Source organism: Choloepus didactylus, chromosome 27 (genome assembly GCF_015220235.1).
Source record: "Choloepus didactylus isolate mChoDid1 chromosome 27, mChoDid1.pri, whole genome shotgun sequence".
In the NCBI taxonomy this organism is placed as follows: domain Eukaryota; kingdom Metazoa; phylum Chordata; class Mammalia; order Pilosa; family Megalonychidae; genus Choloepus; species Choloepus didactylus.
In genome coordinates this window covers 17153921-17226009 of record NC_051333.1, presented here as the reverse complement: position 1 = coordinate 17226009, position 72089 = coordinate 17153921, and the positions used below count along the sequence as shown (strand labels likewise).

Below are 72089 nucleotides of genomic sequence, written 5' to 3'. Positions count from 1 at the left end.
AATCAAAACCACAATGGGATATCATCTCACCCATTAGAATGGCCATTATATAAAAAAAAAAAAAACAAAAAACAGAAAATTACAAGTGCTGGAGAGGATGTGGAGAAGGAGGCAAACTTATTCATTTTGGGGGGGGGGGAGTGTAGAATGGTGTAGCCACTCTGGAAAGAAGTGTGGCAGTTCTTCAGAAAGCTAAGTATAGAATTACCACATGAGCTAGCAATTCCATTAATAGGTATACTCTTATAGGGACTGAAAAATGAGACACAAATGGGCATTTGTAAACTGATGTTTATAGCAGCATTATTTATGATTGCCAAGAGATGGGAACAGCTTAAGTGTCCATGGTTGGACAAGTGGATAAAAAAACTGTGTTATATACACACAGTGGAATATTATGCAGCTGTGAGACAGAACAAAGACACAGAACATGTAATAATATGGATGAACCTTGAAGACATTTTGTTGAGCAAAGTTAGCCAGAAACATGAGAAATATTTTATGTTCTCACTAATATGAACTAAAAGTAATGAGCAAACTTTGAGAGTTAAAGCTGAGAACACAAGTTATTAGAAGATAGAAAGAGGGTAGAGATTGGGCATTTGATGCTGAAGGAGTATAGAGTGTTCAACAGGATTGATTGCATAGATCCAGAAATGGATAGCACAGTAGTGTGTGATGCTAGCACAATATTGTAGGAGCACTAAATGATGTCTGTGAGTAAAGTTGAAAGAGGAGGGCTAGGGTCATGCAATAGCACCAGAAGGAAAGGTAAAAAATTAAGACTGTGACTGTATAACTTAGTGAAACCTAGAGGATCAATGATGGTGACTGTTCCAGTTTGCTAATGCTGCCACTATGCAAAACACCAGAAATGGACTGGCTTTTATAACGGGTTTATTTGGTTACAAAATTACAGTCTTAAGGCCATAAAGTGACCAAGGTAAGGCATCAGCAGTAGGGTACCTTCACTGAAGGATGGCTGATGGCATCCAGAAAACCTCTGTTAGCCAGGAAGGCATGTGACTGGCATCTGCTTGCTCCCAGGCTGCATTTCAAAATGTCATGTCAGCTTTCAGTGGTAATCTTCAAAATGTCTGAGTTCCAGCAGGGAGCTCCTTCTGTCTGAGCTCTTATATAGAATTCAATGATTAAATCAAGACTCATGTTCAATGGGCAGGGCCACACCTCCATGGAAATAATCTAATCGAAGGTGTTACCCACAGTTGGGTGGGTCACATCTCCATGGAAACAATCTAATCCAAAGATTCCAACCTAATCAATGCTAATATGTCTGCCCCCATAAGATTACATCAAATAACATGGTGTTTTGGGGGACATAATACATCCAAATGGCACAGTGACTAAATGCAGAGAAAAATGTTTTTACATGGGGGTGAACAAATGAATGTCAACCTTGCAAGGTATTGAAAAAGGGATGGTATTGGAGAAAATATAATCAATGCAAAATGGAGTCTCTTGTTAACAGTAACATTGTAATATGCCTCCATTAAATGTAACAAAGGCAATATACCAAAGCTAAATGTCTATGAGAGGGGGACGTAAGAGATGGGTATAGGAGTTTTCACAGTGCTGTTGTTATCTGACTTAATTTTTTTTTCTTTTATATTTTTTATCATTCTTTTATAAAAAATTTTAGGTGTAATGAATATGTTCAAGTGCTTATTTTGGTGATGAATACACAACTATATGATGATACTGTGAACACTTGATTGTACACTGGATGATTTTATTGTATGTGAATATACTTCTATAAAATTGCAGGGAAAATATAAACAGAGGGATACAAATGCTGGAGAAAATGTGGGAGAGAGGACTGTCCCTACTCACTGTTGGTGGGGAAGTAGAATGGTGTAGCCTATCTGCAGGACAGTGCAGTGGTTCCACAAGAAGCTAAGTATGTGGGTGCCATAAGGTCCTGCAGTCTCACTATGGGATATATACTTGGAAGATCTGAGAGCAGGGACATGAATGGACATTTGCACACTGGTGCTTATGGTGGCAGTATCATGATTTGCCATGGATAGGGGTGACCTAAGGGTACACTGGCTAATTAATGGAATGGTGAACCGTGGTGTGTGCATGTAATAGAATATGGAGAAGCTGCAAGAAGGAATGAAGTTGTGAGACACACAGCTAAGTGAATAGATCTTGAGGACAGCATTTTTTTTGTGTGTGAGAAAATACCATATATTTTGTAGAGCTCTCAGACACGTGTCACAAGACACATGTCCAAGATGTCATGTAGTAAAGAACACTATTTAGTTTAACCCAGAGGCAGTGTAGCTTATCTAACCTTTTCCAGAGGAACATCTGTCAATATCCTGTGGAATCTGTGGAGCATATTTGGAAAATGTACTTTACTTGAAAATATATTGAACTAGGAGTATGGAGATCTGAGTTCTCATTTCAGCTAAAATCTCATGATTTGAGATGTCACATCTCCTCTCTGGGCCCTAGTTTCCTCATAAATGATATCAAGGAATTGGAATTGATGATTTATCTTTTAAAATGCATTCAAGCTTTTCTTGAGGGCAGCATTTTGAATCAAGTGTGTCAGAAATGAAAAGACAGACATTATAATGCCTCACTAATATGGACTACCTATAATGTGTCAAGTCTGAGAATGGTCCCTAAATTGTAAGTTTTACAGCGGTTACATGCATTCCTGAGTTGTAATGGTTTTCTCCAAATTTTGAAATGCTAAGTCCTTTGTGTATAATCGCTGGAACTTTGGGTATCTGTGAAACACCTGAAATTCAGAGCTAGAGCTCAACAGCTATGTATGGCAGTATTACCTCATAAAGCAACTTTTAAAAATGCTAAAAAGGAGTTCAGAGTTCAATTAGAGATATGAATGAAGTGGATCTGGTTAGTAAGAAGGCAAATCAGGCCAAAGGGTAAAGGATGATATTGACCATGTTTCAAAATGTCAGATTCTGTGTGAGACCAAGGAAAGAGATGCTTATTTGGTGCAGGGTCTATATTTTCTGTAGTACACTAAATAATTTAACTTGTATGGAACTTTGAATAGGAAGTGAGATCTGGTAGGTTTCTAAAGGTTAGTGTGAAATCCTGATACATCCCAAAGTAATTTTGGCAAAGAATAAAAATGTATTTGCAGGCTCTCCCGGAGTAACTGGGGGGGAAATGAAGAAATGTTGGACTTCCCCGCCTGGATTTTTACTGACATTCTCACAAACATTGAGGACTAACAATTTAGTGGGCTGAGCTCTCAAACTTGGGGCTTGCCCTCATGAAGCTTGTTACTGCAAAGGAGAGGCTGAGCCTACTTACAATTGTGCCTAAATGTCTTCTCCAGAGAACCTCTTTGTTGTTCATATGTGACCCTCTCTCTCTCTCTCTCTAAGCCCACTCAGCAAGTTAATGCACTGTCCACCTCCCTATGTGGCACATGTCTCCCAGGGGTGTAAATCTCCCTGGCAATGCAGGACATGACTCCTGGGGATGAGCCTGGACCCAGCATCATGGGATTGAGAAAATCTTCTTGATCAAAAGGGGGAAGTGAAATGAAACACAATAAAAGTTCAGTGGCTGAGAGATTTCAAATGGAGAGGTCCCACTTGAGGGCATTATTATGCACTATATAGATATTCCTTTTTAGTTTTTAGTGTATTGGAATAGCCAGAAGGAAATACCTGAACCTGTTGAACTGTAACCCAGTAGACTTGATTCTTGAAAGCTATATATATATAACTTGATTCTTAAAGTTGTATGACTCTATATCTATGTAGCCTACATGGTATGACTGTGTGATTGTGAAAACCTTGTGGCTCGCCCTCCCTTTATCCAGTGTATGGACAGATGAGTAGAAAAATAGGGAAAAAAATTAAATGAAAAATAGTGTGGAATGGGGTGGTGGTAGAATACTTTTTTTGTTTGTTTTACTTTCATTTTTATTCTTTTTATTTTGGGGGGTAAGGAAAATTGTCAAAAATTGATATGGTGAATGCGTCACTATATGAGGGTACTATGAACAGTTGATTGTACACTGTGAAAGATTGTCTGGCATGTGAGTACACCTCAGCAAAACTGAATTTTACAAAAAGAGACTTATACACTATGATCTAGTGGGATTTATCCCTACTATGCAAGGGTGGTTCAACATAAGAAAATCAGTTAATGGAATATGCCACCTTAACACAACAAAGAATAAAAACCACATGATCATCTCAATTGATGCAGAAAAGGCATTTGACAAAATACAGCACCACTTCTTGATTAAAACACCTAGAATACTAGGAATAGAAGAAAACCTCCTCAATGTGATAAAGGGCTTATATGAAAAACCCACAGCTAACATTCCAATTAATGGTAAAAGACTGAAAGCTTTCCCTCTAAAATCAGGAATAAGACAAGGATGCCCACTGCCACTACTGTTATTCAGCATTGAACTGGAAGTTCTTATCAGAGCAATCAGGCAAGGAAAAGAAAAAAGGCATCCAAATTGGAAAGGAAGCAGTAAAACTTTTGCTATGTGTATATGATATGATTCTACATACAGAAAATCCTGAAAAATTTACAGCAAATCTCCTAGAGCTAATAAATGAATTCAGCAAAGTGGGAAGTACAAGATCTTCCCCTAAAAATCAGCAGTATTTTTATACACAGCAGTTGACAGTTGGAGGAAGATATCAATAAAAAAAATTCCCTTCACAATAGCAACTAAAATAATCAAATATCTAGGCATAAATCTTTCCATGGTGTAAAGCACTCAAACACATAAAACTACAAAACCTCACTAAAAGAAATCAATGACCTAAATAATTGTTCCATGTTCATGGTTTGGAAGACAAAATTTTAAGATGTCAATCCTACCCAAAGCAATTTATAGATTCAATGTAATTCCAATCAAAATTTAAGCAACCTTCTTTGCAAAAATGGAAAATCCAATCATCAAATTTATATGGAAGGGTAAGGGACCCCAAATAGTTAAAGACATCTTGAAAAAGGAAAAATTGGAGAATTCATACTTCCTAATCTGAAAACTTATTTAGAAGCCACAGTTATCAAAACAGCATGATACTGGCACAAGGGTAGACATATAGATAGGTAGAATCAAACTGAGAGCTCAGAAACCAACCCTCACATTTATGGCCAACTGATTTTTGACAAGGCAGCAAAGACCACTCAATTGGGAGAGAATAGCCTCTTCAACAAATGGTGCTAGGAAAACTGGATCTCCATTAGCAAAAAAGAGAAACAGGACCCCTAAGCCTCACCATTTACAAAAATCAACTCAAAATTGATAAAAGACCTAAATATGAGAGCCAGAGCTATAAAACTTCTAGAAGAAAATGTAGCATAGCATCTTCAGGACCTTGTGTTAGGCAATGGTTTCCTAGACTTCATACCCAAAGCACAAGCAACAAAAGAAAAAAGGCAAATAGGACCTCATCGAATTAAAAAAAATTTGCACCTCAAGAGACTTTATCATGAAAGCAAAATGGTAACTTACACAATGGGAAATAATATTCGGAAACCACAAATCCAATAAAGGTTTAATATGCAACAATATATCAAGAAATCCTTAAATTTAACAACAAAAAAAGACAAATTTCAATTTTTAAAGTGGGAAAAATATGGTCCTGCAACCCTGTTATTGGGTATATACTTGGAAGAACTGAGAGCAGGGACATGAATGGACATTGCATTCTGGAGTTTATGGTGGCAGTATTCAAGGTTCACAATGGATGGAGGTGACCTAAGGGTACATCAACTGATAAATGGAATGGTGAACTGTGGTGTATACATTCAACGAAATACTGAACAGTGGTAAGAAGAAATGAAGTTGTGAGATATGCACTTACGTGAGTGGACCTTGAGGACAGTATGTTGGGCGAAATAAGCCAGAATCAAAAAGACAAACATTATAATGCCTCACTAATAGGGACTGACTATAATGTGCAAACTCCGAGAGTTGAATCTGAGAGCATAGATATCAGGGGAAGGCTTACAGTAAAGGTTCCTAGATTCTAAGTTCTTATAGCTGTCACATCTATTCATGAGTTGTAATGGCTATTCTTAAGTTCTGAGATGATGAGCTGTTTGTGTATAACCTGGTCAGCCCCTGGATCTTCAGGTATCTGTGTGATACCTGAGACTCAGAGCCAGAGTTCAGCAGCTAGGAATGTCAGTATTGCCCCATACAGGAAATGTTAAAGAGGCTGAAAAAGAGATGAGACTTTAATTAGAGATATGAACAAAAGGACTTGGTTAGGACTTAGGTAAACCAGACTAAAGGGAATAGGATGATATTGACTGTTGTAAAACTTTAAGTCCTATGTGAGACCAAAGGAATTGATGTTTATTTGGTAGAAAATCTATATTTTCTGTAGCACGCTATATAATTTAACTTGTATGGTCTGTTTATTCAAATACCATGATTACATGGAAACTTTAATAGTTGGTGAGATCTGGTTGGTTTGTACAGGTTAACATGAAGCCACAACACATCCCAGAGTAATCTGAGCAGAGAATAAAAATGTATTTGCAAAGCCCCCTTGAAGGACTGGGAAAAAATTGGAAATATTAAACTTCCTCACCTGGGGACTTCCTGATATTCTCACAAGCATTGGGGACTACCATTGTAGTAGACCAAGCCTTCAATCTTGGGGCTTGCCTTTATGAAGCTTGTTACTTCAAAGGAGAGGCTTAAATCTACTTATAATTGTGCCTAAGAATCATCTCTCCCCACAGAGAACCTCTTCCATTGCTCAGATGTGGCCTTTTTCTAAGCCAACTAAGCAGGTAATCTCACTGCCTTCCCCCCTGTGTGGGACATGACTTCCAGGGGTGTAAATATCCCTGGCCACATGGGATAGACATGACTGCCGGGGATGAGCTTGGACCAAGCATTATGGGATTGAGAAAGCCTTCTTGACCAAAAGGGGGAAGAGAAATGAAACAAAATTAAGTTTCAGTGACGAGAGATTTCAAATGGAGTTGAAAGGTCATTCTGAAGGTTATTCTTATGAATTTTTAGATATCCCTTTTTAGTTATTAGTGCATTAGAATAGCTAGAAGGAAATACCTGGAACTGTTGAACTGTAATCCAGTATCCTTGATTCTTGAAGATGATTGTATAACTATATAGCTTATACGGTGTGACCGTGTGATTGTGAAAACATTGTGACTCACACTCCCTTTATCTAGTATATAGACAGATGAGTAGGAAAAGGGGGGACATAAAGTAAATGAATAAGGGAGTGGGGGGAAGGATCATGAGATGTTTTGGGTGTTCTTTCATACTTTTACTTTTATTATTTTCATTTTTATTTCTTGGAGTAATGTTCTAAAAAGTGATTGTGGTGATGAAATGCACAACTATATGATGATAATGTGAACAACTGTACACTTTGGGTGATCGTATGGTATGTGAATATATCACAACAAAATTGCATTTTAAAACATGGGCAAAAGACTTGAATAGACATTTCTCCAAAGAAGATATATAAATGACTAGAAAGCACATGAAAATATGCTCAACATCATTAGCCATCTGGGAAATGCAAATCAAAACTACAATGAGAAACAATTTCATACCCATTAGAATGACTGGTATTTAAAAAAACAGAAAATAACAAGGTGTAGAGAAGATGTGCAGAAATGGGAATTCTCACTCATTGCTGGTGGCAATGTAAAATGGTGTAGCCACTGTGGAAGACAGTTTGGCAATTCCTTAGAAAGCTAAGTATAGAACTACCATACAATCTGGCTACCCCTCTACTTGGTATATACTCAAAAGAATTTAAAGCAGGGACTCGAACAGATATTTGCACACCAATGTTCATAGTAGTATTATTTACAATTGCTAAAAGATGGAAGCAACCCAAGTGTCCATCACCCAATGAATGGATAAATAAAATGTGGCATATACATACAATGGAATATTATTCCTCTGTAAAAAGGAACAGTCCTGATAGATGTAACAATATGGGTGCCTTGAAGACATCATGTTGAGTGACATAAGCCAGACACAAAAGGACAGATATTGTATAATGTCACTGATATGAAACAATTAGAATAAGCAAACTTACAGTCAGAATCTAGAATATAGGTTACCAGGAGATGGGGTGGGGATAGGGAATGGGAAATTAAGGCTTAAAATGCACAGCATTCCTATTTGGAATGATGAAAATGTTTTGGTAACAGATGGTCCTGATAGTAATACAACATTTTGAATGTAATTAACAGCCCTGAATGCAATTAAAGCTGGAAATGTTAGATTGTATATATTGTAACAGAATAAAAAATTTTAAAAATGGAATGAGGAAATTCTTCATGTATGAGGGTATCTTGTTGATGATTGTGCTTTCCAAAAATATATGGCCACATAAATATATCCCATCCTATTTGGTTTTCTAACAACCAGAACCTCCTCCCATTAACAAGTGAGTGCCTGAACCAAAAGAGAATGGCAAACATTGAGGCTATGTGACTTCCAAAGCTAGGCATGGAAATATCTTTATTTTACAAAGATGCCCACCACAATATATCATACTCCATAAGCTTTTCTTACAATGTGAACCGTCTTCCACTGAGGTGTGAATGATATGCACTTCCACCCTTTTTGGGGGGGATATTCATTCTTAGGACCCAGATGTGAAGCTGTTGACCTTGCTTTTATCACGTCATAAGAACACTGAAGTTATCAGAATACATCTCAATAAATGATATTATCTAAAGCTAATCCCTCCATCCATTAAATCCTAGCCCTCATCTGCATAGTCGTTGCTCCAGCAAAACTCCCGTCCTACACCATGATTTTTTCCCTATGAAGTCATTCTGATCAAAATTGCTATTATTTCTTACATCCTGAAAACACACAACTTCTATCCCCCCACCTAAATATTAAAAAAAAAAAAAAGATTTGCTTCATTTGGCAGCAAAATGCCTCCAAGGAGTTGCCTTTACATTCACTGTCTCCATTTTGAATCCTATCAGGCATTTACTCCCACTGCTCCAAAAACAAAAAAACCTATTATTCTCAGGGTCATCAGTGACTTTGATATTGCTTGATACAATAGCCAATTCTCAATCCTCAGTGGAGGATTGTTGTTTCTCCCATTTCCTTTTAAATGGTATTTTTAAAACATGTATGTTCTAATACACTGTGCAATTTATTATTATTCTATCTCCTCTTGCTAGCATTGTTCACAGATATATCACAAATACCTAGGATAGTGCCAGGAATGTGGTAAACACTCAATAAATGACTAATTTCAGAACAGGTTTGGGTAGGGTAGCATATTACCGCCTTTATATGATTGGGCAATGGTCTCGTTTCTTGTTCAAATTGCCTCTTTACAGCACCACAAATGCTTTCAGTTAAGGTCAGAGAATCACTTTGGCCTTTTCAATCTCACAAGTTTCAAAATTTATGAAACTTAACAGTCAACCTGGATTGCACACCTGCTAAGAGATAACATCCCCTAAAAAGCAATATTGCTTTCAATCTCTGCTAGTGGCCTAGCTAACTCTACACTGAATTAATCTTTTTCAGAGGACATTACTGAAAGCAGCAAGAAACATCTAATTCAACAGCAACATTCTGAATCACTCTGACCATTTCTCCTTATATTACAGCCTTAGGTGCTGGCACAAGGTCTTAAAAAATAGAGTGGCAAAAAGTCTGACCAAATGTCCTGCCTCTAAAATCAAGAATCCAGTTTTCTAGCCTGAGGTGGGAGAGCCTCATTGCCACATTTGAGTTTTTTTACCCACAGCACCCCACTTCTTCTTCTTAAAAATTTTCATTTAATGTCAATAACAGAGAACTACAATAGCAGCAACAAATAAGGTTTATTTTAATTTTATACAAAGACATACAGGAGGTAGGCAGACCATAGGTGGTATGGCTGTTCTACAAAATCAGCAGGTTTGCAGACTACTTCTGTATTTCTGTTCCACCATCCCTAATACCCAGCTGCCATTCTCAAAGTCTCCATAGGACTGCTGGAGCTTCAACTCAGATGTCAACGTGGGGACAGGGTGGGAATGGGGGTGGGAAGAGGAGAGGTAAAAAGGGTTTCCTAAATATCCTAACCATACAATTACCACTTCCATCTCACTGACCTGCAAGGAAGGCTGAGTTTTGCAGCCCAGAACTGTGTTGCTAAAAAAGGGAAAATGAATTTGGGGTAGGGGAATAGCAGTCTTTGATGCAGGTTCTCATAATTTTTCATTTCAAAACAGTCTGCAATGTCAGTTTTTATTTTCAGTTTAAATCAAAAGGTATACATTCAAGCTTGTTAATATTTTCTAGTGGAGAGATTTATTTTGGTTATTTTCTTCATTTGTAAATGTTTTTGATCTGTGGTCATAGATGGTAAGAAATATGAGTTTTTGGACTTTGTTACAAATTACTTCACACCTTTCCCAAAGTCTCTTAACAGCTGGGCTCAACAATCTACTCAATAAATCCACAGGGGTTCTTTCCAGTATGAATTTTCTCTTATAGCACATGGAATGAGATCAGAATGAATGCTTTCTCTTATTTATTACAGCATACAGTCTTCTTGCCAAATAGTCTGGGAAGTAGGTTAATGAAAGATTACTCAATATTCATTATGCTCATAGTGTCCTCTGGTCATGCAAATTCTCTAAAGTAACAATGATAATGATGGCTAATATTTCTGATAATGCTATATTCAAGGCACTGTTCTAAGAGCTTTAGTGTAATAACTCATTTAATACTTCCAGGAAACTTATAAGGAAACTATTTAGGACTATATTACAAATGATTAAGCCAAAGCAGAGGTTGATTATCATAAATATTATAAAAGAAATTAACTGATAGAACCAAAATGACATTGAAGACGTATGCTATGGCTAAAAACTTTCCTACACTTAGAGAATTATTCCCTATTACAATTTGCTAAAGTTTCTTACGTTTTCAGTAATGATAGAAGGGTTTTCTACATGAATTAACATTATCTTTCCCCCATGTAAAAACTGTGATGCTGAGCTTTATGAGGCAAATGTACTCCCAAACTCATATTTTTAACATTTCTTTGAAGATAATGAATAAGCAGTCAGAGAAGGCCCTCCACATTAATCAGAGTCAAATAATTCATATATAAACTTGTGAGCCATGACTAAAGTCAATTCCACATTCCTTAAATTCAAAAGATTGCTCACTGATGTGCATCCTCTGATGTTGTGTTAGTTGTGAGCCACGAGTAAATGCCTTCCCACATTCCTTACATTGATACGGTTTCTCACCAGTGTGAACTCTCTGATGTCGAGAAAGATGTGAGCTTTGAGTAAAGGCTTTTCTACATTCTTTGCATTCATAAGGCTTCTCACCAGTATGAATTCTCTGATGTAGAGTAAGTTGAGAGCCATGACTAAAGGCCTTTCCACATTCCTTGCATTCATAGGGTTTTTCTCCAGTGTGAATTCGCTTGTGTTGAGTAAGTTGTGAACCACGAATAAAGGCCTTCCCACATTCCTTACATTGATAAGGTTTCTCACCAGTATGAATTCTTTGATGTTGAATAAGTAGTAAGCCACGAGCAAAGGCCCTCCCACATTCATTACATACATATGGTTTCTCGCCAGTATGAAGTCTCTGATGTTGAGACAGATGGGAACTCTGGGTAAAGGCCATTCTACATTCTTTACATTCATAGGGTTTCTCACCAGTATGGATTCTCTGATGCTGAGTAAGCTGTGAGCCACGAATAAAAGACTTCCCACATTCTTTACATTCATAGGGTTTCTCACCAGTATGAATTCTCTCATGTTGAGTAAGTTCTGAGCCACGACTAAAGGTTTTCCCACATTCTTTACATCCATATGGTTTCTCACCAGTGTGAATCTTCTGATGTCGTGTAAGGAGTGAGCCACGATTAAAGGCCTTTCCACATTCCTTACATTGATAGGGTTTCTCACCGGTATGAATTCTCTGGTGTTGAGTAAGTTGTGAGCCATGACTAAAGGTCTTTCCACACTCCTTACATTCATAGGGCTTCTCATTGGTATGAATTCTCTGGTGTTGAGTAAGTTGTGAGCCACGGATAAAAGCCTTCCCACATTCTTCACATTTATATGGTTTTTCACCAGTATGAATCCTCTGATGTTGCATAAGTAATGAGCCCCGAATAAAGGCCTTTCCACATTCCATACATTCATATGGTTTCTCCCCATTATGAATTTTCTGGTGCTGAGAAAGCTGTGAGCCACAAATAAAAGCTTTCCCACATTCCTTACATTCATAGGGTTTCTCACCAGTATGAATTCTTTTATGTAGAATAAGTTGTGAAAGCTGAGTGAAAACCTTTCTACATTCTTTACATTCATAGAGTTTCTCACCAGTATGAAGTCTCTGGTGCAGAGTAAGTTGTGAGTTCTGAGTAAAGGCCTTCCCACATTCTTTACATTCATAAGGTTTTTCACCAGTATGAACTTTTTGATGTCGAGTGAGTTGCGAACTACGAATAAAGGCTTTCCCACATTCTTCACATTTATATGGTTTTTCACCAGTATGAATTCTATGATGTAAAATAAGTTGTGAGCTTTGAGTAAAGGCCTTCCCACATTCCTTGCATGCATAGGGTTTCTCACCAGTATGAAGTCTCTGATGAAGAATGAGCTGTGAATCTCGACTAAAGGCCTTTCCACATTGCTTACATTCATAGGGCTTTTCTCCAGTATGAATACTCTGATGTTGACTAAGGTGTGAGGCTCGTCTGAAGGCCTTCCCACATTCCTTGCATTTATAAGGTTTCTCAGTAGACTGACATCTTGGGTGTTGAGAAAAGTAAGTATGCTGGTTGAAAATGGACATTTTTTCATGTGTGATCATCCCCTCACTGAAATATTCCTTCTGATTTTCTTGTTTCCTCCCCACCCTGCTTTTGACTTCCAAATAATCTCTGGAATTGGACTCCTTAAGATGACAGCTTTCAAGCCTGAAAGACATTTCACATAGGGATAATTCTGTTTCATAAGTGTCCTTTCTTAGAATTAAGTCATTTCTTGCAGTTCTTGAAAGCAAGTCTGAAAGATAAGAGAAAATCAAACATTTCTGATATTGATTCAGGAGAAATAAAACTTCTATAGTAGAAAAAAGAAATAACAGGAAAATAATACCCATAATAAATAAAAGGCTTACATCAGAGTTTTTCAAATATTATTTACTATGACTCATAGTAATACCTTCTACAACACCTACTCTGTTTTCTATTCTATTCTATATGATTCTAGTCTTTTCTATTTTCTCTCTTTCATACACAAACACACACACAGAATCAAAACCCAATAAGCTGATCTCATTGTAATGTGTTGCTATTTAGAGTTTGAAAAAATATTAGGTTAAAACGATCTCATACATTAACATGTAAGAAGGGCGTGGGAGAGATCTGAGAATAATGAAAACTCACCTAAGAAGTTAAGGGAAGAGATTAAGAAAACTTTTAAGGTCAGTGATTCTCAGATTTTGGTGGGGATCAAAATCACCTGGAGAGCTTGCTAAATTTAAAGATGCCTAGATATTCCCCCCAGACTTACTGGATATGAATCCAATGAATCAGGAAAAGAGCATGGAGAGCTTTGGTTTTAATACTTTCTACCAACTAATTCTAATTCATACTAATATCAAGATTTGCTATTTCTGCTAAAAACTTAACAGCTTCCAAATTACTTAGAATAAAATCCAAACTCCGTTCCCTGACTTCGACAAAACCCTCCTGGGTCTGTTTGGTCCCTGCCTATATATCTGATTTTCCCCATAAGCCATTCTTGGCATTGCTCACTATTTTACAAATATCCTATCTTCTTTTCAGCTCTAAGAAAGTCACAGGTCTTTTTCAACCGCAGGCTCTTCTATCTCTTTCGACTGCTTGGTATGAGACACTTTTTGCAAACTGGCTGTTTCTCAATGTTCATATCTCAGTTTTAAATGTCAGTTGCTGAATCTGAAACATCCATTTCTGGTAGCAGAATAACAGGTAATTTAGACCAACTTTCTTACTGAGAACAATTACACAAATAGGACCAAATATAAAAAGTACCAGACTGAAGGCATAAAGAGTTGGTGGACCAAGAGTTAAAAATATGAAAGAGATGAACACAGCATTTGGGAACATTTTTCCCCGTAGGGATGTCTTCTCATCCTAGAAAAGGCAAATGAAAGGCAAAGAAACTAAGCAGCATTTTTGACAGTTTTATAGGGCTTGTCAATAAGAACTGGAGACCAGGGTATACCATAAGCACTATCCTTTGGGTTGGAAGTCCTTAGAGCTATAGCAAGGAGTACGAGTGAAACAGTAGACCAGCCTGGGCAGGGTCTGAATCCTGTCTCTGAATCATTCAAACCTAGAAATCTGGATTAAGGTGATTGTCATAAGCAAACTTAAATCTTCATTAGAGATGTATAACATATTCCAAGGCTTCAAATTATTTTTGTATCTTAAAAATTATATATATAATAAAATATAGCCAGATAAATGAAGGTACAAAAAATAACTGAAAAACAGGAGGAAAAAACCAGACAACAGAAACAGAGCTAGAAAGGCTCAAGTCATGTATCCACCACAAGAGTAATGATACTGCTTCCTATATACCACCCATGGTTATCTTCTTTAGCTCTCTCTACTCTTTCCAACTAAGACACTAAGTTGCTTTTGTTTGTCTTTACATCACAGCACGTTTTGTTCCTTCATGCTCTATCTCACACCTTCATTTCCTTACCCCTTGTATCCAAGGTCAAATCTATTTGTTCATTCTGGAAGAAAAGCTTTATCGTCTCCCAGGTGCCGCTACAGGTATAAAATATAATGAAAGGCTTCTGTAATCCTGAGTTACTGGGGATGTTGGAGAGCAACAGGTAACTATCTAATATAGGAAAGGAGTTTGGAGTGACAAAGTGCCAGGATTTATGTTGGATAAAGGCTTGTTTGATGGAAAGAATATAACCAATGACAATGCAGATTAAGAATGGCAATGCAGATCAAGAAACAGAAGTCAAAATATCTCACACTGCTGCTTGGAATGAAAAATTGTATAACCACTGTTAAAAAGAGTCTGGTAGTTTCTTATAAAATTAAACTTACACTTAGCACATGACCTAGCAATCAATACTCCTAGGTCTTTATATTTATGTTCAGACAAAAATCTGTACACCAAAGACTATAACAACTTTACTCATAATTGCCCCAAACTGAAACAAACCAGGTGCCCTTTATTGGGTAGATGAATCACTAAACTTTTGTACATTCCATACAATGGACTTCTACACAACAAAGAGGAATGAATTACTGATTCATGCAACAACTTAGACAGATATTAAATGTACTGTGCTAAGTGAAAATAGCAAGATCCAAAAGCCTACAGAAACTTGATACCATTTATATGACATTCTGGAAAAGGCAGAACTCTACAGATGGAAAATAGACCAGTGGCTTCCATAAGCAGATGGTGGGGTGAGGGACTAACAACAAAGGGGTGCATGACATTTGAGGGGTAACAACTGTTGAGTATTATGACTGTGACAGTAGGTATACTTAAAGATGATTGGTATATCATATTTCTTGAAAAACACCAACAAAAGCTGTATAAAATATGAATAAATCTTAAAGTAAGGAATATCTAGGGTGGCCATAATGAAGTGGGATCCAGATACTAGAAAGGTGAACACACTCTAACGCCACAGCTACCACTGGGCCAACTGCTGCCTTCAACTGCCTAAACGTTTGCATTTTAATGGTCTGACAAAATCCAGAAGAAAAGCCCTTGGGTCCACAAAAGGTCAGGATTAGAACTGAACCGCTTTACAAAATTGGAAACATCTAAGGCCAACATTTCAGGGAAAGGAAAACAAAATCCATCTAACCTCAGATGAAAATGACAAGAAACATTTCAGTCTTGGCCATTTTAAGGAATTTGAATTTTACTCTGAGATGAAGAGCCATTGGAGGGTTGTTAGAAGAAGCACGACAAGATCTGACTTACATTTTAAAAATGAATCATTCTGGTTGTTTTGTTAAAAAAAAAACAGATGACTAGAAATAGCAAATTTACAGAGATAAGTAGATTAGAGGTTACTGGGATAAAGGAGGAGGGAAGGGGGAATGTATGTCTGGGGGTGAAAAAAAAACAACAGATGGTAAGAAGAAGAGAACAGAAACAAGATGTAAAGAAGTTAGTTCAGACCAGATGATTATGGAGGAAGGGGTGGAGGAAGTGTGAGAAGTCACTGGATTCTTGATATATTTTGAAGGCATATTGAAGGGGATTTGCTAATGGATTGGATGTGTAATACAAGAGAGGAAAGTCAAAGATGACTCCAAGTGTTTTGCCTGACCACCAGAATGGAAGTGCTGCTTAAGGAAAAAAACACTGAAAAGTGCAGATTTGAAGAGAATAACAAGAGCTGGGTTTGAACTTTTATATGTCCTAGTGAAGGTGCTGAGAAGACAGGTATAAATACAAGTATGAGACTAAGAGTGGATATTTGGATTAGTGATATAAATTTGGGTGTCACTATCAAATAGATAACATAAACCATGAGAGTTGATGAGATCAATCATGCAGTGTCTTTGGATAGAGAAGGGAAGGGAAGAAAAGGGAATTTTGAAGATTAAGCCCTATAGCACTTTAACATTAAGAAGTAGAGTAGATAAGAAGCTAGCAAAGAAAATAAGGATGGACCCAAGGTAGGAGAAAAATTAAGAGTGTATGGAATCCAAGAGCCAACTGAAGAAACTGTTTTAAGGAGGAATAGTTAATTGTGTCAAATGCTGAGAGGTGAAGTAAATGGCGACTTCAAATTTAACAAAGACTTTAACAATATGGAAGTAATCTCCACAAGAATAATTTTAGTGGATTAATAGGGGCAAGTCTTGATTAAAGGAGATGAAAGAGGATGGGAGATCTGGATATAGGGAGGAGCATGGAGAATTTTTTTGAGTTTTGTTTTAATAAGTAGCTGAGAAATGGGGCCCTTTCTGGAAGATGATACGTGTGAAGAGATTTCTTTGTTTCCACTTCATTGTGGCCCCCCTGGATATTCTTTACTTTTTAAAGCTTGGTCATACTTTAAATGGATGTGTTTCATATTTTATCCAACATTTCTTGGTATTTTTCAGTTTTCAACATTTCAGAATTACAGTATGGAATCCTGTGGTTTTCTTTTTATGTCTTTCTGTAAAGTTTCACTGTTTTTGTATATATCTTGTTAAATAACTTCCTCAGTATTTCATTAATTGTATTGATATTATGAATAGGAATTTTTTCTATGACATTTTCTAAATATTTAATATGAAGTCTATGTGTATATGTATGTGTTTGTCAAAGTACTGATTTGTGTAAGTTCATAAGAAATAAAAAGAAATATTTAACAGGTTTTCAGCAGATAACAATGGGTTCTCGGTAGACAATTTTGCTTTCTACATATAACGTTTTATCTCTTTTCTATTTATATGATTTAAAAAAAAAAACTATACTTGATCAGACCTCTAGCATAATATGAAGATAGTTGACACCCTTGTCTTTTTTTCCAACTTTATTGGGATTCTAATTTTTAAATATTAATGTTTCTATAGGTTTCTTGAAGATACACTTAATTAGGTTAAGGAAGAACCACTCTAGGATTACAGAGTTTACAATGAGGGTTTTGAAATAAATGAAAATTTTTTTTGTGTTACTAAATTACTTTTTTATCCTCTGATCTTTTCATGTAGTAAAATAGATTTTCTGACATGGAACTAACTATTCCAACATTTGTGGGATAAACTTTACTTGATCATGATGTGTTATTCCTTAAATATACAGCTAGATTCTATGTTAACATTTTCCTTTTAAATTTTACCCATGTTCATTCATGAGATTGGCTTAGTTTTCTTGAGCTCTCTAATTTTGTTATCTGCATTAATTTAGCTTTGTAAAATGACTTGGGTAGATTTCCACACTTTTACATGTTTGAAAACAATTATGTATGAATGAAACAATGTATTATTTAATGGTGTGATTTTGCCAGTAATACCATCAGTCATCAGTACCTGTTGCTTTTTGGGAGTACAGAAGAACTAAAATTAAAAATTATTTGTAGTTATTGGCATAGATTCAGATTTTCTATATCTTCATGGGTCATTATAGTTATTTTCATCTATTTATTCTAGTTTTTCTAATTTACTGGTGTAATTTGCATAAAGGTTTTTCTCATAAATATTTTTAAACTATTTATTGTTTATATTCTTTTCTTCATTTTCCTTTCCAATGTTTTGAACTTGTGCCAAACCTGATTTTTTCCCTACATGTCAAATTTTTATAGGGTTTATTGGTATTTTCTAAGAATTGACTTTTAGTTTTATAACCATTTCTATTCTTTTTAAATCCTAGTTTATTATTTTTCTGATTTTTAAATTATTTTTTGTTTTGCTTTCTTCCCTCTCTCTCTTGAGTGGAAATCTTAATCCCCTTGTTTTAAATTATTTGTTTTCTAATACACACATTTAAGACTAAGTTTTCTCTCAGTACAATTTTGGCTGAATTCCATGGGATTTCACAAAGTTGCTCTTGGAATTTAGCTCTATAGGGTTTGTAAGTTTCATTTTATTTCCACTTAGTAACTTAATTCCAAGATTACATATGTATTTTTTGTTTTTGTTTTTAATTTCTAATTTTTATGCTAATATGGTAATTAATAATAACATATAATATTGGTTTTATCTGTCTCCCTAACATATTAGTAAAGTTCCAGCCTTTGTCCTTATTTATTTTGTTTATATTACTGTCCTCTGTTATCATCATGAATTTACCAATTTTTCTTTGAATAATGCTTAGCTAATTGCCTTGAGCTGATTTCACTGAAAAAATGGAAGCAATCAGAAGAGAACTTCCACAAGCTCCTGCTACCTTGTCAACTACCTACTACCATCTATACTCATATTCTGCCTCTTTTCCTGTTTTGATGAATGAACTTTCTGTGCCTCTATCTAAGGGCAATACTTCCACTTGGGTACTAAATTCCAGCCCTTCTCACCTACTTAAGGATACTGTTGGAGAAATTGCCCTTTTTGTCTCTGGCAGCATTCAACAAACATGCTGTAATTCTCCCATCTTAAAAAGAAGCCAAAAAGAAAACAAGAAAAACAAGGCCTTAAGTCCACAAAAGGTCAGGTATTGGAATTAAACCTTGTCACAAAATTGGAACCATCCAAGGCCTAAAATACAGAGAAAGGAAAAATCTTCTATCTGACCACAAAGGAAAACAACAAGAAATGGTTCAGTCTTGGTCTGGACTCTTAACAAAAAGAACAAAACAATCCTAACAATAATTCATTATTACATAAGAATCCCCATGCATGCAAGAAAAAACACAATTAGACTGGTTCCCCTTAAAATGGAATCGTTGAATAACACACATAAGCGCTTGAAATATATGAAAATATAAAATATATAATCAAAACCACAAGAAAGGGACTATATAGAAACAAAAACAAATAAAAAAAAGAAAACAAACAAGAAAAATTTGGGGGATGAAGAAAACCAAACTTCTGGAAAAGAAACAATATAATCCATTAAATTTAAATTTTAAAAGAAAATATCTTAAAAGCATGGGAGGAAATACACGTTACTTACAAAAGGAACCATAAAGAGGTTGCAGACTTCTCAAAAGCAACAATAGAAGCTGGGAGACAGTGGAATAATGTCTTCAGAGTGCTGAGAAAAAAAATAATTGTCAATACAGAATTTTACATCTACTTAAATCATCTGGTATGAATGAAAGTGAAACAGGGATACTTTCCAACAACAAAAACTAAAATTGAGAGCATTTACTAGCAATAGACCTTCATTAATATATTTCAGGAAAATAAATTGATCCCAGAAGGAAAGAGCTGATGGAAGAGAATAGTGTGCAAACCAAAGGATAATCTTTTAAATTTAAGCAAATAATGTCATTATAACAACAACAACAAAAAATGACCATGTGGGGTTTAAAAGAAAACAGAATCAGATAATGATATCAGATAACAATAATGTATTAGATAGGAGGAGTCATCAAATTTAAAGCATTCTGAGAGTCTTGTTCTGAGATAAGGTGCACATTAACTTTAGACTTGTTAAATTAAGTATGTGTTTGTTAAGTGACATCAACAGAATGATTACGATTAAAGGACCAGGCAGGCAGAAATACCCCCAAAATATTTAAATTCACCAGTAATCAAAGACATATGTTATTCCATTTTTTATCTACAGATTGACAAAGATATTTCCAAGTGACAATATCTAGTGTTGGTAAAAGTACAGAAAAGGAGCACAGTAATACACAGGGTGGTACACTCCTTATAAGAAGTTTGTGACAATCAAATAAATATCTCACAAAGAGATGTCAATCTCCCATGTCTCTATGAAACTCAACTTCCTGCCACAACACCTACCAATTTATTTCATGGTAGACACTACTTTGTATCTGTGTTTTTAACTTGTTGGTCATGAAATCCTTGAGGGGCCATATCATATACTTTGTAAAGCTTCTGCAAAACCATATGCAAACCAAATATTCTATGTGGGATGAACAAATGCAATGTTGCATTAAATTTGTACAAGTTTTCAAACTCTATTAAAATGAATAAAACCTACATAATTGCATTCGCTTCAAAAAGAAGTGCACATGATAAAGAGTTAAAGATAACCATTACAAGTATAAAATAGTGTATGTCTTCCAATCCAAACAAGGGGGAAAAATGGAGTTTAAAACCCAACTGCATCTATCCCAAATAAGGAAAGATATTAAAAAGGGAAGTAGAAAAATAAAAAGAGTAAACAAAAGCCTTAAAGAATGAAAAATAAATCCAAATATATTGGCAATAACAATTAAATAGAGTGAGTACAAATCTAAAAAATAGGTTCTCAGATAACCATATCGTGGTGGGTTACCATATGTCTCTGAATATTTGAACAACACGGGGAGATTAAAAAATAATAATGCCCATGTCTCATCCCAGAGATTGTGATTTAATTGGTTTGAGATGTAGCCTGGGCTTTGGAATTTTTAAAAAGATCCCCTTCTCCAGTTATTTCTAAAGTGCAAACAAATTTGGAAACCACTCCCACATTGTTTTCCCAAGTAGTTATACCAGTTAATACTGCCATTAGTTGGGTATAGAAAATTAAAAACCAACAACAGAGCTATACTGAGATATATATACTTACAGTTAACTCATTTAAAGCATACAATTCCTTAGTTTTTAGGCATTCCGAGTTGTTTAACAATCACCACAATCCAATTTTATAACATTTTTATCACCAAAAAATAACCCTGTGCCTAATAGCAGTCACTCTCCATTTCCCACTCGTTCCCAGCCCTAGGCAACCAGCATTTTATTTTCTATCTCTATAGCTTTGCCTATTCTGGACATTTCACATAAATAGAATCATACAATATGTAGCTTTTTGTGTTTGGTTTCTTTCACTCAGCATGATGAGATGAACTCAAGGTTCATCCATGTTTTAGCATGTATCAGAAATTCACTCCTTTTATTGCTGAATAATATTCCATTTAAGGATATACCATATTTTATTTATCCATTCATCAGTCAGTGGGCATCTGGGTTCTTTCCACTTTATGCCTATTTTGAGTAATGTGGCTTAGAGCTCTTTTGCCTCCAAATGTTACTGATACTTGGTATTGTCAGGGTTAATTTTTGTCAATTTAGGGAGTGTAAAATAACTATCTCATTGTGGCTTTAATTTGCATTGATTGCTGTTGAGGTTAAGCATCTTTGTAAGTTTATCGGCTATTTGCAATGCTTTCTTGAACTGCCTATAAATGACTTTTGCTCATTTTTTCAATTGGATTATTTATCGTTTTCTTATCAAAGTCTAGAAACATTTAATGTATTCTGGATACTAATTGTTGGCTATATGTGTTGTATCTTTTCACTGATTCATGGCTTGACATTTTAACTTTATTTATGGTGTCTTTGATAAAGAGAACAATTATTACATGGTAATATTTATCAATCTTCCATCCTTAGAACACTGTTTTAAGAAATCTTTCCTTATACCAGTTGTAAAGATAGTCTCGTATATAGTCTAAAAGTGTCACCTTTTACATTTCAGTAAAATACATACTTGTAATGATGTTAGAATACAAAATCTTTTTTAATATAATTCATTACAGATAACCAACATCTTACAACCTTCTATTGGATACTCCTTCCTTTCCCCAATGATCCACAGTATCATCTCTCATAAGTCAAGTTTTCATAAATGTAGAGATTTGCTTCTGGATTGTCTTTCTTTCACTGATCAATATATCTGTCCTTGTATCAATACAACACTTTGTCAAGTATAATAGCTGTATACTATAATTATGTCTTATACACAGGTCTTCCCCACCTTATTCCTTTAGGAGAAGTAATCTCTGGGTCTTTTTTTGTTGTTGTAGCTGTTTGCTTTTTACTTCATTTCCTATTAATTGCTGAGGTACAGATATACAATTGATCTCTGCATATAGTTCTTATATCTGGGCTCTTGCTGGTTTTATTAATTTTAATAATTTGTAGATTCTTTTGGATTTTCTACATAGTCAAAGATATCATTTGTGAAAAATGTTTTTCTTCTTTTGTTTCTTCATTCTGCTTCTTCAGTCATTCTTTCCATTCAATTACTCTGCTTTTATTTCTCCTTCTTGTCATGGTATGCTTACTAACACTCCCTTATAATGTTGAATATAATCAGTAATAGTGGGCATTCTTGTCTTGTTACTGGTTTTAATACGAATGTCTAACATTTTCACACTGAAATGAAAAAGTCTGCTCAAGATTTTTGAAAGATGTGTTCAAGAGTTCCCTTCTCTTCCTAGTTTACTGTAAGTTTAAATTTAATGGTTATTATATCATCCAATGTTTTCTCTGTATCTATTGTGATGATTACAAGGTTTTTCTCTATTAAACTGTAAATGTTGTGAATTACTTATATAGATTTAGTAACGTTAAATCACACTTGTATTCTTAGGATAAATTAAACATTGTTTGATCATGATTTATTATCTCTTTCATTCATTGTTAGATTCAGTTTGCTAGTATTTTGTTAAGAAATTTCAGATCTATATTCATAAGTTAGACGGACCTTGTGTGGCTTTGATACAAAAGTTAAACTGGAGTCACAGAAGGAGGAGAATGCATTCTCTTTTTCTATTCTCTGGTAGTCTGTAAGACTGAAAAAAATCTTGTTTCTTGAAAGCTTGGTAGAATTAACCTATAAATCCATCCAGACCCAGTGTTCCCTTTATGGGAAGCTTTTAACACTGATTAAATGTCTTTAAAAATTATAAGGCTTTCCATCTTTTCTATTTTGATTTGAGCATGCTTTGATAAATCACATTTTTCTAGGAAATTGCTCTCATTTTGTTTAAATTTTTAATTTACAATTGAGATTTTTGTATTACTCTTATCATTTTAATCAAAGTTGATATATCCCACTTAGTCATTCCTAGTAGTAACTATTTGTACCTTCTTTTTCTCTTTAATATGTAGCTCTTTAAAAAGAAGCAAGTTATGACCATGTTGGTCTTCTCTACTATATTTTTATTTTGTCTTTCTGTTTCCTATTCATTAATTTCTACTTTTATTTTTATAATCTCCTTTACAATACATTCTGAGTTTACTTTTGCTAAACTCTTTAGTTAATTATTTATTTTATATATATATATAAGAAACTTGCCATTTTAACCGTTTTTCAGTGTAAAATTCAGTGGCATTAACTACATTCACAATGTTGTGCTACCATTAACACCATCTATTACCAATACTTTTTTAGTACCTCAAAGAGAAATTGTATCCATTAAGCAATAATTTTCCATTCTCTCTTACCCCTAGCACCTGGTAACCTCTGATCTACTTTCTGTTTTTATCAACTTGCCTATTCTAGATATTTCAAATAACTGGAATCATAAAATATGTGTCCTTTACATATGACTATTTGACTTAGCATGTTTTCAAGGTTCATCCATTTTGTAGTATGTATCAGAATGTCATATCTTTTAAAACTGAATATTTCATTGTATGCATGTACCACATTTTGTTTATATATTCATCTGTTGGTAGTTAACTGGGTTGTTACCTATCATGAACAATACTGTTATGAACATTGATGATATTTGATATATAGCAATTTTATTATTATTCACATCTAAAGTTTAAAAATTTCAATTATAATTTAGTCTTTGACCCCATATAAACAGCCTAATTCATGTTTTTTGGTGAATATATGGACACATTTGTACTGGGCACATAAGAAGGAGTAGAATTACTGGGTTATAGGGTAGGTATATTTGCCAGTTTAGTAAATAACTGTTCCAATTTGCTGACACTACTGTTATATAAAATACCAGAAATGGATTGGCTTTTATAAAGGGGATTTATTAAGTTACAAATTTACAGTCCTAAGGCCAAAAAAGTGTCCAAACTAAGGCACCAACAAGAGGATACCTTCACTGAAGAATGGCCAATGGCGTCCAGAATACCTCTGTAAGCTGGGATGGCATGTGGCTGGCGTCTGCTGGTCCCAGGTTATGTTTAAGCTCCTCTCTCTCAGCTCCTGTGTGTCCTTGCTTCTTTCTCCCAGGGCGTTTCTCTCTAAGTGTCTGGGAGTCCTCTCTTAGCTTCTCCAGGGCAAACGTGGGGCTTCATCTCTTAGCTTAGCATCTCCAAATGTCCTTCTGTCTTCATCTCCAAGCACCTCTAAGCATTTCTGTTGGCTCCAGCTCCAGCTGCAGCCTCTCTTCCTGAGCGCCTCTTAAAGGACTCCAGTGATCTAATTAAGACCCACCCTGACTGGGTGTGGTCATATCTCCATGGAAATACTCAATCAAAATGCCTCACCTACAGTTGGGTGAGTCACATGTCCATGGAAACAGCCTAATCCAAAAACCCCACAAGATTGGATTAAAAGATCATGGCTTTTATTGGGGACATAATATATCCAAACCAGGACAATAATATTTTTCTGGATATTTTTAAGATCTCCTTTTCTTCAATGCTCTACAATTTCACTACATTGTATCTAGGTTTGGATTTCTTTTTATTGATAACTTTTGAAATGCTATTTCTTATTTCTGTGGAATCATGTCTTTTATGACTCCTGGAAAGTTTCAGTTTTCTTTCATCAAATATTTTAACCTTCCATTCTCCCTATTTTCTCCCTCAGGGGCTCTGAGCAGATGTATGCAAAGTCTTTTAACACTTCTGTCTCAATCTTTCTTTCATAGTTTCTTCTTGCATCTGTATGTTGGTTTCCAGTTAAATTCCTCAGATATCTCTTCCAGTTCACTGATTCTAATTACAACTGTGCTGAATCTGATGTGAAAACCTTCAAGGGTAAAACTTTAAAGTTTATTTTTGAAAAAGAACTAAACAGAACCTTTAGACATGTTCCATTTGGTTCTCTTTCAAATCTTTTCCTTTATGAAAAAAATCTCACTGCTCGCCTTTCTTTTGATTTATTTCTTTAAACATTTCACAGATATAATTTATATTTGTATCTAATAATACCAATATCTGAAGCCTTTTGCTAGGTAAATTTGTTGTTTCTTTAGATCATCTATCATTCACTTGTGACAGGTTTCCTTGTAAGTTTGACAATCTTTGATTACGAGCTCAACCATAACTGATCTTAAATTATGAGAATTCTAAAGCCTTCTTACTTTCCCCCAGAGAGGACTGGCAATTGCTTCAGCCAGGAGTCAGAAGACACCACCGTAAAGAACAAAAGTTAAGTCCTTTTTTCTATTGCCTTAACTCTGTTTTTATTGCTTTCTACCCTATCACACTAGACATAATATTTTCATTTCCTTCTCATTTATTTTCCTTCTCAGAAGAGTAGGAACCTTATCTGTCTCTCAGATCATTATCTCCCTAAGGCCTACTACAGTGTTTGGTACAAAATAGGGTCTCAATAAATATATTTTTGAGTGAACAAATTTTTAAGAATGAAGACAATTATATAAGTTTAAATACAAAAATCTGGAATGGATTTTTTTTTTTTTTTTTACATAAAATGTTGCTCCTGGGAAAGATGAAAAGTCCTTCCCTCCTTTAAAAGAGGGAAGGACTATAATAAAAAGAACATATAGGGAGAGGAAGAAGATAAAAAACAGGTGGGATTTCTTGGAGAGATCATACTGAAATGCATTTGCTTTTCTCCAAGTCTTAGGTCTTTTTTCCATTCAACTTGGGCTGTGCAGAGAAGCATATAAAACAATAACTTAATAAAGCTTTCAAAGGAAAGAGGGCTGAAGAGGAAAGAAACAGTTATATTCCAGTGACTTGAGGAGCACAAAGAATAAAGTGATTATCTAGGTGCAGAAATTACTTATTAAGTTTAATTGATATAGGGTCTATCCCTTATGATTTTCCATGGGAAAAAAACAAGAAATTTTCTTACACTATTCTAGTTTCTTCCTAAGCTTCTTTTCAATAAACGGTGATCCTGGCATCGTCATTTAATGTAAAATGTTAAGTCCCTAAGGTGTAATATTCAATCACAGAGCACATATAAGAGAATATGTTTGTTGTAAGTAATGGATTGTATTCACTTTAATTGTTAGTAAAAGTACTGATACAAGCTATTCTGAGAGATTTCTGCATCAATTTTTTTTTTAAGTTTGTAATACAGCTTCAAATTATTTACAGCACCTCTAGGAGATTTAAATTGTAACATCACATAGCTTGTGTTTTTCTGACAAAATTTCAAGTGTCCCAGAATTCAGATCTAGCCCCTTGATCATCAAGAAGGACAGTGTTAAGGCTTTTCTGAAGGATAGAAAAGATTAATGTGGCCTATGAAATTGTCTGTGTTTACTTCCAGTAATTTCAAACCATTCCTTTAAGAATAATAATAATTCAGTTATTAACTTAAAAGGCAACCTTGTACTAACAGCAGAGAAGCAGTCATTCCAAAGGTAGATACAGAAATACCAGGGCCAGATACCCTTACCCAGTGACACCAAGTTGCTACAGTTGTCCAACATCACATCTCCGTATAAATCCCTTTGAGAGAAATCCAAGTATTCCCTCTCTTCCTGAGAGAAGTCAATGGCAACATCCCAGGACATCACTGATTTCTAAGACAACAAAATAATGTTAGTTGTAGAAACGAAGAAAATATTTTTCAATGGTAGATGGGATGATCTGAAGCACACCACAAAGGAGACAACAGAGCAAGCAGGCTGGGAAGCCTCTGACACTGAAGAGAGACAGCAAAGAAAATGCCGCTTCTGAAATGTACACATGTTCCTGATTACTCTTGTTGCTGTACATATTTCCTACATATAGAACATCTTATTATACAGATAAGTCTGGGAATTAATAAAGTAACAGCAGTGTCACAATTAAAAGGAAGAGCACATGAGTATCCCATACAAAACATATTTTGTTCATTGTACATTCTCAATAAACATGATTTCCTCTTTTTTTCTCCTCTAGTTAAGGAATAAGAAAAAATAATTAGGGAAATATTTCTATAAATTTTTTTATAAAATCTCTACCTTATAAAATAGGATTTGTATGAAACCAAAGAATTTATTGAAGCTTCAGGATCAATATTGTACCAGATTATTACATCCTAAGCACTCTCCTTGTAACAAATAATTTAGTATTTTTATTAGCTGCAGAATGCTCTATTTAATGAACTTATCTGACTAAACAATTACTCATGTTTGAACATTTAAGTTAGGTAAAAATCTCATAAGTATGTTTTAGTTCTGGGAGTTTATAATTCTCAACAGCTCATGCTTGTAAATGATGATCCTTCTTGTCACTATTCATCATTCCTAAATGTAACTTTTCCTGGTCTTAAGCAATAGAAGGTTGGAAAAAAATAATTGAAACTAAAACATTCAAGATCAGTGCAATAATGTTCAACCTCAAAATGTTTTATATTATTGGTACTCATCAATTAAGGATTCCCTGGATCTTTCTGTGCCCAGCAACAAACCATGTTCCTTCCCAATCTTAAAAGTTGTTAAAACATGAACTCTTGCCACATACTGGGACTGAAGCCAGTCAAGTCCAATTCCTATCTCATCTAACCAGGAAACTTAGATCTAAAGAGAAGTTCAAAGTTTAACATCCATCTTTGTTTTATCAAAGCAGGGAATCTGCTTTTGTTCCATAAGTTCTCCCAGTCAAAGATGCTGAATGCATTGCCAAATAAATATCCAAATATAGGGTACACAACAGAGACGCACTTGAGGAAGGTGCTATTACATACAAGAATGTGACAAATTCGGGTGTACATAGCTGAGTTTCAGGAATAAGGAATGCAAACATATACATGCCCTGAAAAAAAAGAGACCAAAACAGGTATGAGGAAACACCACTTCACCTGAGCCATTGGTTTTAGAACTGCAAGAACTGATCAGTCCTCTTCTGGCTTCCTATTTTGGAGAAACACAAAGTCTGAAAAAGGCAGAGCTGCAGAGGGGAAAACAGAACCAGGAGACCATGCTTTTTGCAAAATGCCAAATAATTAAGTTGGAATTAGCTTTGTTCTTCTCTTCCTGTTTCTTGTTCCCACCCCTACTCACAAAATATACACTTAAAAGGGGAGATGAAAGAGAGGTTGAACAATATACGGGGGTTCTTAGATTGGTCAAACTCAATGCTCTTTCTCCAAAAAAAAAAAAAAAAAAAAAAGTGTGCGCGTGTGTGTGTGTGTATATATACACATATAAATATAATAAAAAACAACTTTTCTACCATTTTTAAAATACTTTAAATGTTTCATTTTGGATATTTTAAAATAGGGAAGAAACCACCTCTAATGTGGGATACAATTATTTTACTCAGCGGATGAAGAACACACCAACACACAGTATACAAGTCAACCAGTGGATCTCTTGCTTGCTATGTGGAGCCAGTGACGTCTTCTGGTCTCTATACCTCTGATTATCTGTGCCATTACTTGTACCATTTTTGAAATGAAACTGATAGATAATATGACACATCTTCACACATTACGCCAAAAATAAATTGAGATAGTGACCAACTGGTAAGAGAGACATAGGAATACTCCCCTTCCTTCCAGGGCTTAAATTCAATTGTGTTAATAATTACATTAAAAACAAACAGTCTAATCATTCTAGTAAAAAGAAAGTATCAGAGAAGATAAAAATAAAGTACTAAGTATATGCTATTTACAAGTAACAAAGTTTAAATGTAAAGATATAGATAGGTCGAAAGTAAAATGGTGTAAAAAGCTATCCCATGCAGACACTAAACACAAGAAACTTTGAGTGGCTATATTAATAAAAGAAAAAACAGAATTCAAAATAAAGAGTAATAGTAGAGATAAAGAGGATCAATTCATCAAGAAGATATAGCAATCCTAAATGTGCAGAGATTTAACAACAGGGCTTCAAATTATATGAAGCAAAAATGGATAGAAGTAAAAGGAGAAATAGACAACTCCACAATTGGAGTTAGAAATGTAACATTTTTTCTCTCAGGGACTGATAGAGGGCATTACATAACATGAAGCAGTCAATTCTTCAAGAAAACAACAATCCTTAATGTGTACATACCTAACAAGGGAACATCAAAATATGTAAGGCAAAAACTATAGAACTTCAAGGAGAAATAGACAAATCCACTATTTTAGCTGGAGATTCAATACCCTTCTATTGGTAAACAACAGATCCTGTAGGCAGAAAATCTGTAAGGATATAGTTGACCTGAATAGTGCCATCAATTGGTGGGACCTGATTGACATTTATAGAATACTTCATCCAACAGCAGAATACACATTTTTCTCAAGCTCACAAGAGATTCACATAGAACACACTCTGTCCCATAAAACACACATTAACAAATTCAAAAGAATAGAAATTATCAAAGTAAGCCCTCAGACCACAGTGGAATTAAAATAGATACCAATACAAAAACTACGGTTGGAACATCTCCCAGAGTTTGAGATTAAACAACATACTTATAAATCTAACACAAGAGTCAAAGAAAAGAGGAATTTAAAAACACTTGAACTAAATGAAAATGAAAGTAAGATCAAAATTTGTGAGATGCAGCAAAAGCAGTGCCTAGAGGGGAATTGCTAGCATTGAATTAATATATGAGCAAAGAAGATCTAAAATCAATAATCTAAGCTTTACCCAGAAGAAATGAAAAGAGGAGAATAAATTAATTTCAACATGTACAGAAGAAAAGAATAATAAAAATTAGAGCAGAAATAAATGAAACTGAAAACAAAAAAAAAAAAGAGAAAATAAACAAAGCCATTAACTGGTTCTTTGAAAAGTCCAGTGACACTAATAAAACTTTAGCTATGCTACCCAAGAAAAAAGAAAGAGGAGTCATAAATTACTAATATCAGAAATGAAAGAGGGGCTATCACTACTGATCTCGTGGATATTAAATGGATAATAAAGGAATATTTTGAACAACTCTATGCCCACAAATTTGATACTAAGGTGAAATATAGCAACTTCTTGAAAGAAACAATATACCAAAACTGACACAAGAAGAAATAATGTGAATAGGCTTTTATCTACTTAAGAAATAGAATCAATAATTACTATATTTCCAAGAAAGAAAGCACCAGGTGCAGATGGTTTCCTACATTTAAAGAAGTGATAACAATTTTCTAGTCTGTTTCAGAAATTAGAAGCAAATGGAACACTTCCTAACTCATTCTATGAGGTCAACATTACCCTAATACCAAAACCACACAAAGACATTACAAGAAAGAAAACTTCAGACCGATATCTCCCATGAACATAGATGCAAAAATCCAAAACAAATTAGTAGCAAATTGAATCCAAAAAAGAGAATTATACATCACAACCAAAGGAGATTTACTGCAGACATATAAGGCTGATTCAACGCTTCAAAATTAATTAATGAGATCCATAATGCATCACCTCAATGGGCTAAATAAAAAATATATAATAGTCATATCAACAGATGCAGAAGAGCATTTGACAAAACCCAATACCCATTCATGATAAAAGCTCAGCAACGTAGGTATAAGGAAAGCTTTCTCCACTTGATAAAGAACATCTCAAAAAAAAAAAACAAAAAAACAAAAAAACCTACAGCTACACATCATACTTAACGGTGATAAACTAGATCCCCATAAAACCAGGAATAAGGCACGAATGGACCTTCTTACCACTTTATCCAACATTGTACTAGAAATCCTAGCTAATACAGTAAGACAAGTAAAGGAACTAAAGGTGCACTAATTGGGAAGGAAGAAATAAAACTCTTTTTTGGAAATGACATACTGTCTATTAGAAAATCCCAAAGTCAACAACATCAAAAAACCTTCCTGGAACTAATACATGACAATGGATTTTGAAATTAAAAAAAAAAAATTACATCAGCAGCAAATGATATACATAGGTATAAATCTAACAAAAATAACTCAAGAACTATATGAGGAACACTACAAAACTCTGATGAAAGTAGACAAAGAGCTAAATAAATGGAGAGATATTCCTGTTCATGGATAGGAAGATTCAATATTATAAAGATGCCAATTATTCCCAATTTTGTCTACAGATTCAATGCAATCCCAAACAAAATTCCAGCAAGTCACTTTGTGAATATCCAGAAGCTGACTGTAAAGTATATATGGTAAGGCAAAAGACCCAAAATAGCCAATAACACAATATTGAAGAAGAATAAAGTTGGAAGACGGACGCTACCCACTCCAAAACATACTACAAAGCTACAGTAATCATTGCAGCATAGTATTGTCCAATGAGCAGACAAATAGATCAATGGAACAGAAAAGAGTCCAGAAATAGACCCACACAAGTAAAATCAACTGATCTTTGACAAAAGAGCAAAGAGATTTCAATGGAGAAAGGAAAGTCTTTCCAACAAATGGTGCTATAACAACTGGACATTCACATGCAAAAAAATGAATGACCCTACACATTTCACGAAAAAAAAACCTCAAAATGTATCACAGACCTAAATGGAAAATGGAAAATAATAAAACTTCCAGAATATGACATAGGAGAAAATCTAAGTGAACTTCAGTTTGGCTCTGACTTTTAGATACAACACCAAAAACATGACAATGAATGAAAGGAAAAAATTAATCTGGACTTGAATAAACCAAAGAGAAATATAGGTAGTTATCTAAAAAGGGAAAGAGGAAATGGGGTAGAGGGGACAGGAATGGGTGCTAGACTTCTCTGAATGCCTCTTGTCATGTAATTTTGATTTTGGAGCCATATAATGTTTTATGGAATTTTTTAAAAAAATTAAAGTGCATGTGTGTTTGTGGGAGGGGCAATCTCTAAAAGCAGAAATCAAGATGAAACAAATTTGCCTAATTCTATCTCAGGTTGCTGGCTAAACCAGGAGAGGTGTTATTTTATGTGACTACCAAACACAATAATGTGATTACCGTGGGTGATAGCCTATTGATCAAAAGAACTCCAAGAAGTCTTGACCATTTTGTGTATTCATATTGTTACCAAAATATTGGTTGTAAAATTTTTTGAAACTCCTTCTTTCTTTCTCTTTCCATTAATCGAAAGAAGGAATAAAAGAGGAAAAAAGGGAAAAATAGATGGAACAAATATAAGACAAATAGCCAGATAATGAAGTTGAACCTAGTGCTATCAATCATCATACCAAATATAAATGGTCTAAATACTCTGGTTAAAAGACAGATATTGTTAAATTGAATTAAAAAAAAAAACAACATCCAACTATATGAGGCCTAAAAGAAATATACTTTAAATATCAAATACAGGAGAGAACCTAACATGGTGGCTAGGTGAGACAGGGCAAAAAAACACCTCCATGATAAATGCTAGATAAAAACCAGGAGTGACCCAGAACACCACTGCCAGCTATGCACCAGTTGGACTAGGTCTGCTAAATCCACAGGGAACGTGCATTTGGTGCAACCAGGAGCCTGCATTCTGAAACAAGTGAGTGAGTTGGCTGAAAGTCCCTCGGCCGCACTGCAGTGTGGGGAAACAATGGGCTGGCATTTGGAGACAAACTAGTTCTTTAAAAAAAAAAAGCCCGGGAATGGCTACAGATACAACGGGGAGAGCCACGCAGTGATGCATGGCGGGAGCAGGCTGGGCTAACGCCTCAGTGTCTGGCATAGAGGATACCCCTTCCCACACCCACTGCTGATTGTCTCGAGACCAGAGGAACAGAGGGGAGCCAAAAGGAGAAAAAAAACCACATTCCTTGCAGCCATCTCCCCAACGGGTGGGGGCGTTACTGCCCGGGGCCAGACCCACAGCCCAGAGCCACGCCAAGAAACCCAGTATGACAGGGACTCTTTCTCACAGCACTACACACAAGCCACAATATCAGCCATGGACAGTGGCCTTTAATACACCCACGGCTGATTGCCCTGGAGCTGGGAGGGCGGAGCTGTGCGAAAAGGGTGAAGTTAACACTTCCCATTTAACCATCTTTGAAGTGGGCTGGGAGTGCACCTGCATGGCCCAGTGACCCAGGGCTTCCCTGGCAGGCTGGCGCGCACTAGTGACATGGCATGGCCCTCCCTCAGCAGAGGTCCTGGAAGAGCACAGCTGGGAAGGGGGAACCGCTCGGCAATCCCAGGGAACCTACGCCAATAGCAAGGACTTGTGGGTCAGCGGCAGAGAACAGCCTTAAATCTCCAGGAACACCGGGGAGGTTTGATTATTAAAGCTGCCCTGCCTGCCTAACCACCCAGACACACGCCCCACATTCAGGGCAGACAGCACCAGCAACACACCCAAACTTGGTGCACCAATTGGACCCCACAAGAATCAGACCCCCACACACCACAAAGACAAAGTTGGGGAGAACTGACTTGAGGGGAATAGGTGACTCATGGACACCATCTGCTGGTTAGTTAGAGAAAGTGTACTCCACCAAGCTGCAGTTCTGTTAAATTAGGGATCAAGTAAAGCAAATGCCAAGAGGCCAAAAACAACAGAAAATCTTAAAGCATATGATAAAACCAGATGATATGGAGAACCCAAACCAAAACACCCAAATCAAAAGATCCGAAGACACACAGTACTTGGCACAATTAATCAAAGAATTACAGACAGGCAACAAGAGCATTGCTCAGGATATAACGGACATGAAGAAGAGCATGGCACAGGATATAAAAGACATAAAGAAGACCCTAGAAGAGCATAAAGAAGAAATTTCAAGAGTAAATAAAAAAATAGAAGATCTTATGGAAATTAAACTGTAGGCCAAATTAAAAAGACTCTGGATAGTCATAATACAAGATTAGAGGAAGCTGAACAACAACTCAGCCTCCTCGAGGACCACAGAACAGAAAATGAAAGAAAAAAGAAAGAATGGGGAAAAAAATGAAAAAAATCAAAACGGATCTCAGGGATACGACAGATAAAATAAAACATCCAAATTTAAGACTCATTGGTGTCCCAGAAGGGGAAGAGAAGGGTAAAGGTCTAGAAAGAGTACTCAAAGAAATTGTTGGGGAAAACTTCCCGAGCCTTCTACACAATATAAATACACAAAACATAAATGCCCAGCCAACTCCAAATAGAATAAATACAAATAAACCCACTCCAAGACATATTCTGATCAGACTGTCAAATACTGAAGCGAAGGAGCAAGTTCTGAAAGCAGCAAGAGAAAAGCAATTCACCACATACAAAGGAAACAACATAAGACTAAGTCGTAACTACTCAGCAGCCACCATGGAGGCGAGAGGCAGTGGCATGACATATTTAAAATTCTGAGAGAGAAAAATTTCCAACCAAGAATACTTTATCCAGCAAAACTCTCCTTCAAATTTGAGGGAGAGCTTAAATTTTTCACAAACAAATGCTGAGAGATTTTGCTAATAAAAGACCTGCCCTACTTCAGATACTAAAGGGAACCCTACCGACAGAGAAACAAAGAAAGGAGAGAGAGAAAAAAAAATTTTTAACGGACATATATAGAATATTACTTCCCAGGTCACTGGGACACACATTCTTCTGTAGTGATCACAGATCTTTCTGCAGAATGGACCGTATGCTGGGGCATAAAAACAAGCCTCAATAAATTAAAAAAAAAAAAAGATTTTGATGTTCAAAGCACATTCTCTGACCACAATGGAATACAAATAGAAGTCAATAACCATCAGAGACTTGGAGAATTCACAAACACCTGGAGGATAAAAATGAGGGGAAGATAAAAACATTCCTGGATATTCAAAAGCTGAGGGACTTCATCACCAGTAATCAGTCCTATAAGAAATGCTAAAGGAAGTTGAGCAGGCTGAAAGGAAGGGACACTAAACAATTGACTGAACCTACATGAAGAAATAAAGATTTCCAGTAAAGATCACATAGTAAATATAAATACCAATACTACTGCATTTTTTATTTATAACTCCACTATTTACTTCCTACAGGATCTAAAATACATAAACTGTAATGATAAATCAGTGGTTTTGGACTCAATGTAAAATGTGTAATTTTTCACAAGAACTACATAAAGGTGAAGGGATAATGGCGTATAGGAACATAGTTTATGTGTCATCAAAGAAAAACAAGATTGTTATAGATTTAAGATGTTAAATTTAAGCCCCACAGTAAACACAAAGAAAGTATCAGAGAATATGACCATAGAGATGAAAAGTAGAACAGGGGTTCCGAGAAGTGGGGCAAGGGGCAATGGGGAGTTAAGAAATGAGAGTAGGGTTTCTGTTTGGGGTGAAGGGAAACTCCTAGAAATGGATGGTGGGAAGGTGATAGCATTGCAACATTCTAAATGTGATTAATCCCACTAATGGAATGCTTCGGACGGGGTGGAATGGGAAGTTTTAGGCTATATGTATGTTTCCACAATTAAAAAAAAAAAAGTCTAAATAGATGACAATTAAATGCCAAGGATGATCCTGGATGGGGTCTGAGGATGGAGGAGAGGAGGCTCAAAGGGACACAGATGGGACACACACACACACACACACAAAGGAAACATAGAATGTAAGCTTTGTATCAATGTTGAAGTTCTTGAAATTCTTAGCTGCGCTTAGTGAGATTGCATAAAAGAATGTTCTTGTCCATGGGAAAGGTATATGTGAATTATATTGTTTGTTCAAAAACATGTGCAGTTTGCTCACGTATTTTCAGAGGACACAGCAATAGATGATGGATGATAGGGAGGGAGGGAGAGAGGGAGAGAGGGAGAGAGGGAGGGAAAGAAAGAAATGGTGGTGTGACAGGATGTTAAAGGTGGTGGATCGGGGGATCAGGGGAGGGGGGTCGGGGTATGATGGAGTTCTATGCATGGGGTTTGTACTGTTTTTGCAACTCTTCCTCTAAGATTGAATTTAATTCAAAATAAAATCTATTAAATTAAAAAATATATATATCAAATACAAATATATGAAAAGTAAAATGTTAGAAAAAGATGTACTATGATAACATTTGACAGTTGGAAAGGCTACATTAAATACTATACAAAGTAGATATCCAGAAAACAAAGAATATTGCCAGAGTTAAAGAAGATTACTTCATAATGAAAAAGGGGTCAATTCACCATGATGATCTAAACATTTTTGCACCTAATAACAGAGCTGCAAAATACATGAAGCAGAAACTGATAGAAACTGTGTGGAGAAATAGAAAAATCCACAATTATCATTAGAGATTTCAATATTCTTTCTTAATTGATAGAATTAGTAGACAGAAAATCAGTAAGGGTATAAAAGATTGAAAATCAACACTATCTACCCGCCTGTCCTCATTGACATATATAGAACACTGTATCCAACAACAGCACAATACACATTCTATTCAAACACATACAAAATATTTGCTAACACACATTATATTCTGGGCCATAAAATACATTTCAATAAATTTTAAAGATTTCAGGCCATACAAAGCGTGTTCTCTGAAAACAATGAACTAAAATTAGAAATGAGTAACAGAAAGCTCTCTGGAGGGCCCCCCAAATATTTAAACACTAAACAGCACTCATCGAAATAGCTCAAGAGTCAAAAAAAAATCAAAAGGATTTTGAACTCAAGACAGAATAAATGAAACAAGACTGACAAGTGATAACTTTTAAAGCGGGCATATGAAGGTTCATTATACTTACCTTTACATTGGAAATTTTCAATAAAAAGTTTTAAAATTAAGTTAAAAAAATAGAATTTGTATCAGAAACAAAACAAAAGAGCTTTCCTTTTAAATCCATGAATCTCAAATCCATCCTTCTCAACTCAAGCACTTTTTGGAAGAATCCATCACAATTAACTATTTTCTTGCTCTCAGTCTACAGAAAATTGCCTTGCCCCTCCATCATTCAAGAAGATTTAGGCAGGGAATTTCAAAAGGAAAACAAAGATCCCTATTCCTAAAAAATAAAGGCAACTTAGAAAACAAAGAAGAAACATCTACTCACCTTGGAATCTGCCTCTATATGTACAAAAGCCATTCCTTCCTCCTCTAGGCAATACTCTCATGGAAAGAACATGGAATTACGGAATTCTAGGGCTTTCTTAGGGCATACTATAAATTAGAACACACCCTGTTCCTCCATCACCACAATGTAACTCTCACTTAACATAAAGGAAAGTCCAAAGGAGACTAGAATAGTCCTGTATCTTCTGTATCAGAAAGAAGGGACAAGGCCACAGTTGTCTTGTGCTAGAATCCATTTCTGGATTGAAAGCTGTCCACTGGAGACAGAGCTCTGGAATGGATGGAGTTCTATAGGTTCTGAAGCAAGTGGCTAGCCAATACAGCATTCCCATTCCAAGGCCCAGTTAACACTTCCAAGTGGATTGTCTTGAAGGTGCTATAACTTTTAAAATTCTCAACTCAAGACCATATCTGTGGCTTGGAAAAAACTCCTATTCCTCACTGAGAGGCTCAACTTTCTGACTTCCCTCCTGCCTGCCACTCCTCCCCATCCAAGTCCTTGCAGACTACAAGGGAAAGCAGCAGGGATCATATAACTATAGTCCCAGAATGAACTGAAGATGGATACAGAAATGAATCAACACAAGCTATGCCTTACTTGGTAGAAGGGAGGAAAGTGAGGGAAGGGTAGCCACTACGGTCAAAACAGGAGGATGTCAAGTACTTAGCAGAGCACAAAGCCACATAGGACTGATGATCCATAGACATAATCGGCTCCAGAATGAACCCCAGGAATACCAAAACAAACATTACCTCTGAACCTCACGAAACTCCCGTGATATGGCAGTATAAAAAGTTACACAAATGACCACACAAAGTCGTACAATCACATTTCCACAGTTACCCAGCTAGAGTCACAATCATCATGTTAATGCTAGTCAGAAACAAAATCCAGTCATACTCAGGGCATACATACAATCACACAAGTATATGCAAGCACCATGACAGGAGCACATATGGCTGCAAACACCCTTTCAAAGAGGCACTTTTACTCACTTCACAGAGGCACAAGCAAACCCCAGTCATACACACGGCAAACACAAATCAGATAATCAGGCAAGCACAACCAAACAGCATATCAAGGAAATACAGGATCACAAACATCCTATCACCGAGGCACTATGATCTCTAAATCACAAAGCAAACGCCAGACACACGCAAGATACCAGTCACACAAGCTCACAGTGAACAAGCACATGCTAACAACCTGTCACAACAGCACTGTTACACATCTCACAGTCACAAGCAATCAGCAGTCATACACGCGTACACACCCAATCAGTCAGATAAGCACATACAAACAGCCACTCAAGTAAGCACACGGTCTCAGACCCCTATCACAAACAGTACTGTCACACCTTCAGAGTCACAGATAAACCAAACTCTCACAAACGCTCACACAGAAAACCACAGCCGAAGACACCCGGTCGCCCACAGTTACCGAGACAAGCCATCCTGTTTCACATATACAAAACCACGCGATGTAGGGCCACACACGCAATTCCAGCGCCCCTTGCTCCGCGAGTTTCCGCCCTGTCACTCTGGACCTCTCACCTGGCTTTCCAGGGTGCAGTTCAGGGTCCGAGTCTGGCGACCCGATCAAACAGCGGTTCCGGGTCCGCCAGCCTAGACGCAGCTGAACTAAGCACCTACCACAGAAGCGGCCTGAGCCTACGCGAGGCCCCCAAATATCGCGAACGAATGGAAATGAAACCGCATTCAGTGCGCGGTCCCTCTGGGAAATGTAGTCCAGCGCCAAGAAGATCGTGGCAAGCGACGCAGGCGATTAGGACGCCAAATCCACTTTCTCCGGACGGGTCCCGGGGACTCCGCCTGCTCACTGCGCAGGCGTCTGGCGCCTGCGGTTCCGGTGGTTGGGCTTGAAGCGGCGAGTGGGCTGCAGGGTCTCGGGTTGATAGAAGGAGGAGGGATCAGCTGGCGGAAAGGTGGAAGGAGGGGACGTCGCCCTGTTCGGGTTGGGACCCGGAGCGCTTCGGTCTGGTGTTCGGAACCCTGTGTGGTTTCCGGGGCTTTGGTATGTGTTGGTGTGTGTGTGTGTGTGTTGGTGTGTGTGTGTGTGTGTGTGTGTGTGTGTGTGTGTGTGTGTATTTACGTGTGAGACAACGCGTGATGTCCGGCAGACTGAGTTTGTCAGTGGCCGGGTGTGTCATTGTATTTCTGCCAGTGTGTGAGTCTTCATGCTGTTGGGTATGAAGTGATTTCTACTTAAGGCTGCATAGGAACAGAATTTTAAGACTTTGTGCGATTGTCTGGCAAACTAAGGGAGCCTGGCTGTTACGTATCTCTGTTATGTCTCTCTGATTTTGTATCCCTAATTGTGTGTTGTTGCGTGACTGCCTGATGATGTGGGTTTATATAAATGTCCTTTCTATGTGCCTGTGTTACAGGGTGTCTGTGGAGGTTCACCCATAAAAGCCTGCGTGTGACTGGAAAAAAAAGATGGTCAAGTTGGCTTCTAGTTTGGGCTTCTCCTTTGACGTCCAATTTTCTGTGCTTCTAGGGATTTTAGTCATTGTATCGAGGCCCACCCTCATTCAGTTTGGCCACATCCTAACTAATAATATCTTCAAAACTAACTAATAATATCTTCAAAAGTGCTATGGAAAAATGGATTCATTCATACCCACAAGACAAGGGAGGGAGAGTTAGTACTTCAACACGTCTTTTGTGGGCGGCGTGATTCAAGCAACAACAGCATCCATTCACTTCTGTAAGGGGGGGCATTAATGGGTAAGATTGACAGGCTGTGGACTAAGAAAGTAAGAAAATAGTGTTATACATGGAGAGGAGTAAATTTTAGCAGAGTCCAGCATTAATCAGATTTCCTGAATTCTTGGTTAGACACTTGTACTTGGTCAGACACATTTTCTGATAAGCAAACCTGGGCTTACAGAGAGAAAAGAACAAACGCTGTTCCGTTTTTTGGCAAGCTTCACCTTGTTCTCAGTTTCTTCAAGGCATCATGGTTTTTTTCTTTTTCTTTTTCTTTTTTTTTCAATTATTGCAAAATTGTGAAATTCCGGCACAGAGGAGATAGAGTTTTGATTTCACCACTCTTCAAGTGGAAAAAAAGTAAAATTAATAAAACCCACTCTGACTTTCAGGACCATATATTGATCTCTCCCTAATAGTGTGACTGGGAGTAGCAGGTTTGGTGTCCAGGATTGTTGAGTGAATGGAGCTGTGTGCATGATCTTTTATGGCTGTGTGAAATAAAAATGGTCAAGTCACACTGATGTAGGATGGATCGAAGGGAGCAAGAATTTTGTTAGAATATATATGGGAGATGTAGAGTGTTTTTTTTAAAGAGGTGACACATTCTGATTTGAAGTTGGACAGCATGCATTGTCTCAAGCCACTTCTATTTGATTTTGGGTTATCTCCTTTGGCATTTGACTAGTTGAGATGTATGTTTGCAAGAAGAAGGAGGCTATTGTTTGAAAGTGAAAAATAGGAATTGTTAACCTGAGAGGAATAGATTCTATGAACATGGGTTACCTATTGAACATTAAACTTGTTAAGTTTTGTATGTGTGGATATAATGTGATCTTTTTTTTAGAGAAGTACTGGCACTTAAATCAGATTCACAAAGAGGTACACTAACCCAGTAAGGTTAAGACCATTATAAATCAGACTGCAGGAGCTAAGGAGGAAATTTATTTTTTAGCAAATCATGTGATAACATTAGTATTTAAAAAACACAGAAAAAGCAATATTATACATTTATGGAGGGATACACACCAAACTCCTATCACTAGTAAACTCTGGAGAGAGAAGTCAGGACTTAGTTTACTAAGAAGGGACAGGTGTCACAGGGGATTGAAGCATTATTGGTAATCTCTCTTTCTCTCTCAACAAGGAAACATATTACTTTTGTATTTAAAATTTAAGTTTAAAATTCAAAAGAAAATAGAGATGTTGAAAATTCTGGAATAAGGAAGTGAGCCAGGGAATCTAAACCCTGAAAATGGACAAAATCTAGAGAAACTTACCCTTTAGGAAGAAGAGAGAAAAGAATACTTGGCCCACAAATTTTCATATGCCTGAGGTGCCTTTTTTTTTTAATCAACTATGAGTTTTAGATTTATGTCCTTATGACCCATTGTAACTTTGCAGACATTTAAGAATTAGTTCGTCTCTTCAGCCCAGCTGGCCTTCAACAGCTTTGGTAAGTATGTTCTTCTATTTCCTGACACTGGATTATTTTCTTTGAGATCTTTGAGCATGTGCTGATGTTGGTAAATGATTTTGGCCTTCTTCAAGAGATTGGATTTATACCAGTGTAGTTAAGTCCAACATTTAATCAGTGATCCTGGGAAAGTATTCAAGTCATTCTGCTATTTTTCTAGTGTTTTTTCTTAATGTTTACTTAAATAATTTAAATCTACAGTATACAGTATGGTGTAAGGAGTTAGGGTGCAACTGCAAAGTTCTGGGGACTGTCCACACCAGACCCCTCTCATTTCTGACACCAAAGCAAGTTAGGAGGTTCCCAAAACCATCCTTATGTTCGATAATTCACTGGAAAGACTCAGAACTCACTGAAAACCATTATACTCACAGTTACAGTACATTACAAGGAAGGGGTACAAAGTAAAATCAGGCAAGGAAAGAGATACATAGGTTAGAGTCTATGAGGAGTTGAAATGCAGAGCTTCCAGTCATCCTCTCCTGGTGGAATTTGGTTGGTATTACTTCTCCCAGCTATGATCTGTGACAATACTCACAGCGTATTGCCAACTAGAACTCACCTGAGGTGTTTGTTGGTGTCCAGAAGCTCGAGCCCATATTGTTCTCATGGCTGACCTTTAGTCTCCAACCCCTCCTGGAGGCCAGGCTAATACCTTCTGGAGGTTGGAACTGATACCACATAACCCAAAGCCCCATCATAAAACATATTAAACTTTCTGGTGGCCAAAGCCCCAGGCGAAAAAGACACTCCTGTCAGGAAGAACATTCCAGGGGCCTAGAGATCACTTTCCGGTAGGTGAGAACAAAGGTCAGACGTGTCTGTGGGTAAGGTTCATTTCTATCTGCACAAGCAGTATAATGATATGTACTTGTATAGCCTTCACCTACATTCACCAGTTTTAAACATTTTGTACCATTTGCTTAATCTCTCTGTACATGTATTTACATGTTTTTGTTTTTTGCCCAACATTTAAGAGTAAATTGCAGACATTATAAAGATTTAGCATTAAAGAATTCTTTAGCATGCATCTCCTAAGAAAAGGTCATTCTGCGTACCATCAATTCACAAAAGAAATTAACATTGATTCCCAATATCATGTAATATACAGTCCATTTTCAAATTTTCCCAGTTCCCCATATGTCCTATATGCCTATTTTGAAAATTGATCAAGGATCCCAATCAAAGTTACACTTTGCTTTTGGATAGTCATGTCTTTTTAGTTTCTTGAGTCTAGAGTAGTCCCTTCCCTACCCACTGCCTATTTTTATCTTTCATATTGGCAATTTTGAAGAGACCAGAACATTTTTGTTCTAGAAAGTCCAACATTCAGGATTTGTGAGAGTGTTTTGCATGATTAGTTTCAATTTAAACATATTTGGCCAGAACTCTATGGGTGGTGTTGTGTTCTTCCTATTTTATCTCATCGAGAAGCACATAATTTCTTCTTGATCCATTATTGGTGATACTGAAATTAATCACTTTTTCACAAGTAGCATGTGCATCTGATTTCTCTATGGTAAAGATATCTTTTTTTCTTTGTGGTTAAGAAGTAATCTGATGGAGCTACTTTGAGACCATTTCACATACAACCTTTTATCTAGTGGTTTAAGCGTCTACTGATGATCCTTCCCTAAATCAGTTACTAAATTAGTGATTTATAAATAGTGATTTACAAATAAAAAAATTCAATAATAATGGTATTTATATTTACCCACATTATTAACTTTACTAGAGACCTGTATTTCTTCTTGTGGCTTCAGTCAATTTCTCTTCCTCTTTTCCATTCCTCCCCATTCCTAACACTTCAATCCTGACATTAGGTGAGGCTGAGCAAGGTAGTCATACAAGCCAGTGAAGCCAATGGCCTAAAGCACCGTTGGAGCCTGTGCTTGGCAAGGGGGTCCTATACCCAGTGAGAGTATAGTATTTGAAATGGGATATTGGTTATAACCAAGAAGACTGATCAAATATGTTGCGTATATACATGCACACACACAGACACACACATACACACACTTAAGGATAATGGAACCAAAGTTTCTCCCTCTCAGAGAAGGGAGTTATACGTAAGGGAGAAAACTAGAATGAACCCTGTGGTTTTATATATTTGTATTGGAGAGGTTAGTGTTAGGTCATAGTTTTCAGTATATATACATAGATAAAAATGAGTATAGATGTAAATGTGTATATGCAGTTTATGGGTGTGTTTATTTATATATATTATTTGCTTTGTGCACTGAGAGAACCTGGGAGCAACAACACTGCAATAGCAGTGAACATGCTAGCACCTGGATCTTGGCCTCTAAATACCATTCCATATACCGTTAGAAACTAGGACTCCTTGAAGAAATCACTGATTCCAGTTTGGGAAAGGGCATATAGTAGATAACTCTGGAATATCTTGTGCCAGAAAATAAGGAAGTACTTAAAGAATGATAGGGACATGTTAAAAGGACACAGAAGCCAGATGGAAGGGGCTCCCACTTTGCCAAATGTGGGTCTAACTGAGGATTAAAATAAATAATAGTAAAAGCCTTTAAATGAATAACAAATCACAAGTCCATACTGATATAAATTAATAAACTGAAAGTTTGATGTTTACATAGGGATGTTCACATATTCTCAGAGTACCTCCTCATAAATTCCTAACAAATTACTAAGGGGAAAGAGTAATTTTACAGTGGATAAGCCTAGCAGAAACCACCTGTTCTGGTTTGCTAAGCTGTTGAAATGCGATATGTAAGAAATGGACTGGCTTTTACAACGGGGATTTATTAGTTCACAAATTTATGATTCTGAGGCCATGAAAATGTCCCAATTATGGCATCAATAGGATGATGCCTTCTCTGAAGAAAAGCCGATGGCATCTGGGGTTCCTCTCTCAGATGGGAAGGCACATGGCTGGAGTCTGCTGGGCCTCTCCTGGGGTTAGTTTCTGGTTTCCATTGCTTTCTCCAAAATGTCTCTGGGCTTCTGTGCGTCCTTGCTTGTTTTTCCCAGAATGTTTCTCTCTAAGCATCTGGGGGTCCTCTCTCAGCTTCTTTGGGGCAAACTCTGGATTTCATCTCTTAGCTTCTCTCCTGATTCTGGTTTCCATGGCTGTCTCCAAAATGTCTCTGGTGTTTTCTCTCTAAGCATCTCTGAGTGTCCAGGTCTGTGTCAGCTCTGAGCTCTCTTAAGGACTCCAGTAAACTAATTCAGACCCATCTTGAATGGGAGGGGTCACATCTCCATGGAAATAATCTAATCAAAAGGTCCCACCCACAATAGGTCTGCCCCCACAAGAGTGGATTAAAAGAACATGGCATTTCTGCAGTACATAACAGTTTCAAACTAGCATACCACCATAATTAACTAAAGTGACTATCACAAATAATGTGATAAGATGTCATCATATGCCTCCTGATATTCCCTGAGAAGAATGCAACATCATTTCTGTGGTATTCCTTCCAAAAAGCATTAATAAATCACAAGGAAACATTAGAGAAAGCCAAATTGGAGGGACATTCTCCAAGGAACTGTCTTGTAATCATTAAAAGTATCTAGATTATAAAATTCAGGACAAGTCTGAAAAGTTCTTTGGCTACAGATGATTAAAGAGACATGAGAGCTAAATGCAATGTCTGCTTCTGAACTTGCTGCAAAGGACATTATTGGGACCATTCACTGAATTTGAATGGGGTCTGATGAGTAAGTGTATTAATGTTGATTTCTTAATCTTGGTAATTATTTTGTGGTTATGTGGGACATGTCCTTGTTTGTGATGGGTCTTTGAGTCAGAAATTTACTCTTAAATGGTTCAGGGGGAAAATTTTTCCTTGTACTATGCAATCTATGTTGAAGCCCCATAGGATTTTCTTCATCTTGTCACTCATGTTTGTACCTATTACTGCCTCCAAATAGTATGGTTATTTTTGGTTTTTGATGGATCTTAAGATTTTTCCCCACCAGATGGTTGACTTTATTTGCCTGGATATTTCTAGACTAGCTTGTCTAGAGGTGCTAAGCAACTGGTTACTCAAAGTTGTGTTTTTGTTATTTTTTACCCATCCCCAGGTTGGTCATCTCAGGACTCTATCTTCTCAGGAAGGAGAAATGAACAAGTTTCACGTGAGTTTTAAACGACGTTTTTATTTTACTACTTATTCTGCAATGCAGATAAGTAGATTACAATAATCCAAACAATAAGATGAAAACACTCAATAGATAAAAATTGGTCAGGAAAAATTATAAATGATTAAGGCCAGGGGAAAATTGCAATTAGAATTTTATAGAAATAAGTTCATTTAGAACTGAGCTTCAAATTTGAATCTCACTTTCACAGGAAAAACACAGGACAAAAAAATCAAATTAACTTAATTTATTACATGGTTTGCACTGTCTGATAGAAAAGCCTATCAATTTCTTAGAAGAAAATAAAAGATTTTCATGGGCATGAAAATAAAATGTTTTGGTATCATTTTGAAGTAGTGGTCCATAGCTCTCCACACCATCTTTATTCTGGTCTCAGAAAAGGAGATGCTCCTCCTTTCGAAGAAATGTCTTCTCTTTTCTTGATTCCATACTCAAATATATTAAATTATTCTTTTTTTTACTACCTAATTCTCTACATCCAGGGGAGAAAACAGTCAAACAAACAAAGACAAACTATTTTTTTTTGTCTGTCCTCATTAGCAACTTCTGATAGTGTAGTTGTTAAAACTACAAACTCTGGAAATAAAAATATGTAGGTTTCAATCCTGGCTCCATTACCTTCTTTGCTGGAACTTTAAGCAAGTTACAGAAACTGACAGTTCCTCAGTTTTCTCACCTAAAAATGGTACTTTTGGGGAGTGATGAGTTATTATATGTAAGCTGCTGAGAGCAGTGATTCTTACTATTAATTGTTCAATTAATGTTTGCCTCATTCCTTTCTCAGAACAGTATTTATAACTATTTTTATTTCATTCAGTTTCTGTTAATTATGCAAGAAATTCCTCAAGGTATGGTTTATGTGATTGCCTTACTTTCTTGTTTCCTTTATGAAAGATTTTTTTTTCTTATTTCCACATACTTTTAGAATTTAGTTTTTTGTTTTGTTTTGTTCTGTTTCTACATTTGTTTGTTTTATGAGAGGGGGAGTTAAGATTTGTTCTTCATAACACACTTCATTTTAGAAATCTAAAATTTTATCCCTGGCTTTATCACATTGTTTTTTCCTTGTGCTAACTAAAATCCTTTGACCACTTAAAAACAATTTCCACTTAGTGAATACTTTTTCTTTGCCTGTTTCTTTGAAATTCTAATTTCAAAGAATGTTATGGGTTATAGTGCCACAGTTTCAGTTATTTCCTTATTGTGAAATATATATTCAAAAAGGTGCTAATGTTCAAAGTACTATTTAACAAGTAGTTATATAGGAAATTTCCAAGAATGTTATGGTTACAGAACCATAGTTTCAGGTATTTCCTTACTGTGAAATATAACATATATACCAAAAGGTGATAACTTTCAAACTACAATTTAACAAGTAGCTGTACGGCAAATTTCAAAGAATGTTATGGGTTAGTTCTACCATTTCAGTTATTTCCTTCAGGCTATTCTAATACCCTAGCAACTAAGAAAAAGAAAATTATATCTTCTTTGCCTGTTTCGTAAGTGGTGGTTGTCCCTAGAGTTCTGTTGATGACCTCCCTTCTCATCCCATTTTGCTAGCTTCATGAGTTATCATATCCCAGTACAGTATCTTCAGCTACCAGTTATAGATGAGTGATTATTTTTTTTTTTTTTCAATTACTCATTTCCATTCTAGTCCCTACTTAAGCTTCCAGTGAACATATCCAAGAGTCTGTTGGATATCTACCTGGTTTCACACAAATCTTGAATTTTACATGTCCAACTCTGACTCTTTATTTTCCTCCTACTTCCTTCTGCCTCCAGTACTGTTTGCCATATACTCTCTGCCAGTGACTCCCATAGTCATCTGTTCTAGTCTGTCATTTCCCAGTATACAATCTTCTCTTTCACATAGATTAGATGGTGAACATATAAATTGGCTGAAGCAATGAATAAACTGATACTTAGAGAAAATATTCTAATATGACTTATTATCTCTTGGAGTATAAAATAAAATTAGTTAAATATTAGGCACTTACTATGTAGCTTTTTTGAACTTTGACCCCTGAACACTTTCAGAAGATGTCATCCTTAAATATGTCACTTTTAAATTGGTAAGGAATATGTTGTTACAGGACACAATTACATTTAAGGATGTGGCTATTGACTTTACTGAGGAGGAATGGCAACAATTGAAACCTGCTCAGAGGAATCTGTACAGGGATGTGATGCTGGAGAACTATAACAACCTATTAACAGTGGGTAAGATAATCTCTGTGAAAATCAGATTCTGCATTTCTGAAATGTGGGAGGCCTTTAAATGTCAATAGGTGATTACCATCTTGACGGATAAAAAGATTCTTATTTCCTTTGTTTACATGATAGTATATGCTTCTGCCATTGTTGCACTTTGTAGAAAACTTCATTGTGCATGCCCAGAAACCAAACTTGCCTCTTTCTTCAGTAGCCCTGAAATTCCCCATACTCAACCTAAATTCTAGGATGGTTCCTTTTCCCTATCATTAACATCTAAGTCATATTTCTTCTGATAAACAGGCTATCAACTAATCAAGCCAAATGTCATTTTCAAGTTGGAGCAGGAAGAACAGCTATGTGTAGTCAAAGAAGAAATATTAAGACAACGTTCAGGTGAGTAAGCGAGGCATGTGTGAATGGTGAAAAGTCACATGACAGTTTTTCAGAGGATGACACCTGTTTTAGTTTCCTTGCTGCCAAAATAAATGCCATGCAGTGGGTTCGCTTAAACAATGGGAATTTATTGCCTCATGGTTTTGAGAATTCCAAAATTAAGACATCACCAATGCAGTGCTTTCTCTTAGAAGACCATGGCATTCTGGGACTGGCTGCCAGTGATCCTTGTTCCTTGGCTTTTCTGTCACATGGCAGTGCACGTGGCTGCCTCTCCGGGCTTCACCTTTCTCTTTCGGGTTCCACTGACCTCCAGCTTCTGGCTCTTCCCTCTGGCTTTCTCTCTCTGTGTCTGAATTTCATTCTGCTTATAAAGGCCTCCAATAATAAGAATAAGACCCATCCTGATTTTGTTGGGCCACACCTTATCTGAAGTAACCTCATTGAAAGGTCCCATTTACGATGGGTTTACACCCGTTGGAATGGATTAAGTTTAAGAATATGTTTTCCTGGGGTACATACCTCCAAGCCACCACAGCGTCTCTGAAACATTTTTCAAGGTGATTTTCTAAAGGTCATAGTCTTTTGCGTGACAGTGAGTATAACTTTCCAACATACTTAGATAAAATGTATAGCTATTTATTATACATCCCGTCTCTCTTTTTACTCAACTTAGGGAATTATCTGTTAATCTTATTTACATTCTGGATGCCAAATCTCCTCACTTCCTTTGCAACTTTTTGTCATGGTTATTTTCCCTTTTACTTGCACCCTTATTCTTCACATCCAGGTGCTTTCATATAATCATTTGCTTATATATTCAGTCTTTCAGAGATCTATAGTCTTTCAAAAACTCTGTTGGATATAAGGTTCTATATAGAGTTGAAAAACTTTAATGACTTCTGTCACTGCTGTAAATACTGCAGTATCTGAATTCAATTCAGTTCATTTCTGACTCTTGACTACCCAGAGTTAGGCCACACTCCACAGTTTAAGGGTAGTCCTCTACACGATTGCCCTTTTTGCACCATTTGCAAGTTAGGGGCACAGACCACTGGTACTTCTGATCAACTGGCAACAAATTTAGAGGTTCCGACCACCCACTGAGGTTCCACAATTCACTAGAAGGAGCCACAGAACTTACTGAAAGCACTGTATTTACAATTATAGCTTTATTATAGTAAAACAGTACATATAAAGAGAAAAGATATATAGGGCAAGGTCTAGAAGGGGGTCCTAAACACCAACTTCTGTGGCCTCTCCACGTGGACTCCAAACTTGTCACCCTCCCAGCACAGCAATGTTATTTTATCAATTGTGGAAGCTCAGTCAAACTTTGAGTGTCCCAAGTTTATATGTGGTTTTATTACATAGGCGTGATTGATGGGATCAGTGCCATGTGGTTGAACTCTATTTCCAGCCCCTCTTCCTTTCCAGAGTTCAGAGAGGCCAGACATCCTGCAGACATGACATGGCTGAAAGCCCCAATCTCCTAAGACTAAAAGTGTGGGTAGCCCTGTCCTGTCATCTTGTTCGCATTTGAACTATTAGGTATGATTAATCACCATGATTAACAAAAAAAACTCTCTTATCACAGGAAATTCCAAGGATATAGCAATTACCTCACCAGAAACAGGGAATAAAGACCCACCAAATTTTTTCCGTGATGCAGGTTCATTCTTCATTTCTTTCTTTTTTAGCTCTTTACACCCATTGTAAAATGCCTAAGAATTAAAGTCATTGGCATATTTCCTATTGTCCTTTCATTGGCTATCAGCATACTTTTCCTCTTCTACATGCCATCATATTGCTATAAACATTGCTGTCTTCCTGCTAACCCAACTTCAGCTACCTGTCTGCTTGCTTTTTGTTTTTTATTAACCATTTGTATTGTGAAATATAACAGACACATAACTGCATAAAACATAAATGTATATCTTGGCAAATTATCTTTAATTAAATATCAGTTTAATCATTACCCTGGCTAAGAAATAGAACATTGCCAGCACCCCAGAGCCTTTCCCTGATCCCTGACTTTTATGATAATGACTATCCTTATTTATGCATTCAGTACGCTTTCATAAGTATGTATTCCTAAAAACTATATTTAGTTTTTTTGAACTTTATATAAATTGAATCATATAGGTGATGTATTTTTTTATGCTTGACTCCCATTTGTTTCAATATTATGATTGCATGATTCATCCATTGCCGTTTGTATGTAATTCTAATTTATTCATTTTTATTGCTACTTAGTTTTCCATTGCATGATTACACCACAATTTATTGATCCGTTCTATTATTGATGGAAATTTTACTTGTTTCCAGTTTTTAACTGTTATAAGTAACACTGATATGAACACTCTAATACATATTTCTTGGTGCATTTATGCATTCATGTCTTTCAGTTATATACATAGGAGCGGAATTATGCCATAATAGGCTATCTATATTTTCAACCTTTGCAGATAATTCCAGACCATTTTCTTAAGCATTTGTTTCCATTTTTATTCACATCAGATGTGAAGAGTTGTTACACAGATCTCAACATTTGCCATTGTTGGTCTTTATTTTCAACCATTCTGGTAAAGATATAGTCTTACCTCATTGTTGTTTTAACTTGGACTTCCCTGATTATCAGTGAGATTGAACACCTTTTCAGTTTATTACACATGAATTTCCCATTTTGCTCTTTGACTGTGCCTCTTGGACATTTTCCTAATGAATTACCTTTTTTCTCTAATTGAGTAGTAAATGAACCTTTTTTCTATTCTGAATAAGTCTTTTATCACTTGAATGTGTGGCATATATCTTCTTCAACTTGGCAGCTAGCATTCTCCATCTCCTAATAGTATCTTGTGATGAACAGAAGTTCTTAAGTTTAATATAGTCAATTTTGGACATCTTTTATTTTATGGTTAGCGCTGAATGTGTCCTGTTTAAAATTGTTTTCCTAACCAAAGATCAGGAAGATATTCTGTAATATGTTCAAAAAAGTTCATTGTTTTCTCTTTAAAATTTTTGTCTACATGGAACTGATTTTTATATATGGTGTGAGATGAGTATCAAGTATCACTTATTTTCCTATGGATATCCAGGTAATAAACAAATTTGTTAAAAGATTGTTCTTTCTCTACTGCTTTGCTGGGTCACCTTTGTTATGAATCACCAGTATATATGTATGAATATATTTCTGGGTGATATGACATATGACATTTAGTTTAATTATTCTTTTCATCCATGTTGTGCCTGTAGCAAACTGATTTAATAAGTGTTGTTATCTAATAGAGCAAGGCCTTGCACTTTTTCATCTTCAAAATTCTTTTGACATTTATGTATAAATTTTAGCATCAGTTTGTCTAAGTCCACAATAAAAGCATTGATTTCTTATTGTCTCTTTGATCCTTTTTATACTGCCCTACTCCTTGATGGCTACATTCTGTTAGCTTTCTACAATACTATTTACTGTGTTTTTAAAAATTGTGGTAGCATATACAAAACGTGAAATTTGTGATTTTATCCATTTTTAAGTATGCAATTATATGGCATTACTTTTATAATGTTGTGTTACCATTAGCACCACCCATTAACAAAACTTTTTAATCACTGTCAGGGGAAACTCAGCCCCATTAGACAATAGCTCCCCATTTTCCCTATCCCAGCCCCTGTCAACCTCTAATCTACTTTGACTCTATGAATTTGTTTATTCTAGATATTTCAAATAAGTGGAATCATATATTTGTCCTGTTGTGATTATTTCACTTAGTATAATGTTTTAAAACTCATCGATATTGTAGAATGTATCAGAATTTCATTCCTTTTTATGGTTGAATTATATTGTATGTACATACCATATTTTGTTTAGCCATTCATCCGTTGATGGACAGTTAGGTAGTTTCCATCTTTTGGCTGTTATGAGTAATGCTGCTGTTAACAATGGCATACAAGTATCTGTTTGAGTCCCTGTTTTCAATTCTTGGGGGTATTTACCTAGAAGTGGGATTGCTGGGTTATATAACAATTCTATATTTAATTTTCTGAGGAACCTCCAAATTGTTTTCCAGAGGGGCTACACCATTTTACATTCCTACCAACAGTGAATGGGAGTTCCTATTTATCCACATCCTCTCCAACACTTATTTCTTGCTTTTTAAATAATAGCCATCCCAGTGGGTGTGAAATAGTATCTCACTGTAGCTTTGGTTTGCATTTCCCTAATGGTTATTGATGATGAGCACATTTCATGTGCTTATTGGCCATTTGTGTATGTTCTGTGGAGAAACGTCTTTTCAAGTCCTTTACCCATATTTTAATTGATTTGTTTGTCTTTTTGTTGTTGAGTTTTGGGAGTTCCTAATATATTCTGGATACAAGACCCTTCTCAGGTGTATGATTTGAAACTATTTTCTCCCATTCTGTAGGTATCATTTTCACTTCCTTTTAATGTACTTTGATGCCCAAATGTTTTAAATTTTGAGGGAGTACAATTTACCTACTTTTTCTTTTGTTGCTCATGCTTTGTGTCATGTATAAGATAGCATTGCCAAATCCAATGCTATGAACTTTTCCCCCTATGTTTTCTTCTAGGATTTTTATGCTTTTAGCTCTTATATTTAAGTCATTGTTACAACTCGTGGTAATTTTAGGGAATGGTGTGAGGTAGAGATCCAATTTCATTCTTTTACATTTAGATATACAGGTTTCCCAGCACCATTTGTTGAAGAGAGCATTCTTTCCCTATTGAGTAAACTTGTTGAAATGAGTTGGCCATAAAAATAAGGATTTATTTCTAGACTGTCAATTGCATTCCACTGGTCAACATAGCTATCCTTATGATAAGACTACACTATTTTCATTATATAGCTTTGTTGTATGTTTTGAAATCAGGAAGTGTGAGTCCTTAAACTTTGTTTTCCTTTTTCAAAAAGACCTATTTGGGGTCTCTTGCCATTTTATATGAATTTGAGGATTGGGTTTTGCATTTCTGCAAGTAAGATGCTGGAATTTTGATCAAGATTGTGTTGAATCAATATATTGCTTTGAGTAGTATTGATATCTTTACAATACTAGGTCTTCCAATCCATGAATACTGTCTTTCCTATTTATTTTGGTCTTCTTGAATTTCTTTCATAAACGTTTTTAGTTCTCAGTGTGCAAGACATTGCCCTGCCTGAACAAATTTATTCTTTCACATTTTATTCTTTAAGATGCCATTATACATGGAATTGTAATCTTGATTCCCTTTTTGGATTGTCCATTTCTGGTATAGGAGTTCTGCATGTTAATCTCACCCTACAGCAACACTGATAAGCTCTCATAGCTTTCTTTGGGATTTTCTCTTTATAAGACATATCTGTAAATAGAGATAGTTTTACTTCTTCCTTTCCAATTTGAATTCCTTTTATTTCTTTTTTCTTGCCTAATTGCTCTGCCTAAAGCTTCCAGTACATTTGAATACCAGTGGTGAAAGCAGACATCCTTGTCTTGTTTCTTACTTAGGGACAAGTAAGTAAGTTATTTTGTGTCTGGCACAAAATAAGTGTTGGATAAATGATGGGTATTATCATTTTTATCATTTACATTAAGAGATTTGATGTAGATGTACAATAAAATTAATGTTTTCATGCCTGCTAACACAACATCCATTCTGTGGCCTACAGATCATGGAAGTATTTCAACTTTCAAGTCTTATTAATTAAGAAATACATTTTGTAAGGCAAATAGTGCCACAGATAGTGATGCCTCTGATAGATGTGAACAAAGGAATTTGAAAACTGTATAGATTTAACTACTCACTGGAGGAACTAGAGAAAGACCAGCAAACTAACCCAAAAGTAAACAGAAGGAAAGAAATAACAAAGATTAGAGCAGAAATAAATGAAATTGACAACATGAAAACAATAGAGAGAATCAATAAAACCAGATGTTGGTTCTTTGAGAGAATCAATAAAATTGAAAAAGGAAAAAAAGAGGATGCAAATAAAATCAGAAATGGGAGGGGGACATTACTACTGACCCCAAAGAAATAAAGGTGATCATAAGAGGATATTATCAGTGACTGTCTGCCAACAAACTAGACAATTTAGATGAAATGGACAACTTCCCAGAAAAACATGAAGAACTTAAACAAGTCCAGCGAAGTGGTGGGATACTCGATCAACACGCAAAAGTCAGTAATGTTTCTATACATGTCTAAATCCCATTTACAATCGCAACAAAAAGAATCAAATATCTAAGAATAAACTTAACTAAGGATGTAAAGGACCTGTACACCTGTACCTGTAGTTTTGTCAACTACAAGACATTGCTAAAAGAAATCAAAGAAGACCTAAATAACTGGAAAGACATTCCATGTTCATGGATTGGAAAGCTAAATGTCATGTTAAGGTTAAGTCATTTTAAGGTTGATTTTGCTGGATATAAAATTCTTGTTTGGCATGTTTTCCATTCAGCACTTTCACTATATCTTCCCACTGCCTTCTGGCCTCCGTGGGTTTTAATGAGAAATTGGCAGTCTTATTTAGGATTCCTGTGTACTTAGCAAGTCAGTTCTGTTGCTCTTATCAGGATTCTTTCTTTGTCTTTGGCATTACCAGTTTTATTATAATGTGTATTGACATAAATGTCTTTCAGTTGATCTTTTTTGGCATTTATTGACCTTCTTGAGTCTGTATGTTCATGTCTTTTGTCCAATTTGGAAAGTTTGGGGGCATTATTTCTTCACATATTGTGTCTTTCACTTTCTCTCTTCTTCTGGGACTCTCATAATGTTAGTTGGTAGGCTTGATGGTTTCTCACTGGTCCACTATGCTCTATTCATTTTCCTCTTTTTTTTTTCTGCTCAGACTAGGTAATTTCAGTTGTCCTGTCTTGAAGTTCAGTCATCATTTTTTCTACCTGCTCACATCTCCTTGGAACTCCTCTATAACCTTTTAATTCTGTTTATTGTACATTTCAGTCCCAGAAATTTCAGTTTGGTTCCTTTTTATAATTTCTCTTTATTGAAATTTTGATTTTGTCTATATGTCATTTTCATGATTTCCTTTAGTCTTTTTTTCATGTTTTCCTTAAGCTTATTGGACATGTCTAGAACAGTTGACTTAATGTTGTCAACAAGTAATTTCAATGTTGCAGAATTCTCAATGATGGTTTCTGTTGCTTTTTTTGAATTGGCTATCTTTTTACATTTCTTTGTATTCTTTTTTTATTCTATAAACCTTGATATTTGAATATTTTAATATATTAACTCTGGAAATGACATTTTCCCCCTTTCCCAGGATTTGCTGTTTGTTTCTAAGTTTGTTTGGGTTGTAGTGTTTGTGGTAGAATAAATCATATCATCCACAAAGACACATTCAGATCCTAACCCTTGTTCCAATGGGTATGAACTCTATTGTAACTGATACCTTCAGAGTTCCTGTTAAGATGATGTCAAGCTGAAACAGTGTGGTCCTTAATACAATATGACTGGAGACCATATAAGCAAATTTGTACATGGAAGTATAAGCAATGGGAGGAGACAGAAAGAGAAGGAATCCCATTTAACAGAAGCAGAGTTAGATTGCCAGCAAGCCACCTTCAAAATGATGCCAGTTTCTTGATTTAGTGTTCAGTTGGTAGCTATAAAATCTTTGATTGTTTTCCAAAGTTCTAACACTTTTGCTTGGTTTCAGTGTTTCTATGATGTAATTGGATTTTGAAGTTTCATACTGCACCATCTTGCAGCCACTATTCTCAATGTTTACTCTTGTTTTTAAGCTTTCTTTTTTCCTTGCTTTGGTCCGTTTTCTCAGATTTCCTTACCCATCTCTCATATCTTTTTTTTTCTGTTAGCAATTTAGAGATTTCTCTCAAATATTTGGTAATCCTTGGATGTCCATATATCTTTAATTACTATGCCCAAAGAAATTATTTGAGTTGTGTGTCTGAGAAAGACCCATATCAACTAATGGGAATTCACTGTGGTGTTACTGGGCAGGGTCCAGGCATTTGGAGGGGACAGGAGAGAAGGTTTCAAATATTAATATATATCATTGTCTTTTCTCTGAATCTCTTCAATTTCTCCTGAACATATTTCTCCCATATTTTACATATAAGCACATTTCTGAGTGTCAGTATTCTGAAGAATTAGAGGATTGGGGATTCTAACCATTCAATATGTAAATTTTCAGTTAATCATCCTAATTTTATTCATTTCTTAGAGGCTTCATCTAGAGGCTCTCTTAAGCATTTTCTCCATAAAATGTAACTTCCATCACTTAGTGTAGAGGAATAGTAACTATGGGTTCTGTGGGGTGAGAGTTTTAAGTGCTCCATATACTATTTTCAGCAGTAGCATTCATCCTCACATTTGAAATACTTTGTTCCACCCATTCCTGAGGCTTTCTTATTTCTGTGGCACAAATCATTTCAGCATATTTCCTGAAAAGTACTTTCATTTCATCTCTCTCAGCTTTGCTGTCCATGGACAGTCCTCCTCCACTTTAGCTCATGTACTTCTGACCTTACTCCAGTTATCTTTGTCCTTGTGGGTTTTATCTTCCTTTTCCCTTTTATTTTACTGGAATTTTTGGAGGGAGTAGAAACAAAAGTATGCTATTCAATTTGTTATGTTTAGCTGCTTGGTTTGTTTTGTGATGATTCACCTAATCACTCTCTTTGCAGTCATCCTAGATGGATTCTTCTGATTATATATAATTTTTAGCCTTTAATCTCACCATATATCCAGTTTTTGGTCTTCTCATTGCCTTGGTTTCTGTAATGCCAAAGTTACATTAAAAGATCCTTTGGATGCAATAAATATCAGTTTTTCTACTCTTTAATCTTTTAAGGACTTTTACTTCTGGAAACCAATCTCAAATAAATGTGCACTTGGAATTCCTTTCCTAATATGGAAACAAGTCCTGAAACCAAAGAATTATCTCCACATTACCTTATTTCTGAAATTTTATTAATAATATAATGCTGGGAATTTTTATGTTATTTTTTTTTCTTTTTTAGAGAATTCGGAATATGGTGAACTGATGGAGAGAGAACAGCAAAGATTTGTGAAAAGACTTGCAACCATACTTGAGAAAACCTTGACTGAGGAAAAAAACAGTGAAGTTAAAAAAGTTGGAAAAATTTCTTCTTTGGACTTGGATATTAATTTTACAAGTAAATGCCTCTACAAATGTAACTCTTTTGGAAAGAATTTGAAACAGAATTTAGACTTACTTTATCAAGATAGAGGCCAGGAAAAGAAACATCATGAATATAGTAAGTCTGGTAAATGTTGCCCTAGGTCATCCTCTATTTTAGTAGCCTCTTTTAAGTGTGCTCAGTGTAGAAAAGTCTTCATTCAGGAGTTTGACCTCATCAGACATTTGAGAATTCATAATGTGGAGAAACCTTATGAATGTTATGAATGTGGAAAATCCTTTATCCGGAAGGAATACCTTAATTCACATCAGAAAATTCATACAGGAAAGAAGCCTTTTGAATGCAGCGAATGTGGAAAAGCTTTCATTCACATGCCAAACCTCATTAGACACCATAGAACTCACACGGGAGAAAAACCATATTCATGTAAGGAATGTTGGAAAGCCTTCAGCCACAAATCAAATCTCATTGAGCATGAGAAAATTCACACTGGAGAGAAACCCTATGAATGTAATGAATGTAGGAAAACCTTCAGCCAGAAGAGAAGTCTTATAGACCATGAGAAAATTCATACTGGAGAGAAACCATATGAATGTAATGAGTGTGGGAAAGCCTTCTCTCGAATTTCATCCCTTACCATACACATAAGAAGGCACACAGGGGAGAAACCCTATAAATGTAATATATGTGGTAAAGCCTTCTCTCAGTGCTCAGCATTCATTTTACATATGAGAAGTCACACAGGTGAGAAACCTTACGAATGTAATGAATGTGGGAAAACCTTCTCTGGAAAGTCATCTCTTACTGTACATGAGAGAAATCATACTGGTGAAAAACCTTATGAGTGTAATGATTGTGGAAAAGCTTTTATTCAGATGTCAAATCTTATCAGACACCAAAGAATTCATACTGGAGAAAAACCTTACACATGTAAGCAATGTGGGAAAGCCTTTAGTAATAAATCAAGTCTCACCGAGCATGAAAAAATTCATACTGGAGAGAAACCTTATGAGTGTCCTAACTGTGAAAAAGCATTTAGATATAAGAAAAACCTCATTGAGCATCTGAAAATTCATACTGGAGAAAAACCATATGAATGTAATGAATGTGGGAAAGCCTTCTCCCGAATTTCATCTCTTACCATACATATAAGAAGTCATACAGGGGAGAAACCCTATGAATGTAATGAATGTGGGAAAGCCTTCTGTCAAAGCTCATTACTTATGACACATATGAGAAGTCATAGAGGTGAGAAACCATTTAAATGTAATGAATGTGGGAAGGCTTTTACTCAAAAAGCATCTCTTACTGTACATTTGAAAGGTCATACAGATGAGAAGCCATAAGTGTATTGTATGTGGAAAAGCCTCTGTAATTTTAGTTCTTGCTTTACATGTGAGGACATATACAGGTGAGAAACTGTGTCAGGAAAGTGGGAAACTATTCAGTCATAGTTATCTCATTAGACACCAACATATTCATAGGTAGAAACCCTTTGATTGCCTTGGGTGTCAGAAAATCTTAAGTAGAAATTCACATCTCATACCTCATCAAAAAATTTATTCTGCACCAAAACACTATGAAGGTGGAAAAGCCTTAAACACACATAATTTGTGAAGCACAAAGAGATTCATACTGGGGAAAAAGACCATTGGTGGAATGGAAAGCCTGTACCAATAAAATGTACAGCAAATATTGTACTTGATGAAACTCAGAACTATGAATATTAAGATCAGCAAAAAAGAGGGATTATGCCTGCTATCACTATTTTTGACAATAGTATTGAGTGATGTCAATAAAACAATATGAAGAAAAGAAATACATGATATAGATTGAGAGGAAAATATAAAGTTCAGACTATGTACAGTATAGGCCAAATAAAAATAGATTATTTCAATAATTAAAACTTGCATTTTATAACATTGAATTTTTGGACTCTACTTACGGCAGGCTTTCACAATTTACAATTGTAGTAATGCAGTTTACCATGTTGCTACAAATCAAAAGATTTTTAGTGAATCAAGGAGTAAGATATTCATTTTGCAAGTGTACATATGTGTGCATGCATTAAAATTCCTAAAATTCTTAAAAATAAGTATGTAAAATAGATATAGCTCTTTTGATTTTGTTAGAAATTGTGAGCAAACTTTACCTGTACTGTTCTAGTTTGCTAATGCTGCCAGGATGCAAAACACTAGAAATGGATTGGCTTTTATAAAAGGGGGTTTATTTGGTTACACAGTTACAGTCTTAAGGCCATAAAGTGTCCAAGGTAATGCATCAACAATCAGGTACCTTCACTGGAGGATGGCCAATAGTATCCGGAAAACCTCTGTTAGCTGGGAAGGCATGTGGCTGGCGTCTGCTCCAGAGTTCTGGTTTCAAAATGGCTTTCTCCCAGGACGTTCTTCTCTAGGCTTCAGCTTCTCTCCAGAATGTCACTCTCAGTTGCTCTTGGGACATTTGTCCTTTCTTAGCTTCTCCGGAACAAAAGTCGACTTTCCAAGGCTGTCTCCAAAATGTCTCTGTAAGCTGAAGTTCCTCTCTCAGTTCCAGTGCGTTCTTCAAAGTGTCCCTCTTGGCTGTAGCTCCTCTTCAGAATGTCACTCACAGCTGCACTGAGTTCCTTCTGTTTGTCAGTTCATTTATATGGCTCCAGTAATTTAATTCAGACCCACCCTGAATGGGCGGGCCAACACCTCCATGGAAATTATCCAACAGTCATCACCCACAGTTGGGTGGGGTGCATCTCCACGGAAACACTCAAAGAATTATAATCTAATTAACACTGATAGGTCTGCCCACACAAGATTACATCAAAGATAATGCCATTTTTGGGGGGGACATAATACATTCAAACTGGCACATGTATATATAAAGAGAGAGAGATTCTGCAAAAAACTATTTGGTTATGAAACTAGCATAAATTTTATGTTTTATAGGTATGTGTTTTTCTCCAGCCATGTTCAACTGTGGCTTTAACCAGAGTAAATGTAAAGCAATGAAGCAAGGGTTTTAATAATTGGTTACACAATTTAAGTAGAGAAATGAGGATGTTAGAGGGTAAAGGATAGCGATTGATTCTAAGATCAATGGGTTGTAGATTTATGTTGAGTTCAAAAACTTTTGGAGTCAGGATGGACTTAGGAGTGAGTTGGAAATATGGAGGTGATGTTCAAAGAGTTGTGTCCTTGAAATTGAGTTGGAGGCATTGCAGTTATTGGTAATTTTCAGATCTAGGTAATCCATGAATGAGTGCATGCAATGGGATGCATGACATATAATTGATGGAAAAGTGGTCACAGAAGTAGAGTAAAGGCTGTTTGAAAGGTCATACACATTGAAATGATGGAAATAGTTTTGAAAAGATTAAGTGAGCCAAAAGTTAAAATCTGGGAGGTGCAATAAGGAGCAGAAATAGGTAGTGTTCTTGATGTCTTAAGAGCCAAGAAGTGGGCATTTTTGGATAGTAGGGAGAATTTTCTGGAAGCAAAAATGAGAAGAGCCAGATCCCCTGCCCCCAAGCCCACTGGTATAATGGGTAGTGAGGATAAAATCATATCCTCCACAAAAGGCATGTACAAGTCCCAACCCCTGTTCCTATTGTGAGCCTGTTTGTTAATAGGACCTTTGGAGATGTTATTAAGGTGTGCCCAAACTAAATGAGGGTGATGCGTTAATCCAATATAGCAGAAATCCTTTTAAGGAAAGGAAATTGGACAAAAAAAGAAGCCACAGGAAGGGCAAGAAACAGAAGTCAGTGGAACCTGGAGGAGGAAGAAGACAGCACCATGTACATTGCCATGTGACAGAAAAGCCAAGGATCAAATATTGCCTGTGGCCAGCCCCAGAATGTCATGGTTTTTTGTGAGAAAGAAATGCTTTGCTGATGACTCAGTTTTGGAATTCTCTTGCTCTCAAAACCATGAGCCAATAAATTCCCATTGTTTAAGCCAAACTGTTGTGTGGTATTACCTTTAGCAGCTGGGAAGCTAATACAGATTTGAAGAGAAAACTGAACATTGAGTGGGCTGCAGTGGAAACATAGTCTTCTGGAGAGAGCCATATTTAAGTTAGACAAGAAAGTGAAGAAAACATTGAGAAAAGTTTTTGAGGATATAGAAGATTTTGGTGATAATTGAATGAATTTCAGAGAGCACAGGTTTTCTAAAGTTGGGCATGGGTGCAAACGGAGTCAGAATGGGTACAAACGGAGTCAGAATGGGTACAGAGACATGTAAGGTAAAAGTCTGAAGGAATAAGGATGACCTGAGAGTCCTAGGCTACTTGTGGTAACTAGCAGAAATACAAATAGGAAATACGAGTCCTGTGAGTATTGGGATGGTAAAGAGGTACAGTCTTTGATTAGGACATTGTTTTCCAGTTTCTGACAAATGGTGAGCTTGCATGGACTGCTAAATACCTCTCTCAAAATCAATTCCTGAGACTCAGCAGAAGTGAATATAAAACAAGATCTGTGGAGTGACCAACAGCAATAACAAAAACCAACTCTCAGATTGGATAGGAGTGTTTGTGTGAGGAGAGGGAGCTGAGGGGTTAGCAGCATGGGGCAGAGGACCTTGGATGCTGAAAAGAATAGATTGGGAAACCTTTTAATTCTGCTGTTCCCTCTTGCCCACATTATTTGGGGATTATTTTTTGCTTGTCCTGTTGTCACAAATCAGAAGTAAGAATCCAAGCTGCTCTCAGTGGGGTAATTCCATGGCATAAAACAGTGAGTTAATCATCTATCTTTAGCAACTTATCCACCGAGTTTCATTCTAACCCCCCAGAGCCAATAGATTACCCAAGGAAATCACTGCTTCCTAAGAGATTAAGAGTCCTTCTCAAAAAAGCAGCAACAAATGAGGCTCATCTGCCCTTTATTTAAATGAGTACCTGGCTTGGGGTCCTTCCCAATACTCATGATTAGGTATGGTAGCTACTACTTTATACAAACATTAGTTCGTAAGCCAAAGTAACTAAAAACCTAAAGATATAATTACTATAATAGATAACAAGCTAAAGAAGTTATGACAACTGAAGCTGAATTATTGGTTCAGATGAACTGGGCATTTAAAAGAATAAATGTTGCTTTAAGAAAGGAGGATATTCATAATATGAAGTAAGTACCACATCATTAAAATGGAAATATTAGGTACAAAAATATAATAGTTGAAGGTGGGGTAAGATGGTGATATAGAGAGGTGTGAAATTTAGTTAGTCCACTAGAGCACTAGTAAAAAGCCAGGAAAAACTAGTAAATAGTCTGGAACAACTGTTGGTGGATGTCCATGACTGTACACACATCATGTATCAGCCTGGAATAGATGGGACAGCTGAGATTGAGCATAAGAACTGTAAGTAAAGCTCCCCAAACTGCGGAAATGGCACCCAACCCCCACCAGCACTGCAGGCTGAGTTGCAAAACCACTCTGGGAGAAAGAAGCAGTCCCTGCCAGAGCAAGAGAATGTAGCTCAACCAAGTACCAATTGTGGTTTTAACAAATTTGGACTACTAAATACAAGCTGCAAGTACAGATAAACCCAAAGCAAGTAGGAAAGTACCTGAGGACATTTCCAGCAGAGAGAAGTTTGGGCTGACAGAAAAAAAAATACATAAATAAAAACAGTGGCTTCTGGAGATGGCTGAGTTCAGAATACTGGAAAAGGGCTGTCTCAAGAAAAGGAGTCCAGAGAACTGAGTACCAACTCCAGTCAACCGGTGAAACGGGGGGCTTGAGACAGGCCCTGAAAAGGGGCTTTCCCTTTCCTTTTTTTTCCCCTCTCATTCTAAGTAACTCATTAGAGAAAGCCTCCAGCATTTTGAATTGTCAGCACTGACCCAGGCAAGGGTAAAGTTAACAGAGTTAGACAAAGGGGGAATTAAAGTGTAGAAGATAACTCCCTAAAGGGTGTGTCTTTCCCTTAAAAAGGGGGTGGGAGTGGGGCCCAGGTCAAATGCTGGCGCTCCCTCAGAGAATTCAGACCCCAGAGCCTGGAGAGGGAGGTGAAGCAGAAACAACTTTAACTTAGCTTCTGACACCCTCAGCCCCTGGCCAGAACATGGTCTACTGAGAATTAAAGGGACTGCACTTGTTTACACCAGTGGGTAGCTATGGGCTGAGAAGCACTACCTGCTGGGTAGGATAGGAAAAGCACAGAGTCTACAGGCCTTACAGGAAAGTTGGACAACCTGCTGGGTTTATCAGGGAAACTTGATACTGATTACCCCTTCCTCCTGAGACCTGGGCCAATCTGGTCTGGGAAAATCTGACTGGGGTAATCAAGGACATGAGATGCCTAGAAAACAAAAAATAATGAGTCACATTAGGAAAAATGAAGATATGCCCACTCAAAGGAACAAATTTACTGAGATACAGTAAACTGAGATACAGTAATTAAAACAACTGATTATTAATCAAACAAATCTCCGAAATCAATCCAAAAATCAATGAGTTGAAGGAAGATATGGCAAAAAAAGATGAAGGATATAAAGAAGACATTGGGTGAATATAAGGAAGAACTCAAAAGTTTGAAAAAACAAAAACAATTGGAAGAACTTAAGGAAATGAAGGGCACAATACAAGAGATTAAAAACAAAATGGAGACATACAACAGTAGACTTGAAGAGGCAGAAGAAAAGATTCTTGAATTGGAGGACAGGACATCTGAAATCCTACACACAAAAGAAGAGATAGGGAAATGAATGGAAAAATATGACAGCATCTTAGGGAATTGAATGACAACATGAAGCACAAAATGTATGTGTCATGGGTGTCCCAGAAGGAGAAGAGAAGGGAAAAGGGGCAGAAACAATAAAGGAGGAATTAATCACTGAAAATTTCCCACTTCTTATGAAAGACATAAAATTACAGATCCAAGAAGCATAGCATAGCCCAAACATAATAGATCCAAATAGACCTATGCCAAGACACTTAATAATCAGATTATCAAATGTCAAAGAGAATTCTGAAAACAGCAACAGAAAAGTGATCCATCACATACAAGGGAAGCATGAAAAGACTATCTGCAGATTTCTCAGTAGAAACCACAGAGGCAAGAAGGCAGTGGTATGATTCCTTTAAGATACTGAAAGAGAAAATGGACAACCAATAATTCTATATCCAGCAAAAACATCCTTCAAAAATTAGGAAGAGTTTAAAGTATTCTCAGACACTGAGAATCTGTGAACAAGATACCTGCTCTACAAGTAATACTAAAGGGAGCACTACAGACAGAAAGGAAAAGACAGGAGAGACGTTTGGAGAACATTGGGTAATGGTAGCACAATAATGTAAGTACACTGAACAAACATGACTACGTTTGAAAGAAGAAAGTTAGGGGCATGTAGGACACCAGAAGGAAAGACAGAAGATAAAGACTGGGACTATATAACTTAGTGAAACCTAGAGTGGTCAATGATTGTGATTAAATGTACAAATATGTGTTTACATGAGGAAAAACAAATGAATGTCAACTTTGCAAGGTGTTTTAAAGGGGTGGTATTAGGGAAAAGTATAATCAATGCAAACTAGAGACTAAAGTTAACAAAAACACTGTAACATGCTTCCATTTATTACAGCAAAGGCAATATACCAAAGCTAAATATCTATGAGGGGGACATAAGGGAGGGGTATGGGATTCTTGGCATTGGTGTTATCTTTTTTATTGTATTTTACTTTTATTTTAAGTGTGATTTTTTAATTGAAATATATTCACATACCATACAATCGTCCAAAGTGTACAGTTGTTCAGTTTCATCATATAGTTGTGCATTCAAAACACAATCAATTTTTGAATATTTTCATCACTCCAAAAATAAAAATGAAAATAAGAATAAAAATTAAAAAGAGAGTGATGAAAGCATTCCATACCCCTCCTCCCCCATTTACTTTTTTTTAAAATTTTGATTGAAATATATTCACATACCATGCAGTCATCCAAAGTGTAACAGTTGTTCACAGTATCATCATATAGTTGTGCATTCATCACCACAATCAATTTTTGAACACTTCCATTACTCCAAAAAATAAAAATAAGTATAGAAATAAAAGCAAAAACACCCAAAACATCCCATGCTCCCCTCCTCCATATTATTCATTTACTTTTTGTTCCCATTTTCCTACTCATTTGTCCATACACTGGGTAAAGGGAGTGAGAGACATAAGGTTTTCACAATCACACGGTCCCACTATATAAGCTATATAACTATTTGATTGCCTTCAAGAATCAAGGATACTGGATTGCAGTTCAACAGTTTCAGATATGTTGTAACCATTCTAATAAACTAAAAACTAAAAAGGGATATCTATATAATGCATTAGAGTTACCTCCTGAATGACCTCTCAACTGCATTTGAAATCTCTCACCCACTGCAACTTTTGTTTCATTTCTCTTCCCTCTTTTGGTCCAGAAGTCTTTCTCAATCACATGATGCAGGGTCCAGGCTCATCACTGGGAGTCCACATTCCACATTGCCAGGGAGATGTATACCCCTGGGAGTCATGTCCCACATAGGGGAGAGGGCAGAGTTTACCTGCTGAGTTGGCTTAGAGAGAGACACCACATCTGAACAAGAGGCCCTCAGGGGTGACCCTTAGGCACAATTATGAGTAGGCTTATCCTCTCCTTTGCAGTAACAAGCTTTATAAGGGCAAGCCCCAAGATAGAGGGCTCAGCCTACTAAGATGGTAGTCCCCAATGGATGTAAGAATATCAGGAATTCCCCAGCTGGGGAAGTTTAATATTTCCACAGTTTTCCACAGTCCCTCAAGGAGGCTTTGCAAATACTTTTTATTCTCTGTCAAAATTACTCTGGGTTGTATCAGGGGTTCATGCTAACCTGAACAACAAGGTCTCACTCCCTAGTCAAGTTTCCATGTAATTATGGCATTTGAGTAAACTGACCATACAAGTTAAATTATACAGTGTGCTACAGAAAATATAGATTTTGCACCATATAACCATTTAATCACACTCATTGACCACTCTAGGTTTCACTAGGTTATACAGTCCCAGTCTTTATCTTCTGTCTTTACTTCTGGTGTCATACAGACCCGTAGCCTTCCTCTTTCAACATATTCACAGTCATTATTTTTCAGTGTACTTACAATATTGTTACCGTCACACAGTATTGTGCTATCCATTGCTAGAGCTACACAATCAATCCCCTAGAGCATCCTATAATCCTTCAATATCAAATGCCTGATCTCTACCCTCTATCTCCTGATATCTTCATTTTTACCCTCTTCTCCAAACCTCTCTCTCTCCTGTTTTTTTCCTTTGTGTAGCACCCCCTTTAGTATTTCCTGTAGAGGAGGTCTCCTGTTCATGAACTTTCTCAGTGTCTGTTTATCTGTAAATATTTAAAAACGCTCCCTCATTTTTGAAAGACAGTTTTGCTGGATATAGGATTCTTGGTTGACAGTTTTTCACTTTCAATATCTTGATTATGTCATACCACTGCCTCCTCACCTCCATGGTTTCTGCTGAGAGATTGGCAGTTAGTCTTATCAAGCTTCCCTTGAATGTGATGGATCACTTTTCTCTTGATGCTTTCAGAATACTCTTTGTCTTTGACATTTGAAAATCTGATTAGTAAGTGTCTTGGAGTAGGTCTATTTGGATCATTTCTGTTTGGGGTACATTGTACTTCTTGGATCTGTAATTTTATGTCTTTCATAAGAGTTGGGGAATTTTCCTTGTTTATTTCCTCTATTATTCCTTCTGCCACTTTCCCCTTCTCTTCTCCTTCTGGGACACCTAAAACACATATATTCATGCACTTCACGTTATCGTTCAGTTCCCTGAGACCCTGCTCATATTTTTCCATTCTTTTCCCCATCTGTTCCTTAGTGTGCAGGATTTCTGGTGTCTGTCCTCTATCTCACGGATCCTTTCTTCTGCCTCTCCAAGTCTACTATTGTATGTCTCCATTGTTTTTCATCTCTTCTATTGCGCTTTTCTTTCCCATAAGTTCTGCCATTTGTTTTTTCAAGCTTACAAATTCTTGTGATCACCCAGTTTCTTTTTATATCCATCTATTTTTTCACATTCTCTCTCACCTTGTTGATTTGATTTAAAAGATTTGTTTGAACATCTATAATTAGTTGTTTCAACTCCTAAATCTCAGTTGAAATGTTAGTTTCTTCCTTTGACTGGGCTATGTCTTCCCATTTCTGATGTGGCTCATGATTTTTCACTGGTGTCTAGGCATTGATTTTCTTTTTGATTTATTCTGGAAGTTGTTTTCTCTCTTTTGCCTGAGGTTTTCTTGTTGGTTGAGTTTGATCTCTCTTTTCTTTTTTCTCTACCTGGCCAGATTTCAGAATGGCTCCCCCCCCCCCCAGTATTCTCCCCCAAATCAGGTGCCCACCGTGCCCTGCCACAGGGAGGGGATGTAGGCACTGGGCACCCCAGCAAGCTCAGTGTGTGTGGTAATACAAATCTGCTGGATTCCAGTGGTGCTCTATTTTCCACTGACTAGCAAGACCTGGGTTTGTTTTGGCGCCCTGCTTTAACACTTAGTTCTTCCCTATTTCTCAGCCAAAACAGAGCCAGGTTTCCATACAGGGTGTGTAGACCAGCTCCTGTTTCCAAAGAAAAGGTCCTTGCACTTTCTGCAGTGTCCAGCAGACGGTGGCCTCAGAGCACAGCCAGGCCAAAACTGCAGGACTCCTATGCCCTCACTCTGCTAGCCAAAATCAGCTTGAGGTAGGGTTCTACCTGTGGCAAAGCACTCCCCCAGCTGATCTAGTATTCCAGCTATCCCCAAGGCAAGGAAACAGCTGCTGGCTGTGGCTTCCTTCAAGGGTGGAGGAAGAGCTTTCAAACCCAAGGCTGGAAATGCATCTCTGTTCACATTTTCTCAGTCTGTTTGTCCCTCACCGATCTGGGTCTTGAAATGTCCTCCCCTGTCCACCAGGTCTTCAAAGAGTGAGGGTATTTTTCACTATTCTCAGATTTTAAAATCCGTGTCCCTAGTGGGAGGGGTCCCATCATCTGTTTCTGTGCCTCTCCCACATGGAGACCAAGTGAGGGATAGGGGAGATGACTAGCTGTTCTGGGACTGAAAATTCCTACTTGATATTTCTTCTCTTTCTTCAATTTGGCATTTGTAGGTTCTTTCTTGAGTCTATATTCTCCTCCAGGGTTTCAAGCAGTTCAGAATTGTCCATTTCTTCACTGAATCTCTGGAGAGAACTTTTCAGTAGCTGTTTATGTCACCATGTTGATATCCTGTCTTAATTGTTTTTTTAGTTGTCATTTTTTTTTACCTTTTTTTTTTTTTTTTGCCTCTTCCTCTTTCATTGTGAAAGAAATGGAAATGCCCTTTTATAGATAGTGGTGAATGCATAACTGTGTGATGATACAGGGAGCAACTGTTTACTTAGGATGGAATATATGGTGTGTGAATAAAACTCTGAAAATGAATGGAGGGATACAAGTGCTGGAGAGGGTGTGGAGAAAGGGATGCACCTAGTCACTGTTGGCAGGGAAGTAGAATGGTGTGGCCCATCTGGAGGGCAGTGTGGTGGTTCCACAGGAAGCTGGGCATGGGTTTGCCATATGGTCCTGCAACTTGCTAATTGGGTATATACTTGGAAGAATTGAAAAGAGGGCCATGAATGGACATTTGCACAGTGGGGTTTATGGTATCAGTATTTACAATGTGAAGCGGATGGAGGGTCCCTTGACTGATGAGCAGAATGCCGAACTGTGTACACATACAATGGAGTATTGAGCTGCTACAAGGAGTGAAATGGTGAGGTAAATGGACATTGAGGACAGTATGTTGAGTGAAGTAAACCAGAAATGAAAAGAAACTCATTATAATGCCTCACTAATATGGACTAAATATAATGTACAGACTCTGAGAGTTGGGTCTGTGAGCGTAAGTATCAGGGGAAGGCTTATTGTAAATGTTCCTAGATTGTAAGCTCTTACAGCAGTTACATCTATTCCTGAGTTGTAACGGTTATTTCTAAGTTCTGAGATGCTGAGCTCTTTGTGTATGACCTGGTCAGTCCCTGGAACTTTGAGGGTCTGTGTGAGATCAGACTTTAATTAGAGATATGAACAAGGTGGACCTGGTTGGGACTAGGGTAGACCAGACTAAAGGGTAAAGGATGATATTGATGGTGTTTTTTAAACTTCAACTTCTGTGTGAGACCAAAGGAAGAGATGTTTATTGGGAGCAAATTCTATATTTTTTATAACACATTATATAATTTAACTTGTACAGTCAGTTTATTCAAACAACATAATTACATGGAACATTGAATAGGGAGTAAAATCTGGTTGGTTTGTAAAGGTTACTGTGAAGCCCCAATACATCCCAGAGTAATTTGGACTGAGAATAAAAATGTATTTGCAAAGACCCATTGAGAGACTAGGGGAAAATGTGGAAATATTAAATTTCCCCACCTGGGGAATTAATATTCTCTCAAGCATTGTGGACTACCAATTTAGAAGGCTAAGCCCTCTATCTTGGGGCTTGCCCTTAAGAAGTTTGTTACTGCAAAGGAGAGGCTAAGCCTACTTAAAATTGTGCCTAAGAGTCACCCCCAGAGAACCTCTTTTATTCTCAGATGTGCCACTCTGCAAGCCAACTCTGCAGGTAAACTCACTGCCCTCCCCACTATGTGGGAAATGACTCCCAGGGGTATAAATTTCCACGGCAATGTGGAACATGACTAGCAGGGATAAACTTGGACCTGGCATTGTGGTTTTGAGAATGTCTTCTTGGACCAAAAGGGGGAAGAGAAATGAAACAAAGTTTCAGTGGCTAAGAGATTTCAAATGGAGTCAAGAGGTCATTCTGGAAGTTATTCTTATGCATTATATAGATAATCCTTTTTGGTGTTTAGTGTGTTGGATTAACTAAAAGGGAATACCTGAAACTGCTGAACTTCATCCCAGTAGCCTTTATTCTTGAAGATGATTGTATATCTACATAGCTTATACTGTGTGACTGTGTGATTGTGAAGACTTTGTGGCTTCCATTCCCTTTGTACAATGTATGGACAGATGAATAGAAAAATGAGGACAAAAAGTAAAAGAATAGTAGGGAGGAATGGGGGTATGGGGTGTTTTGGGTGTTCTTTTTTACTTTAACTTTTATTCTTATTCTTTTTTGTGTGTGGTAATGAAAATGTTCAAAAATTGAATGTGGTGATGAATGCACAACTATATAATGGTACTGTGAACAACAGATTGTACACCATGGCTGAGTGTATAGTATGTGAATATATCTCAATGAAATTGAATTTCAAAGATGTAATAGTTGAAACAGCTACTATTTCCCATAATAGATGGGAAAGGAAGGATACAGAAGAATTTGTTAATAAACTGGAATATCAGACAAATGTTCTTAGGAAGCATCAAAAATATAAAAAATAAATTTGGAAATTGTGGTAGTTTGGAGCTGTTGTGTATCCCACAAAAGCCATGTTCTTTTAAACCATTCTCGTGGATGCAGACCTATTGTGGGTGGGATCTTTGGGTTGAGTTGTTTCAATTGAATTGTGACCACCTAATTCAAGCTGGTCTTAATCCTTTACTGAAGCCCTTCATGAGAAGATAAAAGGCAGAAACACCAAGAAGAGAGAGTTCAGAGAGCAATGCCCCGGGGATGTTTAGAGGACCCACAGACACTTGGAGAAAGCCACTGGAATCAGAAGCTGAAAGCAAGGGAACCCAGGAGAGAAGGATCAGCAGATGCTGACCATGTGCCTTCCATGTGACAGAGGAACCCAAGATGCCATCAGTCTTTCTTCAGAGAAGGTATCATTCTTTTGATGCCTTAATTGGGACATTTTCATGGCCTTAGAACTGTAAATTTATAAACTAATAAATCCCTCTAAAAGCCAACCCATTTCTGGTATACTGTATACCAGCAGCTTTAGCGAATTGAAACAGAAGTAAAGCAAGAAATATGGAGACTAGAGGAATGCCAATATCTAGTTAGAAGTCCTAGAGTGAAGAAAAGGAAATGAGAAAGAAAATGAAGGAAATATTGAAAAACCTATTTATCGGTATGAAGGTAGATGACAGGGCTACTGGGGAGCCAAATAAGATGGATAAGAGGAAACCCATACCTAGACAGATTGTAGTGAAATTTAGAGACAAAATATCCTACAATAAAATAAGAATAGACTGACATCAGACATTTTAACTACAACATTGGATTTTTCCAAGATTTGAAAGAAAAATGTTTGAAATTGAAATGTTACATCCAACCAGTGCCCTTTTATTAAATTCAGTTTCATTGAGATATATTCCCATACCTTGCAGTCATACAAAGCTTACATTCAATTGTTCACAGTATCATTATATAGTTTTGTATTCATCACCAAAATTAATTTTTGAACATTTTCCTTACTACACACACAAAAATAATAAGAATAAAAATTAAAGTAAAAAAGAACACTGGGCACTTTTTTTTTTTTTTGCCCCCATTTTTCTACTCATCCATTCATACACTGGACAAAGGGGAGTGTGGTCCATATGGCTTTCCCAATCACATTGTCACCCCTTATAAGCTCCGTT

The 72089-nt window shown here is 36.6% G+C and overlaps 2 protein-coding genes across 4 annotated transcripts; one reads left to right on the top strand and one right to left on the bottom strand.

Annotated features, from left to right (window-relative positions):
- Positions 1-9835: 9835 nt before the first annotated feature.
- Positions 9836-39058, bottom strand: ZNF420 (zinc finger protein 420). Of its 3 annotated transcripts, XM_037820214.1 has the most exons (4): positions 38993-39020; positions 28381-28432; positions 26992-27118; positions 9836-13047 (listed from the first exon to the last, which is right to left on the bottom strand). In XM_037820214.1, the coding sequence occupies exons 2-4, from the start codon at positions 28387-28389 to the stop codon at positions 11117-11119; spliced, it is 2067 nt and encodes a 688-aa protein (XP_037676142.1). In that variant the 5' UTR covers positions 28390-28432; positions 38993-39020; the 3' UTR covers positions 9836-11116. The 3 variants fall into 3 exon arrangements, with proteins under 3 accessions (XP_037676142.1, XP_037676143.1, XP_037676144.1); XM_037820215.1 differs by lacking the exons at positions 28381-28432; positions 38993-39020 and adding an exon at positions 19630-19710 and having other exon boundaries at positions 26992-27126; XM_037820216.1 differs by lacking the exons at positions 26992-27118; positions 28381-28432 and having other exon boundaries at positions 38993-39058.
- A 5877-nt stretch (positions 39059-44935) lies between these two features.
- Positions 44936-59810, top strand: LOC119521676 (zinc finger protein 568-like). The gene is made up of 4 exons (XM_037820226.1): positions 44936-45761; positions 47882-48008; positions 48303-48395; positions 57396-59810. Exons 1-4 carry the CDS (start codon positions 45576-45578, stop codon positions 58880-58882), a joined length of 1893 nt encoding a protein of 630 aa, XP_037676154.1. The 5' UTR covers positions 44936-45575; the 3' UTR covers positions 58883-59810.
- The last annotated feature ends 12279 nt before the right edge of the window (positions 59811-72089 follow it).

Excerpts from the sequence above, each read along its gene's own strand:
- ZNF420 (XM_037820214.1), bottom strand. Across the intron at positions 13,048-26,991 it reads TAGCAACTTGGTGTCACTGG|ACTTGCTTTCAAGAACTGCA; the intron begins GTAAGGGTATCT and ends CTTATCTTTCAG.
- LOC119521676 (XM_037820226.1), top strand. The coding sequence starts at position 45,576 with ATGGATCTTAAGATTTTTCCCCACCAGATGGTTGACTTTATTTGCCTG. Across the intron at positions 45,762-47,881 it reads GAGAAATGAACAAGTTTCAC|GACACAATTACATTTAAGGA; the intron begins GTGAGTTTTAAA and ends ATGTTGTTACAG. Across the intron at positions 48,009-48,302 it reads TAACAACCTATTAACAGTGG|GCTATCAACTAATCAAGCCA; the intron begins GTAAGATAATCT and ends TCTGATAAACAG.